The sequence below is a fragment of the Enhydra lutris genome, unplaced genomic scaffold (genome assembly GCF_002288905.1).
Source record: "Enhydra lutris kenyoni isolate GAN:26980312 unplaced genomic scaffold, ASM228890v2 scaffoldscaffold31, whole genome shotgun sequence".
In the NCBI taxonomy this organism is placed as follows: domain Eukaryota; kingdom Metazoa; phylum Chordata; class Mammalia; order Carnivora; family Mustelidae; genus Enhydra; species Enhydra lutris.
The window spans coordinates 21,730,884-21,798,609 of record NW_019154115.1 but is presented as its reverse complement, the minus strand read 5'-3'; the positions used below and the strand labels follow the sequence as shown (position 1 = coordinate 21,798,609).

The window sequence follows — 67,726 nt, the reverse complement described above, 5'->3', positions numbered from 1 at the left end:
AAAAAAAAAAAAAAGAATCTTTGCTGAGTAAACAGAAGGAAGGCTTTACTTGAGAGTAAACAGAGCGAGGAGCTGGGCGTACCTGGAGGGCTAGTAGGTGAGTCTGCTGGCAGAGGCTGTAAAGACATCTTCAAGGGGGGCCCTGAGGTCAGGGGACTTATCTAATGTTCAAGCAGAACAGATCTCTCTCCCCAGCAGCCTCTGCTCCCACGAGGATCCCACCTCTCTCAGGAAGGAGGCAGAAACCAAGACTGAAATGAGAACTTAGAGATGCACCTCCTTTGCCCAGAGGTTTCAGGAACTCATGTCTTGACCTTCCCAGGACCATTTTTATTTTTAAACACGATTACAATGAAATGTAGCCTTCATGATGGTTCATCAGACAGCAGCAGGAAAAATGTCTTTGGTCCAGATAGGCCACCAGCTTTCTGTCTCTGTCGACACTCATTCAGTATTATCCTTGGTGGTAGTAGATAAGGAAATGAACCTTAGTAGCTCCTGATCTTTTGCCCACAACTTACCACTTCCTTCATGGCCTTATTTACATGACTGTCTCATTTTCCAAGTAAAGACACATTACTGTGTGAAATCTTTGACCCATAAACTTGTTAGGCTCGAAAACCCAAGTGCAACCACTGACTTAAAATCATCTCAAGTATCTTTTCACCAGAAAAAAACAACAACAACAACAAAAACCTCAAGTATTCCACTTTTCATTTAATTTATTGATTCCTTGCCTCTTTCTTGAAAAAATATGGGAGTGTAGATTGAAGTACTAATATGCAGCAAAATCATTAAAAGAGGCACACACACACACACACACACACACAAATGTTTTAATTAGTACCAAGAAAACAAGGAGGAAACATGTTAAATGGACCCAGTTAAATGGACTGGGTCCATTTAAGATGGGTCCATTTAACTGCTGAGAATAGGCATTGAGCCTGGCTCTGTCAGTGGCTAAAGCTGAGAGGCAAGCCTGCTAAGTCACAGAATGCTTGTTATGATAAAAGAGGCCTGGCTAGCAATTTCTCAGAGAATACAAACTTTCTCTTGGCCCTAAATTTTAGAAGAATTTTCACATAAGAACTGGTAACAACAAAACGGCCTCCACAAGTTTTATGGCAAAAGCAGAAGTGGTTTTCATGTGGCTGTTTCTTCCAACAACCTTGGAGGAAAGCCAAGGGCACGCCAGATAGCACAGCAGCTCAGTAACGTGCTTTTCTGTTTTTCAACAAGAAATGAACTTGAGCATGTGAAGAGGAAAAGTCAAACATTCTAAGTAAATGACACAGGAGGCATGACCATATTAGATAAAGTGCGCTTGGTTTCCTCTTGGCGAAGTCACTGGTGGGCATACAAACATGCCTCTCCTTCCTGAGGTGTGGACTGACTTGCTCACTCCTGGGCCAACAGCCCACCTTCCCAGCCTGCCGACTCACACACCCCAACCAGCCCAGGTATGCTCTAGTGAGAAAAGATCGACTTATCTAAGTAGCCATTCCTACGATTGGCCGCTATGGGGCAGCACTGAGCCAGCATCCGGAAAACAAACTTCGGAAAAAAATTCGCTTTGTAATGAGCAAAGCCATCCAGCATATAAGCAAGTCTACCAATCCACTATATCAATTCATCCTGAAAATCCCATATTTGGCTGTTTCCACAAATATTTAAAGGTGGAAAAATAAAATAGCCCCTCCAATAGCAGAAAGGTTTTCTGTGATTCTCTTTGCAATTTTTAAAGGGTCGATCCATCATATAAAAACAGCAAAGATATACTAACATTTTTTGAACAGGAACCATGCTGAGTGTCTGACATGTACCATATCGTGTAATTCTGCAAGAACTCGATGAGGTTGGTGTCCTTATTATCCCTATCGTGTAAGTGAAGAAACTGAGGCACCCAGAGTTTACACAACTCGCCTAAAGTTACACAGCCCTATTCAGTGGCAGAGTGGGATTTGAGTTAATCCAGGTAGTATGACAGAGAGCATTTAACCTACCTCCTTAAAGACCTGTGGCATCTCAGTCCGCACTCCTCCCAGAACCAGATATTGTATTCCCCATCATAGCCTCAGGCTAATAGCCAGCAAAGTTTTTCCTTACTTTCCTTATTTTGAGCTAAAATTCTCTCCCAGTTGGTCAGAGTTCTTCCCTCCAGAACTACATAAAATAAGTTGTTTTTCTTCCATTTTTAAAAAGATTTATTAATTTATTTGGTTGACAGCACAAATAGGAAGAGCAGCAAGCAGAGGGAGAGGGAGAAGTAGGCTCCCCACTGAGCAGGGAGCCTGATGCAAGGCTCGGCCCCAGGAACCTGAGCTAAAGGCAGATGCTTAACCGACTGAGATACCCAAGTGCCCCAAGTTCAGTTTTTCTTCTATATTGAAGACCCTTCACTTTTAAAAAATTAACGATAGTGTTAACTGTTGCTCCCCAACAGCCATGCCCCCCCCCCCAAAAAGCCAGCCCTGTACCTGGAACAAGTCATTATGCCCAATTTACAAATGTGCCCCATCCCATTCCTGCTGGTTAACAGCAAGTGCTGGAATCTCCTGATGCAGAGGTTTAACAATAGATTAGTTACTTTAATTGGGTAACCAGTGCCGGAGAGGACAATGCCATTACCAAACCAGACTTAAAAGCTATTAAAAGTAATACATGTCAGTGGTTTTTAAAAATCCAAGCAATATGGAATGGATAACTGAAATGGAAAATCTCACTCCCATCCTATCCAACCCTTCTCAGAGGTCATCTTTTACCTTTACTTGTTTGTTTTTTTTTCCTTTAACCCTTCCAGAATTTCCTTTACACATACAAACAGATGCATGTAAATCTTTTAGGGTCGTATTACATACACTGGTCTTCAGCTTGCTTGTTTCACTTAACAAAGTATTCTAGATACGTTCAATAGCAGCACTCCTGTTAATAGTCACATGAAAGCCTCCTCTCAGGCAATTTTCTTCTCTCTTACAAAAATGCTTCATTGAAATTATACATGTATTTTTGGATGGATTTCTGCAAGTGAAGTTCCTGGATGAAAGAGCACTTTTAATTCTGAGAGATGGAACCCAATCACACTCCTTAAAAAGTGGTAGTAATTTACACTCCCATCAACAGTCCATTTTCCGAGTGTGGTCAACGTGGGCTTATTATGCAACTGTTAAACCTTCCTTCAGTATTTGGAGACAGTTATTAATTCATTATTTCAAACCATGTTTATTATGCATCTTGTACTTGTCAGGCACAGCGTGCCCTATAAGCCAGGAGTTTCCAAAGCTAACCATCAGACTCTTCCTGGGACTGGTAAAAATAAAGAGTTCCCACCGCCTTTCGCCTCCCCCCAGCTTTGGGTTCCTCAGCCCGTGCAGCGTGCAGGGACCCAGGAAACTGGATAGCTGTTGCTGATTGTTTCTTTCAGGTGTTTCGTTTTGTTTTGTTTTAACAGCTGCCCATGTGACTCAGCTGGATGATGAGTAGCCAAAAGCAGAACAAATCACTTCTTTTTCTGGGCGAAAACGCTTTCTGGAAATGAAGGTGCTGGGAAGAGTCAGTGCCTACTTGCCTAAAGTTGTACAGGGAACTATTTGGAATGATATTAACTATCAATGCTCAACCGCCCCTTCCCTCGAAAACCAGCTCTGAGGCAGGATTGGCTCATTAGTCCCAGTTTACAAATATGCCCCATCCCATTCCTGCTGGTTAGGCGAAAGTGCTGGAATTCACGGCAGAGGGGTTTCACAACGGACTAATTACTTTAGTTTACTAACCAGCGCCCGATCCCGCGAAATCTCCACTGAAACAGACTTAAAAACTATTGCGATGGGGGCACCTGGGTGGCTCAGTGGGTTAAAACCTCTGCCTCCGGCTTAGGTCCTGGTATCGAGCCCCACATCGGGCTCTCTGCTCCGAGGGGACCCAGCTTTCTCCTCTCTCTCTGCCTGCCTCTCTGCCTTTTTGTGATCTCTGTCTGTCAAATAAATAAATAAAATCTTAAAAAAAAAAAAGGTATTTAAAAACTATTGCGATGTTAATGAGCATGCGCAAAAGGCTCCGCGGACCCGCGCGCCCCCTAGTGGTCAATGGGCCTCGGTGCAATTGAGAAGTTCAGCTTCCCTCGGCCACCCTCGGCTTTTAGCCCCGCCTCTCATCTCGCCCTCCCAGCACGGACTTTGATTGGCGAGCAGCGGGGCTATAAAAGCTCCAGCGCGGGCACGCGAGTGTCAGGCACCTGTGCGGCTTGAGGGCATTTTCTCGTTTGGCCCGTGAAGCTAGGGCGGGCAGAGGACTCTCTTCATCCCGCCGCCTGCCCTCGGTCCCCAAGCTCGTGCACCTGCTCCATTATCCTAGACGACGTGGACGTGACAGGGGCCGTGACAAATCACTGTGTCCGGAAGGCAGTTTGCGGGGCTCCGGGGCGCCACACCTTTGCTTCTGTTGCCTCACCGGCTGAGAATTCCCTGTTCAGCACTGAAGCCTGGCTCGGGCCTCACCTGGGGAAATCTTCGACGCCCTTGCCTTCTGTTCACGGAGCTGGGTCCCGCGGGTTCCCACCTGAGGGCCTGGCCGCGCACACCTGTATTTGGCAACCTGGAAGGTGTATACTGAGTGGGGAAGGAAGGAAAGGAGGGAGGAAGGGAGGAAGCTTGCCGTGGGGGGCAGCCCTGGTTTTGTGCCCCTTTATGGGCTGCTACGATGATAAGAGCATTCGCTGGTCCAGAGACTTGGGTTCCAGTTCTGCTGTCCCATTCCCTGCTGCTGAGCAAGGTCCTCCTCTCCTCTGGGCCCCGAATTCCTCGTGTGTAAAAGGAGAGGATTGGACAATGTGATGAATGCATATTGAACAATGAGCCAGACACTGTGATAAGTACTGAGGATACAGGTGAGCAACGCAGACAGCCCAGTCCCCAAGCTTACTTTATGGAGGAGGAAGATACTGACTGAACTATCACAAACGCGTAATTATGCATCTACTAGAAGTGGTAAGACAGGGAACTTTCAGCAGAGGATATAATACAGCCTGGGTTGGACTTCCTAAGGCCTGGAGGACTAGAATTAACTGGGGTAGGTGGTCAGTGGCCTGGTGAGAATGGAGAATAGCAAGTGCAAAGATATGGAAGGTGAACAGGCATTTTTCTTCTATTGTAATTGGATGTCCTAATAACCCTCAAAGTATACAAGCCAGAGGAGGTAGCTCTGGTGAGTTAAACTGAGTAGAAGTTGGAGGGTTCTTTGGAAGCCCATAACTCCTTGAGCAATCCTGTGAAAGAAAATACAGGATGGCCCTGATCCCCTGACCTGCTATAAGTGTTCGGGAGGATTGTTTCTTCTGTTTTTTTTTTTTTTTTGTTGTTGTTGTTGTTGTTGTTTTTTAAAGATTTTATTTATTTATTTGACACAGAGAGAGAGATCACAAGTAGGCGGAGAGGTGGCCGGAGTGCGGGTGAGCAGGATCCCCACTGTGCAGAGCCCGATGTGGGACTCGATACCAGGACCCTGAGATCATGACCTGAGCAGAAGGCAGAGGCGTAACCCACTGAGCCACCCAGGTACCCCAGTTTGGGAGGATTGTTGACTCAGGTTTCATGATGCAGGCTGTGGGGTTTCTGCGATCTGACTCTGAGGGGTCTCTCTTGGCTGCTTCAGAAGAACCAAAAATACCAACACTCTCTTGAAACTGGCCCGTCTCTACCTTTAGCTGGATTATCCAGGCTTGTTTGCAAAGGTAAGGTGGAGAAGAGGCTTCTACGATGACGGGAAAAAAATCAAAGGCTTATCACGGTACCTTACAAAAGCACATGTGGGGAAGGGACGCCATGTCGTGGTAGAATGAGTGGAGACAATGGAGATGGCAGACCCCGCTTTGCCTGCCATTAGCTGTGTGAACCTGGTAAGGCACTCAGACTCTCTGAGCACCAGTCCAGTGTGTGACCAGGGTGAATTCACTGCTCCTGACATGGTCAAGTTCAGAACGGGAAAACCCATTGAAAGTTATTTCTAAACTCTAAAGCACTATGCGACCAAGCCCATAAGCACCTCCTTCACTTTGTTCCCTCAGAATTTTACTGTATATGCTCCTTCAAATTATAGGGAGAAAGGATTTGATATATTTTGAATTTGTAGCAATATACCAAGTTGTTTTGTTGCATAAATATTTTGAATTCTTTCATTTTAGTGTTTCTCTTTTCCAAAAGGTGGTTTTAGAATTTGTTTGGTTCCCTCATCATTTTTAGAAGAAAGAGGAAAAAGAAAAGGAGTAAAACAGTTGACAGGAGCTTTGGATTTTTTTTTTATCCCATTGTGCAACACATTCAGTGACAATATGGATTTAAAAAAAAAATGTTCTGAGATGGTTTGTCAGTGAGCAAGTCTGTTCCTAAAATTCTCCCCTATACCTAATCCTGGCTCCTTGCTGATGCAAGATTATAAAAGGGGTGAGTGAGCAGCCATGGACCTGGGTATGCTTTCAGTGGCCACAGAAGAGAGTTGAACAGAATCAATGTTGAACAGAACAATGGAACTTTTTAAACAAAGTATAGAGTATGTTTGGTGAACAATCAGTAGCATGAAACCAGTCATGAGAAACCAAAGCTGCTGGCTGATTGTGTAGGACTGGCTGGGAGGGGTCTGAAGAGCACAAGGCTTAGGCAGGCTAGACCCATGGATTCTGAGAATCAGGCATGCCAGCTGTGTTCTTTGTACCTTACACAGAAGGGAAATAGTATCTGCATACCAGCGAGCATTGATTGGCAAGTTCATTCCCCAATATAAATTAGGTATTATTCCCATTTTGCAAAGAAGAAATTAAGGGTCAGGAGAACTAAAAAGGCAGTGGAACTAGGCAGACTTTTAAACTCAGTATCAAAAGAATAAAAGGTTGGCATTTCTGCACATATAAGTGGGTCTCCTACTTTATCAGATCATTCTTTGGAAAGGTTCTTAGCTCTATTTAGAGGTTTACTACATTTACTACATTTCTTTTCAAAAGCTGGGCCCACCAATGAGGCCATGTTTACACTTGAGTCTTGCTATAGCAAACATTTGTCATTGTATAGTTTGGGTAACTGAACTTGGTATTTGTTTCCCAATTTACCACTTAATTTACAGCTGTTCTAGATTGTTTTCCTTTATCTTCTTAAGTGTTTAATCCATTCAAAAGGTATTTCCTTGGCTAAGGGAAGTGTCCATATTCCCTCCTCACACTTAAGTGCTCACAGAATATAAGGAATTCATTATTTTGAAGTCTCCAGAAGACCGTGAGGCAGGCCCTATCATTATAGATGAGTAAACTGATGCAGGATGGGGAAAGGAGCAGGGGACATGGGTAAAGATGCTAGGAGCAGGCTTCGTAGAGTGTTTACTAGTCTTTACCTCATGTTAACCTCTGAGCTCCCACTGACCCACCTGTAACATGCGTCTTACCATGGACTTGTTATGCAGGATGACCGGACATGCTGGAGATCAGCACAGCACTGTTAGCTGATGATGAGGAAACACACTTAAAAGTGTGTGTAGATCAATCTTGAGGTAAGCTCTTCATCCATGGGACTTGAACTCACGACCCCAAGACCAGAGTTCCATGCTCTACCAAACCAGCCAGGTGCCCCATACTTTATGACCCATTCTTCATGTGCACAAAATTTTAATGACAGTAACATCTAAGTACAACTGTTTACTGCACGTCCTCTTTAAGGTCTTCATGACCTTAAAAATGACCATCCCTGGGGCACCTGGGTGGCTCAGTGGGCTAAAGCCTCTGCCTTCAGCTCAGGTCATGATCCCAGAGTCCTGGGATTGAACCCCGTATCGGGCTCTCTTCTCAGCGGGAAGCCTGCTTCCCTTCCTCTCTCTCTGCCTACTTGTGATCTCTGTCAAATAAATAAAAATCTTTTAAAAAATTAAAAAATGACCATTCCTTACTTTACCTAATCCATCTTATTTTTGAGCTTTAGAAGAGGGTAGTGTGCTGTATGCAATTTACCAGGACTTGTTCTTAATCTAACCTTAAGAATTCCTGTATATCCACAGTTCATCATTGAGGTTCATTTTATTTTCCGGCTGATGGACTCCAGGTTTTTAAGTACTGCCTAAAAATTCCCAAAGATGCATCCTGATGTCCTTATGTAGTTTCTCTTGGGTAGTAACACACAGAAGGAGAATTGCAGGATTGTGTAAGGTACACCAGCCACTTACCCAACTGGTTTTAAACACTAATGGTTTTGGACAGTGGACAGTTGGGGCTAGAACATCCTGCTTTTCACCAACTCTTGATCTCTATTATAATAGAGAGGAAAGGGCAAGATGTTCGGGGGCCTGGCACTTAATAGGTGCTCTGAAGACAAAGTAACCATGTTTTATAAATCCAAATCTTAGGGTCCCCTGGCATTTTGAAGTGAACCAGTCTCCACATCAGTACTCAGCCATCCCCCCTTCCAAAGGTTACTTTGTTAGTGTCAAACACAGATTTGAATTTTGGTTTTAACCTTTGTGTAAATGGGGACTCAAACCTGAATTTCCTGGTTTTTTTTTTTTTTTTTTTGAGAAAGAAATCAGTAAAAGAGAAGCAGATTCCCCACTGAGCTCAATCCCAGGACCCCAAGATCATAACCTGAGCCCACGGCAGAAGCTTAACTGACTGAGCCACCCAGGTGCCCCAACAAACCTGAATTTTCACCACTCCTTCAGTATTGAATTACAAGCCTAGGGATATAGCAGTATTCTACCTCTGACGACTCGGCAAAGCTCAAAAAACTTGTAGCCAGGATTTTACTTGGGATTTTTAAGAGGCCTTGATTATACTAGAACCATGGACTCTTACTCCTGTGAAGGAGACAAACCGTGTGGTCATGAACTCATACAAGTGACTCCGACAAGACATCTGCTCTGATCCCTCTCCCACCTCTCCAAGCAGTTCCAGATGCAGTATTAGGTATTCTTGGCACAGCATCTGGCTGGTACACTACTTCTCACCATGAGTTGGTGGTGGCAGGGGGGAAAACCCAGCTCTGGTGTCATACCAGAAAAGGCTGGCATCCAGTGCTACAGAAAGGAGATCGTCTGTACATTGCACATCCCCAAACTGGCAACCAACAGCAACCAAGAGTTCAGCTTTTTATTGAGCAGCTTATACAAGTGGTTTAGTCAAAAAGACCAAAGCCCATGTCATCATCAGACTCCTCAGATTCTTCTTTCTTTGCTTCCACTTTCTTCTCCTCAGCTAAAAAACAGAAACAGTAAATCACACACCTGCTGAGTATTTTAAACTACAAAGCGCTCCAGGCCCTTCAACTTACTGAGTCAAAAATACCCTAGCCTTGGCTCCAACCATGCCCCTGGTTTTAGGGTTTCTATACATCATGTACTCTTAGCAAATATAAGTATTATAGGCAACACTGCTCTTCATCTCCACTCCTCCCTCCAATTAAAAAAAAAAAAATGTCTACCTGGGGCAGCAGTGGTGGAAGGCGCAGGACCTCCTGCTGGTGCAGCACCAGCTGCTGGTGCGGGTCCACCAGCTCCTACATTGCAGATGAGGCTCCCAATGTTGACGTTGGCCAGGGCCTACAACACGTATGCATACACAGATTACACTCAGTTCTGGCTTGTTAGAGCACTCTCCCTCAACACACACCTCCAAAGGCACCCCCTCTCCTTGAAGTGACAACAACCAATTCCCAACACTATATTGTTCTTCCTTCTCTGGAGTCTGCCAGACTTAGATTTTTTTGTCTGCTACTTAGATTCCCTAAAACTTAGACTAGATTATGATGACACGGCTATTAAAAATTAGTCACACACACAAAAAAACTATTCAAGTTTTAAATCTTACAACTGTATTGCCATTATTTAAGTAGCAAGACAGAATAACTAACTGAATTCCTTCCTTTTATAGGTGAAAAAACTGGCCCCAAAATGCTGGCATAAGTTGTTGGAAAAAAACTCATGCTTCCTTAAACACTCGAACCAGGATTCTTTCCACGGTTCCACATCTCCTCTTAACAGTGAATTCAATTTTTCAGACTGCTAAGTCCACGGACTTTATTAAAGAAGAGTACCTTTATTAAAGGCACGGTGTTTTCAATAATTCTTTGGACACAACCTGAAGAGATGAAGCTAATAGCCTCTTGCCAGAGATTAAGTAACATAAGACAGTGTGTGCCAAGTTCCCTGGGTAGGAATCTTGTCTTCGTTAGTGTTTTTATATCCCCCAAAATAGTAAATGGCCAACGAGAGGTCACTACATCCAATTTCCATGAAATCAGACTATCCTGCAGGAATAATCTGCCTGAAATAGCATGGGCGATATTATCCCCTGGGTGACTGTTTTAAGGAGTCATTTGATGTGCACGTGTATATGCCATATATACATTTATGAATGTCATGGCTTCAGATCAGAAGAAAAGAGAAACCAAGAAGATCAAGAAGAAAAAGACAAGACAGGAGGAAATATCACTTAAAAAAGATCCAGTGGAATATGGCACTTTCCAGCCTTTTTAGTGTTACACGAATACCTGACTTAATAAATCAGTAATGTCCCCAAATTTGCTTCTCCACATCACTCTGCTGCCATCACCTTACCTTTGCAAACAAGCCGGGCCAGAAGGGTTCAACATTCACACCCGCTGCTTTAATGAGGGCATTGATCTTATCCTCCTAAAAAACAGCAAACCAAAGCGCAGTTTTTGTAAACGTCTTCCCAACACTGCAACTGAAAGTCACTCAAAACGTGTCTCCAAAACCATGTTTAACCACTTTACAGATTCTACCTGTATTTCACGTATGCCTATTTATTTTTTTAAAAAATATTTTATTTATTTGACAGAGATCACAAGTAGAGAGGCAGAGAGAGAGAGAGGAGAAAGCAGGCTCCCTGCTGAACAGAGAACCCAACGTGGGCTCGATCCCAGGACTCTGGGATCATGACCTGAGCCAAAAGCAGAGGCTTTAACCCCCTGAGCCACCCAGGCGCCCCTCATGTATGTTTACTTAAAACGAACCTTTCTTACGCTCTTACGATTACCACGAGCAAACGAAATGCACTGGGCCTCTCGCTGCCATTTCGCAGGCGGCGACTTGCCCAAGTCACGCCGCTATTTTAAGTTACGAGTCAGGGCGGGAGGTGGAGCAAGCTAACGCCCTCTCCCCAATAGGGCCTACTAAGAGCAGCACAGAATTCAAGGCCACCAAACAGGGAGTGTCCTAGGTGCTGTTAGGATGCCCACACACCGCGAAGTTTCGCTAAAGTAAAATCCAAAGCCGCAGCGCACAGCCCTAGTGTACTCCAGACGCCCCGGAAGCTGGAGCACGTGGCCGAGGCCGTCGGGCGCGCTGCACCTGGGCCCCGCCGCTGGCCCCCTCTACCCCGCCTCTGCCCGGAGGGGCCTGGCAGGGAGGCCCGGCAAGGGGAGAAGAACGGCCGCCAGCAGGCTGACCCCGCCGCCGGCCTGGGCCCACACTCACCGTGACCGTCACCTCATCGTCGTGCAAGATAAGGGCCGAGTAAATGCAGGCAAGCTCCGAGACCGAGGCCATGGTGCTGGCGAGTGCTGAGCGGACGCTGCCGGGCGCGGTGCTAGTCGCCGGATGAAGTGAGGGCCTCACCCCAACACGGCCTTAGCCTCCTCGGAAGAACCGAGCACCTTAGCGGCAGCTGAGGAAAGGACGTTTTGGGCCTGCGTGCAGCCTCTTATACGGATCACGCGGACCAATCGGTGCCCGGGCCTGGCGGAAGAGGCGGAGCGAGAACGGCCCGCCTCGACCACTGTTGCGCCTGCGCATAAAGCACGACTCGCTCATTAGAGGGTTCAAAAAGTTGGTGGCTCTTGAGACTGCAAGTTTCTTGAGTTCGGCGAAAATTCAGGGCTCGTGAACAGTAAGAATATTTTTAGGAAGAAGATATCAAAGTAAATGGATTTCACCTCCATCTACTGTAGCCCGTGTGACACTATTTGGACATTTAATGACGTCGTCAGCCTCCCCGCGCTATGCCCACCTGGAGCGCAGGAGCGAAATTTCAGCTTGGAGGTTTCTGGTGCTTAGCAAAGCGTCTCGGGTAAATTAAGCGGTGGAGGAGGAAATGAGAAGCTTGCAGCGCGACGATAGCAGTACCATTGGAGCGCCTACTGTGTCCCAGGCACTGAGTCACACTCTACAAGGATTCATTTAATCCTCACACAGCAGAAGAGGTAAGCACTGTTATTATAAGTATAAAAGATCTATTGGGAATGGAGGGGAACTTTCCAATCAGTTTCAGTTTTTGTTAGCTAAGGCACTCCGTGTTTGGATGGATGTGTTTTGAAACCGCACTTAAGATGTTCAAGACTTCGTGAAGCAACTGCTGTCTAGGTGCTGCATTGCCATTTTGTATCTTTTTTTTTTTTTAAGATTTTATTTATTTATTTGACAGAGAGAGATCACAGGTAGGCAGAGAGGCAAGGGAGGGGGAAGCAGGGTCCCCGCTGAGCAGAGAGCCCGATGCGAGGCGGGATCCTAGCACCCTGAGATCATGACCTGAGCTGAAGGCAGAGGCTTAACCCACTGAGCCACCCAGGTGCCCCTGTATCTTTTGAACCTTAATAAAAATTGGTATTGGATTCATATTGAGAGTTGGGCGTTTTTTTTTTTTTTTTGAGGTATAATTGACATGACATTTTTATTTCTGGTGTATTGCATAATGATTCGATATTTGTGTGTATCGCAAAACCTACTTCAACCATTTTTAAGTTCTACTCTCAGCAACGTTTAAATAGGAAACACAGTATCATTAACTACAGTCACCATGTTGTACATTACATTCAGTGACTTATAACTGCAGGTTTGTAACTTTTGACTCCCTTCACTCCTCCACTCCTCCCTTTGTTCCCCGCATCTATGAGTTTGGTTTATTTATTTTTGTTTGTTGTTTGGATTCCACATGTAAGTGAGATCATACCGTATTTGTCTTTCTCTGATTTGTTTTGCTTAGTATAATGCCCTCAAGGTCCATCCATGTTGTCTCAAATAGCAAGGTGTTACACTTTTTTACACCTGAATAATATTCCTGTGTGTGTGCATGTGTCACATTTTCTTCATCCATTCAGTCATTGATGGACATTTCGGTTGTTTACGGAAACAACCGTATGTCTTGGCCATTGTAAATAATGCTGCAGTGAACATGGAAATGAATATATCTTTTCAAATTAGTGTTTTTGTTGTCTTCTGATAAATATCTGCGAGTGGAATGGCTTGATCATATGGTAGTTCTGTTTTTAATTTGGGGGGACCTCTGTACTGTTTTCCACAGCGTTTGCATCAGTTTATATTCCCAGCAACAGTACACAGATGTTTCTTTTCTTCACATCCTTGCCACCACATGTTATTCTTGTCTTCTTGATGACAGCTATTCTAACAGGTGTGAGGCAGTATCTACCTGTGGTCTTAATTTGATTTCCCTGATGGTTGGTAATATTGAACATCTTTTTCATGTGTCTGCTGGCCGTCTGTATGTCTTTGGAAAAATGTCTATTCAGATCTTTTGCTCATTTTTTTTTTTTTAAGATTTTATTTATTTATTTGACAGAGAGATCACAAGCAGGCAGAGAGAGAGGAGGAAGCAGGCTCCCCTAGAGAGCAGAGAGCCCGATGCGGGGCTCGATCCCAGGACTCTGAGATCATGACCTGAGCCGAAGGCAGCGGCTTAACGCACTGAGCCACCCAGGCGCCCCCTTTTGCTCATTTTTAATGGAATTTTTGTTGATACTGAGTTGTAGGAGTTCTTTATTCATTTTGGATATTAACCCCTTTTCAGATAGATGATTTACAAAAAATTTCTCCCATTCAGTAGGTTGCCTTTTCATTTTGTTGATGATTTCCTTTGCTGTGCACAAGTTTTCAGTTTGATGTGGTCCCACTTGTTTACTTTTGTCTTTGTTGCCTTTATTTTCGAAGTCAGATCCAAAAATCTTTGCCAAGACCACTGTCAGGGAGCTTATCACCTTTGTTTTCTTCTAGGAGTTTTATGATCCAGGTCTTACATTCAAGTCTTTATTCCATTTTGAGTTAATTTTTGTGTATGGTATAAGATAGTGGTCCATTTTCATTCTTTTATGTGTTGCTGTCCAATTTTCCCAACACCATTCATTGAGGAGACTGTCCTTTCCTGATTATATATTCTTGATTCTTATAAATTGACCATATATGAATGGGTTTATGTCTGTGCCATTGATCTGTGTGTGTGTGTGTGTGTGTGTGTGTGTAAGATTTGTTTCAGAGATAGAGAGAGACAAGCAGAGACTCCCCAGTGAGCGGGGAGCCTGACACAGGTCTTCATCCCAGGATCCTAAGATCATGACCTGAGCTGAAACCAAGAGTCAGATGCTTAATTGCCCATGCCACCCAGGCACCCCTTAGTATCCCAAACTTTTAAACAATTTTCAAAAACTATCAAGCTTTCTAAAAATAAAACTTGTTTTGAGTTTTCCTCCAAATCTAGAAACAGTCATAGTGGAATTTTGGTAATTATGTGGAAAAAGGTAAAGCTATTGAAAAATTTGAACATTTCCAAAGCCAAAATGAATCAGTCTAAAACATAGTCATCCGCCTTTCCTGCCCCCAGTGTACTTCAAAACAAAACAAAAAACTGACCTGGCAAATATGATACATCAACACAAAACAAAATATTGCCTGTCTTAACCTATACTAAGAAGAAACCTTTTTAAATCAGTGTTTTGTTCCCCAAATTGTTTTATAATAGCAAAACCTGAAATTTAGGGTATAAGAGAGGCAAATTATAAGTTCTTCTCACTTATAAATGTAAACACAAAAATCTAGAATGTGAATGTCAATTATATCAGTAAAACTGGAGAAACTAGAAGATTAATGAACTGAATGCAGTACTGTATATAAAAATATGGTGTACCACGACTAAGGATAGTTCAATGTAACATTTATTAAAAGTAATCCATTAACAAAAAGGAAAATCTCGATGAAATTCTTATAGATTCAGAAAAACGCCTTGATAAAATTAAGTAACTATTAACATAGACTCTTACAAAATTGGAAGAAAAGATAACTTTCATATCCTGATAAGATATCTACTAAAAATCTACAGCAAACATCATTCTTAATGGTGAAACTTTAAAACCTACTCTTTAAAATCAGGGACAAAGATGTGTCCTTTCTCTGCTTCTACTTCAATTACTTCAATTACAATTTTACAGTTTAGCCATCTCCATAAGACAAGAAAAAAGATATTAAATTGGAAAGTTGTAAACTCCACTATTCATAAATAATATGATTATTTATTTACCCAGAAGTTCCAAGAGACTCCATAAGCAAACAAATCAACCTAGATTCAAGATTAATATACAAAAGCCAGCAGCATTTCTGTGTTCAGCAAAAGTCAGTTATAAAATGTAGTATTAAAAATTACACTTCATACAATAACAACAAAAATCATATAGTTTCTAGGAGTAAATCTAACAGTTTATGCATGATTATTATTTTAAAATTATAAAATTTTAAGGAACAACATCAGAAGCAACCTAAATAGAGTGATATACTATATTTGCAGATGAAAAGATCTTAAAGTGGGTAATTCTCTTCAAATTATGTCATTGCAATCAATATTCCATTAAGGTTTTTGATGAACTTTGACCAGTTGTCCTTAAAATTTTCATGGAAGGATCAAGGACCAGTAAAAATGAAGGCAGTGTTTTATTTAATTTTTCAAAGATTTTATTTATTTATTTGACAGAGACCTCAAGCAGGGGGAGTGGCAGACAGAGGGAGAGGGAGAGGCAGGCCTCCCCAGCTGAGCATTGGGCTTGATCCCGGAACCCTGGGATCATGACCCCAGCAGAAGGCAGATGCTAAACCAGCTGAGCCATCCAGGTGCCCTGAAGGCAATGTTTTAAAGTAATAATAGAGGTTTACCTTAAATGTCAGTTCCATGGAGGGCATACACTTTGGTTTGCCACATTGATTGTGCCTAAAACAGTGCCTGGCACGTAGAGGGCACTCAACTAAATACATGCTGAATGAATTAAAGCTGTGTTATTGACATGCAAGTAGATAAACAGAGCAATAGAACAGAGAACCTAGAAACCCACTGTCATACATATGGGAACTTAGTAAGTCAGAGGTATGACTTTATAAATGGGGAAGTGTAGTGGTTGGGGGAAGAGTGCCTTTTCAAAAAAAAAAAACAAAACTACTGGGACACTTAATTTTCTATCCGTATGGAAATGTGGAAAGAATGTTTTTAACTCCATCCTCATCATACATAATGTGAAAAGGAAAACTAAAATTTTAGAGGAATACAGGAATTTACTATTATTAAGAGTATTTGAAAAATTTCTTAAGGCACAAAACATAAAAAGATTCCTAGGTTTGATTATATTAAAATTGAAAACTATAAGCAAAAAACCCCATGAACAACGTCTGAAAAACTGTGACAGCCAGGAGTCTAAGAAAACACAATGACTAAATGTGATATGGTTTCCTAGATGGGATCCTGGGAAGGACAAAAGACATTAGTTCAAAACTCAGGAATTCCAAATAAAACATGGACCCTAGTTAAAAACAATATATTAATATTGGTTTATTAATTGTAGCGTATTGATATGTTAATAATGGGGAAACTGTCTCTGAATATGAGGGAACTCTCTATCCTCATAATTTTTTGGTAAAGCTAAAATAATTCTAAAAATTAAGTTTATTTTAAAAACACTATAACCAGGGGCACCTGGGTGGCTCAGTGGGTTAAAGCCTCTGCCTTCGGCCCGGGTCATGATCCCAGGGTCCTGGGATGGAGCCCCGCGTCGGGCTCTCTGCTCAGCAGGGAGCCTGCTTCCCTTCCTCTCTCTCTGCCTGCCTCTTTGCCTACTTGTGATCTCTGTCTGTCAAATAAATAAATGAAATCTTTAAAAAAAAACAAAACAAAACAAAAAAAAACACTATAACCAAAGCGAAAAAAAATGTCAGATTGGGAGAAGATAGGAGGTCCAAAGTACCCAAAAGCTATATAAAGTCCCACAAACCAATAAGAAAGACATAGCTGTCCTGTTTTGCAGAACATCAAAAATTAGCAAGTAAGGGGCACCGGGCCAGCTTAGTCCATAGAACATGACATTTGATCTTGGGGTCCTGAGTTTAAGCCGCACAGTGGGCATAAAGCTTACTTAAAAATAAATCAAATTATCAACGAAAAGTAACTATCTAGGGCTAAGAAATTTTTACTTAAACTGTAAAAATGAGACACAGTCATTAGCAAAGTGGTTAAAAGTTTAGATGTCAGGCTCAGACTTGGGCTTAAATATCAGCTGTACCACTTGTGATTTTGGGGGTCCTTGAGCAAGTCATTAATCCTCTCGATCTGTTTCTTCACCTGTAAATTATAGCTAACACCTGGACAGGTGTCAGACACCGAGCACCCAGTTAACCACAGCTATTGCTCATGAATGTTTAGAACTCTTTAAGCAAAACATCAGTTGCCCATTCATTTCCCTTTATGTGTGGTTCATGGACTCATTGGATTCAACATCATACTTTGGACAAATTCTACTACCCTCATTCCCCTGTCATAGTACAATCATTCTGTTAAGGTGTATTTTCAACAGACTAAGCAATATGCTATTTAAAATGTTAAAAATAAGAAATGGAGAGGTTAAATCCAGTAACATCTACTGACCTAGGATTAAACTTTGGTCTGGAGCATTTTAGAAACAAAACTGTGACATTGCTTACTACTATACTATTAGTGACAAGTGGATTTTGTGGACTAGTATCACACCTTCACTATTAATATAACAGATTACCATTTAGTTAAAAAAAAAAAATCAGCCTCCAAAGAAACCCTAATTTAATCAGAGAAAAATGTGTGTTTACCCAGGTAAGAATGCCTGTTTGACCATGTTTTTCAGTAGTCCGTTTTCTAATTTATGTTGTTATCCAAAGCATGTTTTTTGATTAAATGTCTAGAAGAGCATACTTAATACATAGATATAATAGTTGTTACACAAAAAAGACATTATCAATTTAATGTCAAATTACTTTATATTGGGGCACCTGGGTGGCTCGGTGGTTAAGTATCTGCCTTCGGCCCAGGTCATGATCCCAGAGTCCTGGGATCGAGTCCCTCAGCGGGAAGCCTGCTTCTCCCCCTCCCATTCCCCCTGCTTGTGTTACCTCTTTTGCTCTTTCTCTGTCAAATAAATAAATAAAATCTTAAAAAAAAAGTTTGTACCCTTAAAACCATCTGCCTTGTCTCCCCACCCCCCATCCATTATTCTGTTTTTACAAGTTTGCCTTTTTAAAATTTCCACGCGTAAGTGATGTCATACAGTACTTGTCTTTCTCTGTTGGGCTCACCTCACTTAGTATCATGTGTTCAGGGTCTCTCCATGTTGGGACAAATGGCAGAACGTCCACTTTTCTCATGGCTGAATAATACTCCTGTGTGTATGTGCATATGTGCCACATTTTTTATCCTTTCATGTACTGACGGGCACTTCAGTTGTTTCTGTATCTCAGCTATTGTAAATAGTGCTGCAGTGAACATGGGAGTGCAGACATCTTTTCAAGATAGTGTTTTGACTTTCTTCAAGTAAACATCCAGAAGTGGAATCACATTATAGTTGTAATATTAATTTTTTGAGGAACCTGAGTACACTGTTTTCCACAGTGGCTGTGCCAATTTACATTCCCAGCAACAGTGCACGAGGGTTTCCTTCTCTCCACATTCATTGCCAACACTTGTTACTCTCGTCTTCTTGATGATAGGCGTTCTAACACCTGTGGTTTCATTTGCATTTTCCTGATGATACGTGATTTTGAACATCTTTTCATGTTCCTGGTGGCCTTCTGGATGTCCTCTTTGGAAAAATGTCTGTTTTTCTCCCCATTTTTAAATCGGATTGCTTCTTTCTTATTGCGTTGTATGAATTCTTCTTATATTTTGGATATTAACCGCTTATCTGACATATGGTTTGCAAAAACTCTTCCATTTTGTAGGTTGCCTTTCACTTTTGTTAATTCTTTTGTACAAAAGCTTTTAAGTTTGATGTAATCCCTTCTGTTGATTTTTACTTTTGTTGTTTGATGTCATGTCCAAAAATCATTGCCAAAACCAGTCTCAGGGAGTTTCTTCCCTATGTTTTCTTCTAGAAGTCTTTTTTTTTTTTTTTTTTAAGATTTTATTTATTTATTTGACAGAGAGATCACAAGCAGGCAGAGAGAGAGGAGGAAGCAGGCAGAGAGAGAGGAGGAAGCAGGCTCCCCTAGAGAGCAGAGAGCCCGATGCGGGGCTCGATCCCAGGACTCCAAGATCACGACCTGAGCCGAAGGCAGCGGCTTAACCCACTGAGCCACCCAGGCGCCCCTCTTCTAGAAGTCTTATAGTATGAGTCCTTATGTTCAAGTCTGTAATCCATTTTCATGTGAATGTTTGTGAGTGGTATAAGGTGTCTAGTTTCAGTGTTCTACATGTGTTCATCCAGTTTTCTCAACGTAATTTGTTCAAGTCTGTCTTTTCCCCCTTTGGTGCTGTTGGCCCCCTTGTTGAATATTAGTTTAATGTATAAGCAGAGGTTAATGTTGGGCTCTCTGTTCTGTTCTGTTTGTCAGTGTGTCTGTTTCTGTGCCAACACCTTACTGTTTTTAATACTGTAGCTTTGTGGTATAGTTTGAAGTCAGGAAGTGCAATACCTATAGTTTTGTTCTTTTTCCTCAGGATTGCTTTAGCTCTTCGGAGCCCTTTGTGGCTGTGTATAGACTTTCCAGTTTATTTTCTATTTCTGCGAAGAATGCCATTAGTATTTGATGGGGATTGTGTTGACTCTGTAGATTGCTTTGAGTAGTTTACACATTTTGACAATAATAATTCTTTGAATCCTTGAACACAGGCTGTCTTTCCATTTGTGTCTTTTTCTATTTATGTCAGCAATCTTATAGTTTTTGTTGTACAAAACTTTCACCGCTGGGGTGCCTGGGTGGCTCAGTCAGTTGGGCATCTGTCTTTAGCTCAGGTCATGATCTCAGGGTCCTGGGATAGAGCCCCATGCAGGCTCCCTGCTTAGCGGGGAGTCTGCTTGTCTCTCTGCCCAGCTCCCCACCCTCCCACTTGTGCTCTCTCTCTATCTCTCCAATAAATCAATAAAATCTTAAAAAAAAAACAAAAACAAAAACAGGGCGCCTGGGTGGCTCAGTGGGTTAAGCCTCTGCCTTCGGCTCAGGTCATGATCTCAGGGTCCTGGGATGGAGCCCCGCATCAGGCTCTCTGCTCAGCAGGGAGCCTGCTTCGTCCTCTCTCCCTCTTTGCCTGCCTCTCTGCCTACTTGTGATCTCTCTCTGTCAAATAAATTAAAAAAAAAAAAAAAAAAACTTTTACCTCCTACATTAAATTTATTCCTTAGTATTTTGTTTTTGATGCTGCTGTGACTGGGAAAGCCCTTCTTTTTTGTGAGGGTATGACCATTATTATCTTTTTCTTAGACTTGACAATCCTTTCATTGAAACATAATTGACATACAATGTTTTGTGAATTTCAAGTGTACAGCAGATTGATTCCACAGTTCTGCACATTACTCATTGCTCACCGCGATAAGTGTAGTTGCTGTCACTACAGTGACATTATTACGACATCACTGACTATATTTTCTACGCTGTACTTTTCATCTCTGTGACTTATTTATTTCACAACTGGAAGTTTGTACCTCCAGTCCCCTTTATTGTGCCCATCCCTCCATCCATCTCCCTTCTAGCAACCACCAGTTTGTTCTCTGTACTTGAGTCTGTTTTGTTTTTTAGGTTCTACGTATAAGTGAAATCATATGGTATTTGTCTTTCTCTAACTTATTTCACTTAGTATTATCCACTGTCAGTCCATCCAGGTTGTTGCAAATGGCAAGATCTCATTCTTTTTTATAGCCAAGTAACATTTCCTGTGTGTGTTGTGTGGTGTGTGTGTGTGTGTGTGTGTGTGTGTGTGTGTGTATGTGTATGTATGCCTCTACTTTATTCATCCACTGATGGACACTTGGGTGGCTTCCATATCTTGGCTATTGTACACGATGTTGCAGTGAACATAGGAGGGAATATGTCTTTTCAAATTAGTGTTCATTTTGGGGGGGGGTGGCTATCCAGTAGTGGAATTACTTGATCAGATGGTAGTCCTATTTTTAATTTTTAGGGACCTCCATACTGTTTTCCGCAGAGGCTGCACCGATTTTTATTCTCACCAGCAATGCATGAGGGTTCTGTTTTCCCCACATCCTCACCAAAACTTGTTATTTCTTGTCTTTTTGATACTAGGCATTCTGATAGGTGTAAGGTGATACATCATTTTGGTTTTGATTTGAATTTCTCTGATGAGTAATGTCAAGCATCTTTTCATGTGTCTGTTGGCCATTTGTATGTGTTCTCTGGAAAAATGTCTACTCAGGTCCTCTGCTCATCTTTAAATCAGATTATTTGGATTTTTTTTTGGTGTTGAGCTTTATGAGTTCTTTACATATTTTGGATATTAACCCCTTATTGGATATATCATTTGTAAATATCTTCTCCCATTCACTAGGTTGTCTTTTTGTTTTGTTGATGGTTTCCTTCACTGTGTAAAAGCATTTTATTTTATTTTATTTTAAGATTTCATTTGACAGAGAACATGCACACAAACAGGGGGAGCAGCAGAGGGAGTGGGAGAAGCAGGCTTCCTGCTGAGCAGGGAGCCCTATGTGGGGCTCAATCCCAGGACCCTGGGATCATGACCTGAGTGGAAGGCAGGTGCTTAATGATTGAGCCACCCAGGCACCTCAAAAGCTTTTTATTTTAATGTGGTCCCAGTAGTTTACTTTTGTTTTTGTTTCCCTTGCTTGAGGAGACAGATCCATATATATGTTGCTAAGGACAAATTCTGAGATTACGGCCTATGTTTTCTTTTAGATTTTTATGGTTTCAAGTCTCTCATTTAGATCTTTAATCCATTCTGAGTTTATTTTTGTGTATGGTGTAAGGAAGTTGTCCAGTTTCATTTTTTTTACATGTAGCTGTCCAGTTTTCCCAATACCATTTATTGAAAAACTATCTTTTTCTCATTGTATATTCTCATCTCCTTTGTTATAGATTGACCATGTGAATGTGGATTTATTTCTGGGCTCCCTGTCGTGTTCCACTGATCTATGTGCCTGCTTTTATGCCAGTATTGTACTGTTTTGATTACCATAGCTTTGTAGTAGATCTTAAAATGTGAAATTGTGATACCTCCGGCTTTGTTCTTCTTTCTCAAGGTTGCTTTGGCTATTTGAGGTCTTTTGTGATTTCATACAAATTTTAGGATTACTCATTTCAGTTCTGTGAAAAATGCTATTGGTATTTTGATAGGGATTACATTGAATCTGTAGATTGCTTTGGGTAGTATGGACATTTTAACAATACTAATTCTTCTAATGTATGAGCATGGTGTATCTTCCCGTTTGTGTCATTATCAGTTTCTTTCATCAGTGTTTCTATAGTTTTCAGAGGACATGTTGTTCACCTCTTTGGTTAAGTTTATTCCTAGTAATTTGTTGTTTAAAGCCGCTGTTCCCTTACAGATTTTCTGTCTGGATGATCTAGCCATTGATGTAAGTAGGGTGTAAAATCCCCTATTATTACCATACTACTGTTAATTTCTCCCCTTATGTCTATTAATATTTGCTTTTATGTGTTTAGGTTTTCCATGTTGGGTGCATAGATACTTACAGTTGTCATACCCTCTTGTAGGATTGATCCCTTTACATTTTGTAGTGTTCTTCTTTGTCCTTTGCTACATTGTGTTAAAACCTGTTTTGTCTAGGGGTGCCTGGGTGGTGCAGTTAGTTGAGTGTCAGACTTGGATTCGGCTCAGGTTGTGATCTCAGGTTCATGAGCGTGCCCCATGTCGGGCTCTGCATGGAGTCTGCTTGAGGTTCCCTCTCCCTCTGCCCCTCCCACCACACATGTGCATGCTCTCTCTCTCTCAAATAAATGAACCATGAAAAATAATAATAGTGAAATTTGTTTTGTCTTATATGACTATGGCTTTTTTTTTCTTTTTGCTTTCATTTGCAAGATATATGCTTTTCCATCCTTTCACTTTCAGTCTTTTATCTGAAGTGAGCCTCTTGTAAGCAGCACATAAATGGGTCTTGTTTTTTTTAACCCACTGAGTCACCCTGTGTGTTTTAATTAGAGCATTTCGTTCATTTACATTTAAAATAATTGTTGATAGTTATGTGCCTACTGCCATTTTGTTAATTGTTTTCTGGCTGTTTTGTGGCTTTTCTCTGCTTTTTTCTACTTCTCTTCCTCTTTTCCCTTATGATCTGATGGTTTTGTTTGGTGTTATGCTTGGAATCTTTTCTCTTTGTTTTTGTGTATCTGTTACAGGTTTTGTTTTGCTTTGTTTTGTTTTAAGATTTTATTTATTTGAGAGGGAGAGCACAAGTGAGAAAGCACAAGCTTGGGGGAGCAACAGAGGGAGAGGGAGAAGCAGACCTCCCCACTGTGTAGGGAGCCGGACCCGGGGCTCGATTCTAGGACCCTGGGACCATGACCTGAGCTGAAGGCAATTGTTTAACTGACTTGAGGCACACAGGGCACCTGTCTGTTACAGGTTTTTGATTTGTGATTACCATTGGGTTCATGTACAACATCTTATGTATATAGCAGTTTGTATTAAGGTGATGGTCTGTTAAGTTTGAACCCATTCTAAAACCTCTAAATTTTTACTCCTCTCTCCATGTTTCATGTATATGATGTCATATTTTACATCCTTTTGTGTATGCTTTGCTTAATTTTGTAGAAATAATTGTGTTTTAACTTCCATATTGGCTTTATAAGTGATTAAAAGTAAAAATTCAATAAAAGTAGTTTGTTAAAGATTTTATTTATGTATTTGACAAAGAGAGACACAGTGAGAGAGGGAACATAAGCAGTGAGAGTGGGAAAGGGAGAAGCAGGATTCCCTCTGAGCAGGGAGCCCGATGCGGGGCTCAATCTGAGGACCCTGGGATCATGACCTGAGCCAGAGGCAGAGGCTTAATGACTGAGCCACCCAGGTGCCCCGTAGGTTTGTTTTTAATCTGAAAGTTTTGCCTTTCATTATTTTCTTCTAGTTATGCCCCCCTCCCCCCAATTAACGAAACCCCTTTAACATTTCTTACAAGGCCAGTTTAACTTTTGTCTGGGAAACTTTATCCTTCATTTCTGAGTTATAACCTTGCTGGGTAAACTACTCTGGTTTTTCTAAGTTTTTCCCCTTTAGACCTTTGAATATATCATGCCACGTTCTTCTGGCCTGCTTGGTTTCTGTTGAAAAATCAGCTGATAGCTCTATGGGTTTTTCCCTTGTATCTTGTTTTGTTTTGGTTTGCTGCTTTTAAATTTGTGTCTTTATCATTACTTTTTGGCATTTTAATTCTTTCGTGTTTTGGTCTGGACCTCCTTGGGTTCACCTTGTTAGGGGCTCTGTTAGCTTCCTGGACTCGGATGTTTGTTTCCTTCTCCAGAGTGGGGAAATTCTCTTATTTCTTCAAATGATATTCTGCCCTCTCTCTCTCCTCTTCTGGCACTCTATAATGTGAAATGTCATACTTGATGATGCCTTTTCTCGGGTCCAGTGAGCATCTTTATGACCATTACTTTAAATTTTTTATCAAGCATATTATCTCTGTTTCATTTAGCTCTTTTACTGTGATTTTGTCTCATTCTTTGATTTGGGGCATATTCCTTTGTCTCCTCATTTTGTCTGTTTTTATGTATTAGGTAGGTCACTGTATCTCCTGGTCTTGAAAATAGTGGCCTTGTATAGAAGAGGTCCTGCGGTGCCCTGTAATGCATTCTCCCCAGGGTCACTAGAATCAGGTGTGTCCTCTTGTGGCTGAGTCATGCATGATTGCCTTCAGCCCCACTGGATGCAGTTACCTGCCTTGCCTGCTGTGGCATCCTGGGAGTTGAGAGCCTCTGCAGCAGCAGCGGGTTTCATTAGTGGACAGGGCTGTGGAAGGTCTGTTCTCTCAGTTTTCAGGTCATTTTTGGAGTTAGTCGTATAGATTTAGCTGTTGTCTCAGTGTGTCCATGGGACAGGGTAAGCTCAGGATTCTCCTTCTCTGCCATCTTCCCAAAATCCCCTCAGGAAAAGTTTGTTTCTTTTTCACATGTTTCACACCTAGTGTATAGAAATGCAATGTAAGTATGTTGGTTTTGTATCCTGCAACTTTATCGAAATCATTGGTTGGCTCCATCAGTTTCTTGGTAGAGCCTTGGGATTTTCAGTGTACAGAATCCTATCACCTAAAAATAATGACAGTTTTATTTCATTCTTCTCAATTTGGATGGATTTTAGTTCTTTGTCTTGCCTAATCAGGCAAGGACTTGGGAGTACTGTGTTGCATAAGAGTGCTGAGAGTAGAAATGCTAGTCTTATTCCTGATCATAGAGGAAAAGCTTTCTTTCTTTTTTTTTTTTTTCCTCCACTGGGTATGATGTTACTTGTGAGTTTGTTGTATATGGCCTTTTTATGTTCCATTTATATCCCATTTAGCAAGGGTTTTTACCATGAAAGTACGTTGTATTTTGTCAGTTGCTTTTTTGTGTCTACTAAGTTAATCATGTGATTTTTATCTTTCATTGTATTAATGTGATATATTACATTTATTGATTGGCATATATTGAACCATCCTTGCTTCCCAGAGATAAATCCCACTTGGTCATGGTGTTTAATTCTTTTTATGTGTTCTTGAATTCAGTTTGCTAATATTTTGTTGAGGATTTCTGCATTTATATTAATCAGGGATACTGATCTGGTTGGTTTTTTTGTGGTTCCTCATCTCTCTTTGGTATCTGGCCTTATAGAATGAGTTTGGAACTATCCCTGGAGTTTGAGAAGAGTGTTGTTAATTCTTCTTTGAAGGTTTGGTAGAATTTGCCTCTGAAGCCATCTGGTCCAGGGGTTTTCCGTGTTGGGCAGGTTTTGATTACTGATTCAATCCCTTTATTATTTATCCTTTCAGATATTCCATTTCTTGCTGACTCAGCTTGATGGATTGTGTGTTTCTATTTATTCATTTCTTCTAGGTTGTCTAATTTGTTGACATACAATTGTTCATAGTATTCTCTTATGGTCCTATGTATTTCTGTAGTATCAATTGTAATGTGTCCTTTTTCATTTCTTAATTGAGTCTTTCTTTTTTCCTTAGTCTGGCTAAAGATTCTGTTTACCATTTCAAAGGATCAGCCTTTAGTTTTATTGATCCTTTCCATTTTTCTGGTCCTATTTCACTTATTTCCACTCTGATCTTTATAATTTCCTTCCTTTTGCTAATTTTGGGCTTGTTTCTCTATTCTTTGCGGGGGGGAAGGTTATTTGTAATTTTTCTAATTCCTTAACATGTTTATTGCTATAAACTTTCAGAACTGCTTTTACTACATCCTGTAAAATTTGATATGCTGTGTTTCCATTTTCATTTGTTTCAAGGTAAATTTTTATTTCCCTTTTGATTTCTTCTTTGACACATTTGCTGTTCAAAAGTATGTTGTGTACTTTCCACATATTTGTAAATTTTCTGGTCTCCCTCTTGTTGATTCCTAGTTTCATACCATTATGGTCCGAAAAGGTAGTTGATGTGGTTTCAGTCTTCATAAATTTGCTGCAATTTGTTTTGTGCCTTATCATGTCATCTGTCCTGGAAAATATTTCATGTGCACTGAAGAAGTATGGGTATTCTGCCTCTGTTCGATAGAATGCTCGAATAGGTCTGTTAAGTTCTTTTGTTCTATAGTTCAGTTTAGTTTGTTGACTTTCTGCCTGGATGAGTTACTCATTGCTGAGAGTGGGGTACTGAAGTCCCCTACTATTACTGTATTGTTGTCTGTTTCTCCCTTTAGATCTGTATTTGCTTAATAAATTTTAGTGATCCAATGTTGGATGCATATATGTTTACTATTGTTATATCTTCCTGATGTATTGACTGTTGTATCATTACATAATGACCTTCGTCTCTTTGTTTTTAGGCTTGACCTCTGTTTTGTCTGCTATAAGTAAAGCTACGCCCACTTTCGTTTGGTTTCCACTTGCATGGAATATTCTCTTAATTCCTTCACCTTGAGCCTGTGTGTATCTTAAAAAGTTGAGATGAGTTTCTTGTAGGCAGCATATGGCTGGGTCTTGTTTTTATCCATCAAGCTACTCTGTGCCTTTTGATTGATGAATTCAGTCCATTTATATTGAGTGAGTATTGATTTGTATTTTGTATTTATATTTTGGGCATAATAGTACTGCCTCTTATATTTAGCCTTCTGGTTGTTTCTTTTTCCCTATGTTTCTGTCTGCCTTTATAACGTGGTGGTTTTCCATGATTTGCTCAGCCTCCCCTTTTTTGTTTTGTGACTTTTTATTTACTTTTGCTTTGTGATTGCCATGTGACTTACATAAAACATCTAAAGAGTCCTTTTTATCCTGATAGCACTTTATCTTCATATAAAGGTTCCACCCTTTTACTCCTCCCCATTTATATTTCCGATGTCATAGTTTACCTTTTTTTGCAGTGAATTCGTTGAGGAATTATAGTGGTGATAGTTTTTTTGTTGTTGTTGCTCTTTTTCTTAAGCCTTTATATTATAATTAAGTGGTTAACACATTATTTTAATATACAGTTTTCTAGGGGCACCTGGGTGGCTCAGTGGGTTAAAGCCTCTGCCTTTGGCTCAGGTCATGGTCCTAGTGTCCTGGGATCGAGCCCCACATTGGGCTCTGTGCTCTGCAGGGAGCCTGCTTCCACCTCTATCTGTCTGCTTCTCTGCCTACTTGTGATCTCTGTCTGTCAAATAAATAAATAAAATCTTTAAAAAAAAATATATACAGTTTTCTAAATGTTGTTTACCTTTGTCTCTAGTAGGTTATTTCATGTGCTTTTATGTCACTAATTAGCATCTTTCCATTTCAGCTTGGAGGACTCCTTTCAGTATTTCTTGCAAGCCAGGTCTAGTAGTGAGCTCTCTGTTTTAGTAGGGAAAGCCTTTATTTCTCCTTCATACCTGAAGCATATCTTTTTCAGATAAAGTGTTCTGGGATAGCAGTTATTTTTCAGCACTTGAATGCACCATTCCACTTCCTCCTGGTGTGTAGAGTTTCTGAGAAACCCATCAGTAAGCTAATGGAAATTCCTTTGTAGGTCACTTTCTTTCTTCCCTGGGTACCCTTTTTTTTTTTTTTTTTTTTTTTTTTAAATTTTAAAAACAGGTGTCTTGGAGATCCTCTTTTTGCATTGAGATAATAGTGTTCTCTTAGCTTCTTAGACTTCTCTAGTTCCTTCCCCAGGTAGGTTTGGGAAGTTCTGTTCTATTTCTCTAAATACACTCTCTCCTCCCTTTTCCCCTTCTCCTTCTGGTAGACTATTCTATTTATCTCATCATACATGATTAGCTCTTGCAGGTTTTTGTTTTTTTTTTTTTTAATCTTAGCTTTCCTCTCCTGGATCATTTCTAAATTCCTATCCTCTGAGTCATTAATTTATTCTTCAATCTGATCTGCCCTATTTTTTTTTTAAGATTTTATTTATTTATTTGAGAGAGATCACAAGTAGGCAGAGAGGCAAGCAGAGCGTGGTGGGGAAGCAGGCTTCCCACTAAGCAGAGAGCCTGATGTGGGGCTCCATCCCAGGGCCCCGGGATCATGACCCGAGCTGAAGGCAGAGGCTTTAACCCACTGAGCCACCCAGGCGCTCCTGATCTGTTCTATTTCTTAAGCTCTCTAATGCATTTCTTCATCTCATTCACCGAATTTGTCAGCTCTAGAATTTGGCTTTTTAAAATTTCAAACTCCTTGGTAAAAAAAAAAACAAAAAAAAAACCTCCTGTTCAATCATTTTATTCCTAAATTGAATCACATGAGTTTTCTTATAGGCTCATCAGATTTCTTTATAGTCGCTATTTTGAATTGCTTGTCAGTTAAATCACAGTAGTTTGCACCTTTGGTTCAGCAGGGGAATGTTTGGTGATTCCATATCACCGTGGTTTTTATAGTGCTCAATTAGATGTAGCTCTGCCCTCGCACTGAAATAGCACACTGTCCTCAGTTGTCTACTTTGGTGTAGTTCAACAGAGTGGCCATTGTAGACCTTTCTTTTGTTTCCCAGAAGGTGGTGCAATAGCTCAGGTTTTGGCTTCTCCCCAGTTGAGCTGGTTCTGGAGCAGCACTCAGGACTGCCTATAAAAAAAAGCCAATCCAGAAGCTGGCAACAGAGATAGGGGGTGAGGGGAAGTGTAAGCTTAGCACCGTGCTTTGGGGTTGCCTCCACGCTGGTAGGGGGAAGGAACCTGGAACAGGGTACTCCCAGAGGTCCTTGTGCAGACCTCCTACTGAAATCCTAAAGCAGATAGCAGGGAATATTCCTTCAGTGTCCTTTGATAATTTTGTGTGTTTCCCTTCCCTCTCTCCCCCCAGTCAAGGAGGTCCCTCCTCAAAGCTGTGCTGCTGGGGCCCTGGGCAGAAGTACCCTGTTTTGAAATGGTTCCTTTGTGTGCTTTAGTACAGGTAGCCCCAACATGAGAGAAACAAGTGAACATTAGCTCAAAGCAAAGGTGCTAGGAATATGTGTTAAATGACTGTCACACAACTTTGTATTTCTTAGTGTTTATTTCAGTTCTTTTTGCATATCTAAAGGTCGGAAAGTAGATATATACATACAAAATTCAAAACAACTTCCTAAAACGGCTTTAGTGTTGGCCAGTTACTGACATCCTTATTTTGAAAGTTTGAATTGTCAAATATGTCTAAAGTGCATTCTTGTAAGCTAATCTATAGCAGCATTTGTTATTAAAAAAGTATTCAGAAAAGAGCAGGAAAAGTCACACAAAAAAGTGATTTACATATATTTTTCCTTAATCACCCAAGACAAAGCACTTGTGCAAATTAGTTATTAAGTATACAAGATATATACAAAACAGCATTATGGAAAAGTTTACATGGCAGGGCATAGAATAGAAACAGTGTGCTGAAGCCTAGGTATCTTTGGAACCATAGGGGGAATCTCTGATCTGCACCAGTGTATGATGTATCTGAGGTCTGTGATACTCAACAAAGCTGAGAGGTGACTCAGAAGACTCCTGGCATGACTTTGGAGAAATCACCAACACAAATGAAAATGCTCTTTGGTCACTGAGACTGTCAGGTCATGGTTTCTTGTGCTTACAATGTGAAAACCAGCATTTAGTATTGACTTTTGCATTCATAGCAATTGGATCTTCTAGGAAAGGCTTTACAAGAACTCGGGTTTTACTGTGGGAAAGTTCAAATCCTGAGAAAGCAAGTAACGGTTATAAAATATGGGTTTCCACTATTAAACTTAAGGAGCAGGGTTCCTGCCGGCATCTGACTGCAGTGACTTTGCAACTTGCCTAAGGAATGTGTGTGTTAAAAATGGACACAATGACTTGTATAGGTAAACATTTGAAAGGGGTAAATTAATATGGAAAAGGAATAGACCAGACTCTTGGGTATGTGCTTAACAGAAGGAAAGGTGAGATTCCTTCCCCTACCATAAATTCCACTATTCTGTTTTGTTTTAGTGAACATTTATCACTATACGAGATCAAGAGGCCAAGTTGGAGGAATGAATTACACGAAGAGATGTCATCCTTGACTAAAGCCTCCAGCTTCCCTCCTTACAGGTGATCTCAGTCCACCTCTGAGAGCTTTAGGAGCACTAGCCAAGTGTGCATAAGCATGAGCAATCTCCCTTTACCTCCGGTTACTGCTCTCACTGAGCCTTCTGACATTCTCAGCCCCACTGCTGCAGTCTGCTAGAGGGCCTAGCTGTTCCAAGGGGTAAACAAAAACCACGTATGTCCTCTTAAAAGTGGATGGTAGGGAGATGGGGTGATAATGGAAATACTGGAGGCGGGAGCACACACACAGAAAGGCCTGGTTAGTCAGAACTCACTTGGTTGTGCATGATGCTGATATCCAGGTCCCAGCTGAGATCCTGCTCTCATCTCCACGGCCAAAGAACACGGGTAAGAAAATTACAGAAGAGGAAAAGATCAGCTCCTCTATAGTCTGTAAACACAGTTCTGCTCAGATGGCTTCATCCACGGTGGGATCCCACATTGCTTTCTAGTGCAGCACAGACAGCTATGTTAACAGATATGTGCAGGTTATTTGACATAGGCCACAAAAGATGGTGAGCTGGAAAGGTCTCTAGAGGTCATGCAGGTAATTTCCTTGAGAAGGTTAGTGGCCAGAGCTTGGCTTTCTAACACCACCTACCCTTCCCACGCTCGCTCTAGAAGAGCCTTCCTTTAGCTAGAGTAATAATGAGTAACTGTTCCACAGGGAACTTCTGCTTCTGTGAAGATCCCCACCAATTTGATGTGAATTGTTGTTCTACAGTGATGCCCTCTGACTTGAATCTCCGGTCCTGTCCCTCTACACTGAAACCAGGGACCTTGAACCAGAGAACTCCTATAAGGAGCAGACCTAAACAAACATGAGAACCATGGCGGGTTTGTGGAGAACAGACCTATAGGCTACACTGGCAATGTGAGATCAGACCTCAGCTGCTTCTGAGAGCAGGAAAAGCTGGAGCCAGGAGGGTTAAAATAGGTTGCCCTAACTTTTATGAAGCAGACATATTTTTTACCCCTACCCTGGTTTCTACATCAGTCCCTTCGGACTCTACCATCTGGTGGGGCATGTGCTGCTGTGGAAGATCATTTTCGACTGTGGAAAAGGGGGAAACATGATGCAACCATTATTTTTGCATTTAAGAACAGGAAAAATACTAGAAATAGGATATCACTATATTCCTTCAGTTAATTAATGCTACATCTTATAGGATATTGTGTTCTGCAAGAAGCAGCAGCTAAGAAGTCTGAAGCCCTCTGAGGAGATACATCTGATGATCACTCACCCAGTTGGCAATTCTTGTTTTAAAGTCTCAATATCCATAACCTGAACAGATTGTCCACCACCTCTTGTTTTATAAACATCACCCTGAAGCAGACAGGAAAGATCAGCATTATACTTTGATATAACAATGATAAACATGTATTTCAAACTGAATTTAAGATTCTCCATGAAACAGTAAAGAAAGTCCTATTCACAAGTGCTTCAGACTGTGCTTATTAAAGTACTTCAGAAATTATCTCTCAGTAAACGAAAAGTCCAGTGTAATAAAATCAGTAACATTCTCAAATTGCAAAAAAATATTCCTTTTTGTTCAGTCTATAATTTTAAAAATTACACCAAGGATCAAGAAATCTACCAGAGATTTCTAAATGTTCTAAGGCATTATACTTTCCTCTGGATATGCCACCCCGCTCATTTTACAGTCTTATTTCTAACTCTGGTTATAATTAAGAAACATCCTCTAAATTTTTTCTAATTGGCTTTTCTCTGATTATTCACTGACTCTGATCAAAGAATAATTTTTCTATAGGCTAGGGAAGGGAAAGGGATCTGGGTAGCTCAGTGATAAGAAATGTTGATAGATCACATTTTAACGTGGGCTTTTTATCTGGAACCGACAAATGGTAGTTCTTTGGATCTGCTCCTAAAGTAGTGGCTGAAACTAACTCTACAGTATGTTATAGATTTGGAGTTCCTCGAACAGAATCCTGAGGATCTGAGCCTTGTTCACTAGAGAGAGCTGACTTTGTCGGAGTTTAGCAGATTTACAGCCTGAGCAGTTCCTTTAGTTTTCTAACGGACAAACAAAAAGGTTCTATCATTACCCATTTATCTTTGTTGACACTGCCTGTGAGTCGTCAAAGAAAGAGAAGAGTAAGTGGTTTTTTTGCAAAATTGACTTTCTGTATGTTTTTCGTCCTCTGTCAATTTTTTACCTTGATTAGTTTAGTTTCAGTCTCCTCATCGAAGACTAGTTCCTAGTGGGTCAGCATGTACTTCTCACACTTAGCTAGTGCCTTTCCATTTGCAGCAGATACTGTGATGGCAGGAGGGACATGTGGCTGCATGACTCTCTCAGTTTGCACGTTAGAGGCAGGTTTATGATCTACCCATCTGTCTCCTGCAGAGCGAGATCGTCTGTGGCGGAGATGAACTGGTAGTGCGTTCTGATCAGGTTGAAAGTGGAATCAAGAAACAAGCATAACCCAGAATTGATTTAAGGGTATTATTAGAAGTGCAGCAGGTTTGGCTACATTAGTTGATGACAGTATCAAAACAAATGCATAAACCTTTTCAAAAGCTAAATATGTTATTCCGATAATTTAAATGTTCTCTTTGTATTTAACCACACAACCAACCAACATCTTTTAATACTGCTTGTTCAGTATACATTCTACCAAGGAGCTCTCCTTAAAACAATGTAAGAAAAAATTCTGGCTATGCTGCTAGGCTTTCCTGTGTAGGTGGTATTCAAGACCATTCATTTTACTTTCTCTATCAAAACCATTATTTGTGCCTCCTATTGTAAGGTAATCTGTTAGGTCCACAACTATGTTAAAAACTTCAAATGAGGTCAGTAAAAGCTCTAAAACTTGCACATAACACTCCGTATACAAAGACAATAAATAAGTAAAAACTAATGGACTTTATGGTACGTAATGCTAAAGAACATAAGATATAATAAGAACCCTATGTATAAAATGATTAAGAGACTGACTATAAATGAAGTACTTCTGACTATTTTGAGATCTTAAAATCTCAAGTAGAACTTCTTGACAAGTTCAAACACAATAATGGCTAAAACATACCAACTATTTTTTTCTCAAATATTTCATAAAGATTCCAAGAACCAAACCAAATGTAGTATCAAATCAGTCTGTATCAATCATACAGTTAAAAACTTGTTGCTTCCAGTCAACTATCATGTAAATCTGGGAAAGTTAAATTTAGCACATTCAGTCTAAGGAAATGCATTTCACATACAGGACATAGTTCCAAAGACAACTCACTGGTTGAGATGTCTCCTGTTTGTATTAACTGAAAGCAAATTAAAGTCTGTCACATGCCAAATCCTCCCAGCCTGGTCACGGACAAAGATCCTAACTTTAAAAAGTCTGTCTGGAGAACTGAAGCATTTCCCCTATGTAATCATAAGCAACAGCTGCTGGTGCTAAGTCATTGCTACTATAGAACGTGGGCGATAGAGTTGGCCATGAAAGATGCCCACACTGCCAGCAACCCAGGATATTTTCCCTTCTTAAAAAGTGACCTGATGTTGAACAAAGTCAGGCTCTTGTGACCTACCGTTTAGCAAAGGTGATAGTTTTCCTGAACACATTTAGCAATAAGTACATTATGAAACTGGCTTCAGAAAGAATTACTACAATCTGCTATTCACTGAATCAGATATTTTCATCTTCTTCACTGAAGTATAAATTCAGCCCACCTAACAATTTTTGGCCAACAAACCTGGATACACAGATGCTAGCCTAACCTTTGCTGCACTTCTAAAGAGATTTGATTTCAAGTGAGAAGTTAAAGGATCTCTAGTAAATCTTAAATATCTGAGAGCAGAATTAGTTAACCAAGCATAAGCAAGCCTTGAATAGTGTTCACTCTCTAAAGTTTCATGAAAAATAAAGGTAATTTATTAGAGTTGATCCGAAAGATCAGTCACCAAAATTTGCTCCCTAAAAAGGTTTCAAGCAGGGGCGCCTGGGTGGCTCAGTGGGTTAAGCCGCTGCCTTCGGCTCGGGTCATGATCTCAGGGTCCTGGGATCAAGCCCCGCATCGGCCTCTCTGCTCTCTAGGGGAGCCTGCTTCCTCCTCTCTCTCTGCCTGCCTCTCTGCCTGCTTGTGATCTCTCTGTCAAATAAATAAATAAAATCTTTAAAAAAAAAAAAAAAGGTTTCAAGCAAAATTTGTAAAGAACTTAGTCTTTAGAGTCATCTGTTGTCTTGGTAAATACCTTGCAATTCATCACTATCCCTTAATAAGAAGTACGGGCCATCTAAATGAAACTTATCTGTACCCTAAATTATACAAGAAAATTTAAAGCAAAATACTATTAATTTGTTAAAAGACAGATTCTAAAATAGCTATAGTAAGATTTTACTAAATATAAATCCACATTAACTTGGTCCATTTATTCAGAGTCAAAGGAAAAACTTTACCTTAATCCTTAAGAAGAAAATTTAAACACGAATTTCTTTAAACACTGTTGACTGAGGTCAAGCCCTTATAAATTGAGATAAAGGTCTTGAGATTAAAAGCAATTTACTAGACATGCAAACCTTCAGTAGTTACAAAATAGGCCTGGACTATTGCAAAACAGTCAATGTCATGAAAATCAAAAAAGGTGTGGCAGGGGGACTATTTTATATTAAAAGAGATTGAAGACATAATAACCACATGCACATTGTGAATAACCACATTCACTTTGTTAGGATCATAGATTAAAAATAGAGGCTATTTTCAATTAATGTTAACTTTCTTAGGTTTGATAAAGACTGTTTATACAGGACAGTGTCCTTAGTAGGACTAAAAGTCACAAAGTCTAGGGACTTCCTTTCAGAAGTTCAAGGAAAAAATGGCTATATGACAATTGGTAAATCCAGGTAAGGGGAAAGAAGTATATTGTACCATTCTTTCAACTTTTGAATTTGAAACTATTCAAAATAAGTTTGAGAAAACAATTTAAAAAATAAAAGTTCAGAAGCAGCAAAAAAACAGGAAGGAAAACAAAAAAATGGAAAATGTGCTCTGAGACACTGTTCGCTGATTTTGTGGCTGCTTATATTAGCTTATGCAAATGAAAGCCCAGATTACTCTGGGGCACACATTGGCCAGGTGTTAGGACTTTTTCAGATGAAGAGCTAGGCCTCAATCTCAGGGTGATTTGTCAAAGTAAATAACAGAAAAATTAGCCCTTGTTTATATCTGGAGCTCACCCATCTTTCCATTGAACTTTCTGAATGAATCAAGTCATAAACCGCACTCCCCACCAGCAAACCCGCAATTCGCTATGGCCACCAGGGTTTAGGATAATGCCGGCACTGAACCTGCAGCAGTGGTCCTCTTCTAGCTCTATCTCATTTCTGAATGTGGGAACCACCTCCCTGCCTTCCGTCCAGTACATCCCTTGCCTTCTGACACAAGTTTTACTTTGTCCTGGCTCCTGCTGCCTACGCCTTGCAATAGCGGTGACATGGACAGGTGTGTTATACGGAGGAATTTTCTGTTCACATTCCGAAATACAGGAGGCTACAGAAATGCTGCTGCAAGAATTAGAGTGCCTATGTAGCTGTGACTGGCTCAGCAGCTGCTGGCCGGTGGGAAGTTGAGCAGTATAGTTACTAGAAAGCTAAAAAAAATGGAAGAGAAATTAATAAGCAAGACTGAAACACAGAAAGGAACAATTCACTGTTTTTCTATCATTTTAGCCCATGTTAGAATCCTTTTTACTGAGTCACTCCATGTTTTATTCTGAATTTGCAATAAATTAATTATGCTAAATTCAGAAATATTTACATATAGAAGTTAGAGAAATACAATAATATAAAACAAATGGAGCATCCTAGAAAGTTACCTTATCTGAACACATTTTCTCTAGTGCAAGTGACTACCCCACCACAAAAAACTTACAGGTACCGGTGACAGAGAGACGGCTCTTTGAGTGACTTTTTCCCCGGTCCCACTCCTGGGAGGGTCTCTCTGGCTTTTCAACTCTGGGTTCAGTAACAATAGCCTTCAGTTGTTTCAGTTTCTCATCTTTGACCCAGAGTTTATTTTCCATCTCCAGCTGCTTGGCTGCCACCCGGTGCTCCTAGGTTAGCAAGAGGAACACACGGCTAATTCAGTCACACCAAACAAGCATCCCAGACCACCCAGCCGCCTCATTTCCTAAGAATGACAGTCCTCCCAGAGTCAAGCACACCTTGTCATGCCGGCTCTCTGGTCAGCCGTTTTAAGGGCAGAGAAAGGAGACAGAATGGACTGAACGGTGGCTCCTGCTCTCACCACCACCACCAAAACCCTAAGCCTAGGAACATGGATTCGGAACACCTCGGGTGGAAGTCAGCCACCGTCCCACAGGAGCGATACTCACGCATTCTTTGTCCCACTTCATGGTTGGTTGTCACCATGTCTTGCTTGTAGCCTGGCTTCTAGTCTGCGCTTGTCAGAAAACTGCCGCTGAAGTTTCTGGTTCTGAGTCTCGAGTTGCAAAGTACGCTTGTCCTCTTCATAGATTGTAGTTGTCTTCTCTAAAATCTCATTCTGGGAAGGCAGACCACTCTGTTCAGGATCCAGCTTGTAAACACCGCATGTAGCTGTGAACTGACTGCTTTGGTGGTTTGCTCACGCAGGCATAGCTGTGGAAAGAAAAATCATGGAGAAAGCAGTTCCCTCTACAATGTTATCTGAATTCCTGCCTCCATGCCTAGAAGTGAGAACTTCCTAAACAAAGGCCTCACAGAAAAAGACAAAACTTTAACTGACTTCATGTGAAAATGATTTTCCCCTAAAATTTGCCCTGAATTTTGTTTTTTAGGCTGTTTTCAGAAGAGAGAACACTGTATTGGTTGCAATGAGCTTCTGTCCAGAAGGAATGGGTACCCTTTAAAGGATATAGAGAAAACAAACCTATCATCCTAAGTCAAAAAGCAAGCTGTAACCAGAGCTAAACTCATGAAAGCCCTCTAGAAACTCACTTATTTGGTCCAAGAACATTCTCTCCAACTGCTAAAGCCTAACTGAGAAAATTAAAGAGTACATTACCCCTCTAAAGCTCTTCACTCCCATCTCTTCTCTTCTGGGGTGAGGTGCAGATTAGTAGGGAGCTCGGGCTGCCTCTCCCCCAGTAAGCAGTGGTTAAAGGCTGGGAGGGCGAACAGCTAGGTCAGAGAGCAGTGCTAACCAGCCAGCACGCACATCCACTAAATCATGCCAAAACAAACCTTATACTCTAAAGTTTTGTTTTTCTTCTCCAGTCATTCTATTTCCAATTTCTGTCCTAAGATCACCCTTTCTTTTTCATGTAGTTTTCCTTGAATGTAGTTTTCTTTATTTGAAACAGCACTGTCAAACTCTTAACGCTTTAAACGTAATAGCGGAAACAAAGCATGCAGGCCAAGTTTACTCCAATTCCAAAATAACCAGTGAAATCAACTTTTATTAACCAGTATGTAACTATTCAGCAAATCATGACAGCCTGGAGCAGAAAACAAGAAAGAAATCAAGAGTTTGGTTTCTAAATCTGTATGAGAGATATTCCTAGAAAAGCTGGTTTTTACTGAAAAAGAGAGTCTTTCATTCTGCGCTACGGCATTCCCTTGTCAGCCCTTACAGGTAAGTAATTTGGTTCAAAACAACTGCAAAAACAGAAATAACAGATTTAGGATCAGCTGGATGCAACTTGAAATCCCTGGAACACCAAGTACTAGTTATATGACAATTTTTCTGAGCACATTTCTTTCTTTCAAAATGAGGATATAGATTCCACTTATCTCACACCTTTCCTCTGAAGATTCAAATGAATTGATGATAAAAACCATAGACCTACTTACCGAGCATTTGTAAGTACCAGGCTGTTCACTGTTCTACATGATTCTCACATATTATCTCATTGCCACTAACACCCTCTGAGGTAAGGACAGTTAAAATCCTCATTTTGCAGATAGGGAGGCCAAGAAATGGAAGATGAAATCATTTGCCCAAAGACATTTTTAAGATGTAATATTTATGAAGCGCCTTCCAAGTAACTAGTAGGAACTAAAAGCAAAGTAGCTATTATTCCTTTGTGTCTATTTCTGTAGATTTTAAAAAAAAGGGAGAGAATACACACTTACCTGTTTCTTCTGTTTTACGGGCTGTGGGAAAGTTCCTTGTCAGTCTAATTTAACAGTCCTTTCAGGGCTACAAAGTGCAGAAACAGATAATCCTTCCTTAAGATCCGCCCCACCAGGGGGCGCCTGGCTGGCTCAGTGGGTTGGGCCTCTGCCTTCAGCTCAGGTCATCAGCTCAGGTCATCGTCTCAGGGTCCACGATGGAGCCCCGCATCTGGCTCTCCGCTTGGCGGGGAGCCTGCTTCCCCCTCTCTCTCTGACTGCCTGTCTGCCTACTTCTGATCTCTGTCAAATTAATTAATTAATTAATTAATTAATTAAAAAAAAAAGATCTGCCCCACCAAAGAACTCAAATTTGTTAAAATTTCTGGAGTTGAAATGATTGCAGACCACTTTTGGCCCTTACATTGTTTGTGAAATTCATCGATCATCATCTGCCATAGGTGATGTCATTTCTCTAATGCCTCGATTGGCCTGGGAAGAGTCTGCTCATCGTTGATATCTAAAAGTTCAGAGGATGGCAGAAGTGGAAAACTGTGTAAAACCACTTCTGTAACCAGTGGTTCTGCGTTGAATTATAAAAAATTACAAGAAGTTACACAGGAGAGAAAGCTTATTTAAACAAGTTGATACACTTGTGATTAGACCCCCCAGTTCAGTGAGCCATGTGCTTTCTTGAGTTGTCACAATCATACCTCCTTAAAAATGAGTTTAAAAAAAAAGTGGGGAAAGTAAGTTATAGTATATAACAAAAGAAGACTCATTTACACTTTGGTTCTTTTTTTTTTTTTTTCCTTTTCTTTGCACTTGGTTCTTGAGAGGAAGGGAAGTAAGTAGTTCTCTACTGTGAAATCAATCTTAAGGAGAGAGACTGACAGACATCAGCATGCACATGATGTGACACAAATCTTACCATCTCCAACTGGTCCTCCCCAAGCCTGGTTTGTTTATCTCCTTCCAGGCGTCAAACCACATATTGCCTTGTCCACTGGTCTTGCCACTTCAACTTCTTGGGTCACTTCTGCAAATCTCGTGACTTGCCAGACACAGAACACATTGGAGGAGGTTTTTGGTTTTATAAATCAGCATATTCAAGTCTTTCAGAAATTACTCAATGAAACAATAATAAATTGGTCATTAGTTCACTTCTGTAACTAATGGTTCTGTATCAGTCTTAAAAATACTTAAAATGTCATTCTTCACATCCAAATAGTTGTTTTCACCATAGAAATGCTGAGACTTTATAAGATAAATATATCAAAATTACCAAGCTCTCTTCATAATCTTCAGCCTTTGGATTCACACACACGATCATGCTTACTTTACCTTCCCCATGAAAGTAGTTCTTTTTTTTTTTTTTTTTAAAGATTTTATTTATTAGAGAGAGAGAGCATGAAAGGGGCGAGGGGCAGAGGGAGAAGCCAGCTCCCTGATGAGCAGAGGGCCTGATGTGGGACTTGATCCTGGGACTCCAGGATCATGACCTGAGCCGAAGGCAGTTGCTTAACCAACTGAGCCACCCAGGTTCCCGCCATCAAAGTAGTTCTTGAACAGATGGGTTAACTTTGAATCTCGGTATGGAACCATCTGTAAATACATTCAAACCCAAATATATAAGGCACAAGAACGCACACAAACAAAGCTCTGCAAATGATGACCGGCTGTTGCTTACTTTGTTAGTTCCATACATTTGGTTCTCTCTCAGGACTTCCATACATGTTCTTAGCGTCATTAATGACTGATTGTTACTGGACAGGAAAATATAGATAGAAGACATTTGAAAACAATACAGTAGCTACAATGTGGTCTGTCTGCCTATAAAATCCCCACTTCATTGAAATACTATATGGAAATTACAACTAATGGGTTTTGATGGCCCAGTCTAAGGAGCTGTCCCCACATGGCCTGGCTGTACTTCAGGAGTTATTTTAATAGCAGTGTTTCAGGAGGGGGTTAACACCATCCTTCAAGGATTCTATCAAAAGGACTGTCCGTGGAATGCACCATTATATATTTCATGGCCCATAAAGTTTCTTCCAAATCTTGAATTCTGTGAAAAAGTATATTAAATGCAGATGTTTAATATCCTCATATTAAAATATTATCTCAAAAGCGTCAGGCTTCATCAGCACTGAAGTCCCACCTCACCCCTGCCCCCAGCACCCAGAGGGGCTCCTGTCTCCAACTAACTCTGTCCCCTCCACATCCAAACAAGGAGTTCAGTTTTTGTTTTTGGGTTTTAATCTCTACAGCCAATGTGGGGCTTGAACGCACAACCCTGAGGTCAAGAGTCACATGCTCTACTGAGCCAGCCACGTGCCCCCAAACAAGGATTACTAAGGCAATGCAGCTGTTACTTCTGACCACTCTTGTTTGGATTTCTGAGCCAAGGCAAGTCTGACCGATTCATCAAGCCTCCAGTGAGGCAGGAGAGCTCACTTGCAGAGACCCCAAAAACATGAGCTAACTCCCACTGTACTCTCATCCTTGGTCACTTCTCAAAACACAGAGCTCCTCTGTGTCTCCACAATGTCCCATGATTCATGATTCTTCTTCCTTGACCCCAACTCCCAGTGTCCTTCCTGCTTCCACTGTGCTCCCTGGAGCCCAAATTCCTGTTACCGGACTTCCCTACGTCTTCACACCTCTCACAGAGAGCTCTACCCATCTCTCTCTAATTACCATGATTTCTTAACCTGGGGTCCCTATTGTCCATGGGTACATTTCAGGAAGTCTGTATACTGGATGGGAAATAAATTATACCTTTTATTTTTTCCAGACTTCTGATATAGCATTTCCTTTCAATTATGAATGTAGGCCAAAACATAATATTAGTGGTATCTGTGATTTTTATCAGTACAAATCATAGGTAATTTTACAGCACCTTACAGTGCTACAGATAGTTATGTTCATCACTACTTTGAAATTACATAGTTATAAGACCTACTGATACATCTTTAATTAAGGCATTAATAAAGAAGCATGTAAATTATTACAATGACAAGTGCCTTAAGAATACCTTTAGCAGGGGGCACCTGAGTGGTTCAGTAGGTTAAGCCTCTGCTTTCAGCTGGGGTCATGATCTCAGGGTCCTGGGATTGAGCCCCAAGTCGGGCTCTCTGCCTACTTGTGATCTCTGTCAAATAAATAAAATCTTTAAAAAAAAAAAAAAAAGAATACTTTTAGCGAGGTGGGGGGGGGACCCAAGTGGTTCAGTCAGCCATCAGACTTTTTTTTTTTTTTAAGATTGATTTATTTATCTTAGAGCCCAGGTGGGGTGAGGGGCAGAGGGAGAGGGAGAGAATCTCAAGCAGACTCCCTGCTGAGTGTGGAACCTGACGTGAGGCTCAATCTCAGGACCAGGAGATTATGACCTGAGCTGAAACCAAGAGTCAGACACTCAACCAACTGAGCCACCCAGGCGCCCCAGACATCCACCTCTTGATAGCAGCTCAGGTCTTGATTTTAGGGTTGTGAGTTCAAGCCCTGCCTTGGCTCCACACTGGGCGTGAAGCTTACTTTAAAAGGGAAGGGTGGGGCACCTGGGTGGCTCAGTGGGTTAAAGCCTCTGCCTTCAGCTCAAGTCATGATACCAGGGTCCTGGGATCGAGCCGGCATGGGCATCCGGCTCCCTGCTCAGCAGGAAGCCTACTTCCTCCTCTCTGCCTACTTGTGAACTCTGTCAAATAAATAAATAAAATCTTTAAAAAAGAGAAGGGGTGGGTTGCACCTGAGTGGCTCAATCAGTTAAGCATCTGCCTTCAGCTCAGGTCATGATCTCTGGATCCTGGGATCGAGCCTTGCATCAGGCTCCCTGCTCAGTGGAAGTCTGCTTCTGCCTCTCCCTTTGCTTCTGCTTTCTCCCTCAAATAAATAAAAACTTCTAAAAACACATTTCCATCTAATCAGTTTCCTTTGTAATCCTACATATTTTACGTCATTCAGGGATATTCTGTGAGGTGTCCACGGGCTTTACCCTGCAGCCGAGGTGCAAAAGGCTCACAGGATTATCCTCTGTCAGAAGGATAGTGCTTCCCCCTGCAGCACAAGCAAAAGTTGCTTGTTTTCTGAAGCCTGACATAAGGGTGGTGAGCAGAGGAGGCCATCAACATTCTCCTAGTCCCTAGCTGCTGCCCTTCCATGTTCCCCAGCACACCTGCTCCTGGGTCATTCTGGTGTCTGTGAGGACTGCTCTCACGTGCTGCCGGAGGACTCCCGCTCCCGCAGCTCCAGTCAGTCGGTCTTCACCGTGTGAGCTGCACAGCTACGCCCACACCCTGAACCTTTATCACTCAGAACTGCACCTCCTCTAGAATCCTGTGCCCCAGCCACAGTCTCCTCTTCTTCCCCTGCTCATGCCCTCGTTTTTATCTCAGCTGTTGCCCATCCGTATCAATACTGCTAGTCCTTTCTGGTTTTCTCCCAAAGCATCAGAACCCTCAAGTTTCTACTTTCTTCCCCGGAGATAAACCCTCTTCCCATCAAGGTGAATCCTTCCTCTTGTGATCTGGATCCCAGATTCTCTATCTTAAATACACATACACAATGTGGAGGGTTTTTTTTTTTTTTTTAATTTTATTTTTAAAATTTTTCTATTTATTTTTTTCAATGTGGAGGTTTTTTGTCCTCTCACGTGGCTACCACCTTCTTTCTCCTCCTTCCCAGGCTCTTTCAATCAATCACCTCAAGCATCTGTTCCTCAAGGCTCTGCCCTCAGCCTGTTCCCATGTGTCCTCCATGAATAATCTCATCTCCCCTGTTGCTTCTATAATATTGGCAAAACCTAAACTTATATGCCTCCAGTCAAATCTCTCTCCTTCCAAATGTGTGTACATCCAGTGACTAGGCAGTTCCCCTGGACTAAGCTGAACACATCCAACAGACTCTTAAACGGCCCACACCTGCACCTCCGACTGCTTTCTCCTCAGCCACAATCTTGGACCTGCCCTCCTCTCTTGCTTCCTCTCTACACGCAGGTCGACTTCCTAAACAGCTCTCCCTTTTCTCCCACCCTTGCCTCCAGGGCACATGATTGCTCCTCTGAATTACTGCAAAAGGCTCCCAGCTGCTCTTCCTATCACTAGACCTGCCTCAGTACATTAATTCTCTATATGGGAAAACAATCTTTCTGAAAGACTAATTCTTCATTTCCTTTCAGGGGAGGCTGCATAACAGCAGAAAGACACAAGCACTGAAAATCCAGCCAGTCTGGGTTTAAAATCAGGCTCGAGTCTTGGGAAGTTGACGTAAACTCTCCCAACCCAGTTCCTCATCTGGAAATGGGTATCACATAATCCTGAAAGGTCAGAATCAAGAAATCGAGCCCATGCATAGTAAATACTGTGATACACACTAGTCCTTTAATAATTGGCAATCACCATTATTCCTTTAGGACAAAATTTAGACTTTTTAACATGATAGACAAGTCCTCATGGCCTTGCTGCCTCAGTTGTCGTGGGTCACTAATCCACACCCTCCCACTTCAGTGACCTTGACCCTGCCATATTCTCTCAGTTTACAAGTGGCTGCCCCCCTGCCATATTCTCTCAGTTTACAAGTGGCTGCCTCCTCTGTCAAGTATAACCCTGTCTTGCATATAGCTCACTCAAGTGTCAACTACATGAACTATCCCCCTAAACTTTCCCTCACATGCACCCCCAGACTAAATGAATGTTCAAGTACTGGCACACAGTACGCACTCCATACATGCTATTAGGTAAACCATAACATGAACGGCTACATTAATGAAAGATTAAAAAAAAAAAAAAACAGATTTCCTTCCAATTTGCTTTTGTGTTCAAAGTTTTCCCACTTCCAGAAGCCAATTTTTGCCAGTATGAATGTTGGAATACCTGTTAAATCACTTAATTTTAAGGATCTGGTGCTTTACTAGCAATAGATACCATTTGAATATAACTTGCTTTATATTTATTTTAATCACTTACCCTCATTCTTCAAGAAGTCAGTGTACTATAACATATAGAATATACAAATATATGTTACATATATATTATGTATACAACATATACATAATATATATAACATACTGATACCAAACCAACATTACTAAAGAAACAGCAATGACCACGAAACTTAGCCTCCAGATTATCAAAATTGAAGACAATTATGCTTAAACCACCTATCAATCAGCAGGTGACAGACTGACATTTCAAGTTTTTGGAAGTTGTAGCAATAAACCAGTACTATGCTGTGCTCACCAGCTTCACGTAATCTGTTCCCTTCTGCTTTTCTCCAGTTCGTTCTTTCACTTCTAGCAAGATCTACCAGGGACAACTGACTTACAGTGATTTGTTCCTTTTCCTGAAGAGAAGATCGTTAATTACAATAACATTAGGTATAACTGGTTTACAGTGTTCTTCAAATATATTCCGATCAACAAATTATTAAGTCTTATAAATATCACATTTGCATAGTACAAAACAGTAGGGCCAAAGGATACAGGTTTTGGTGGAAAAGTCTGCTAAGAGCATAAGCTCAGTATACTCATGATAGTCTCCATGACTTGCCTCTTGTCTGGTCTTCCACATTATACTCTAAGCCCCGTGAAAGCAAGGACTGCCTCTCAATCAATGGTCTCATCTCGAGCACTCTGCACAGCGCCTCACTGCAGGATCTCAATCTGTCTGCTAAGTAGTGACTCTAAAGCAGGCCTATCCTAAATTTTTCTATAACCAGATACTTAATTTTATAATTGAAAACTTTCATAATATTCTAATTGTATAAAAAAGTGAAAAGAGGTACATAACTGATTTGTAATATTAGATGTGTTCAAAGGACAGCAAGTGTATATGGAGGCTTGACTTACAAGCGTTTTCTAGCTAGTATGAGTACTTACTCTATGTAAGTCAGGCACTGGCTTGAGAATTCTACGTGCATTGCCTGCTTTAATCCTCACAGAGGATTAGCAAGAGTTTATAACAGTCAGACAGCTAACAAATTAATAAGGACTCAGAATTCGAATCCTGGTGGTCTTCAGTATGCTGCCGTACCACCTCATCATGCCATGTAGAAACCTTCATGAGGAGGTTCAAATGGAATTACACTTTAATAACTCAAAGTTATTAAATGATTCCTATTCAGGCACAAATGCTTTTACTAATTGATGTAAGCCTTGTAATGTGACAGGCCCAGCAGTAAAGGATGATCAGCAGACGGGAGGCCTACTGGCCTATCAGCGGAGAGAAGCACAATTTAGAATTGTCATCTCCTAAACTGTATCTACCCTGGAAAGTTAACTGCTGACATTTTAAAACCATTAACTGAATTCCCACATACAAAATGAGTCTTCAGAGATAAAATAATGACTCATACTCATTTTATCTCCTCTATTAAAGAGATTTATAAAGATTTGTAAACCTTTTTCACAGCACAATTCCAGGTTCTTAGATTCAATAGCCAGCTTCCCAAAACTACACTTTTTAATGGAACAATTTTAAAAAGTCATCACCCACATTTAATAATTCTAGAATAGTCTTCACTGCAGTCAAACTTCCCTGATTTAATTCTAGTTCCAAAAACTAACGGTTCAGTTAAAACAAGAAAAACTCCACACAGTACAAGTTTACCTGTAAGACGCTGTCTCCATCTGCATCCAGGGGAGCCTAAACTAATTTAATGTTGAACATGCTATGAGAATGGCTGGACTCATGATTCAAATGTGTGTTAGCAATACATCTCTTTTTCTGGCCTGTGATGACAGAGACATCAATGATCAAACCTGAACTCAACATGCTTTCTACTAAATAGTACTGCCATCAAATTACAGTAGCAACTCTCAGGATTTTATTTATTGTTTCAGATTTTCCTAACTTTAGCTTGGCTTCTAACCTCTCCAGAAAACTTCGAAAGCCTCCTCAGTAGATTTCACTTCTACTTCTGTACATCCTGCAACATACATGTTATGGTTCTTATCTTCACGAAGCAATTTAGATTGTGGTGGTTTGTGAGAAAGAAAGACATCAGTCTCCTAAATAATGAGATCCTAATATGTCAACTTAAGACTAGGACTAAACTGGAAGGCCACCTGACATCGATTCTTACAATGGGAATAGGCCTAGGCAAGAGCTCCAAAAAACCAGGAAACTTAGGTAAGTATAAGGGTATACAGTCAGGATTAGTTATTGTAACAGGGTCACAGGAACCTATATTGTTCTAGAAGCTTTGCTCTACTGTGTAATAATAAAGCACAGAAAACACTAAACAAGTAGAGAACAAAACAGTATTACATATAGCAACACCACGTGCACAGGTTAAGCCACAAAATCTAGCATTTCCCTAATTTTAAAAATTGAACAGAGCTGGTTCTCACATCAGAGTCCGCAAAAGACAAATTCAGAAAGAGTTTGGTATATACCAGGAGTGGCAATCTTTTCAAAGTGGCTGGTCAAGTTTTGATCTGCACAGTAGGATAAGGATGAGAAGGGTGCCACCTGTTCAGCCTTAGTCTTGTGAGCGGTGGGGGTGGAACTGTGTGTCAGCCACCATCACTCAGTATAGGGCAGATTCCCCAAGCAGCAGGGAGAGGCTCAGAGGTAGCAGCCAGCGCAGTGCCAACGAAAAACCACCTACATGCAAACATGCCACAGATGCCAACCACTGGCATAACTGCACCCTTTCTCCTTAAGGAAAGAGTCCACGTCATCACATACACAAAATCTGTGTTTCTCATGGGTGTGCTGCAACAGTTCCACTTACTAAAGGAATAAGTTGAAAGTTACTATTACAGCAGCCAGGCTCAGTCCACAGTAGTGACACAGTAGTGACAGTCACAATGAGTGGGTGCTTAAAAACCCTCTACTTGTAGTATTTCTTCATCGTATTTAAAAAGACTTAAAAAAAAAAAAAAAAGGTTAAAAACCACCCTAACCAATTAAATCTGAATTCGATGCCAAATATGCACCCCGTGAGTTCATTCAAGAGTTACCAGAAAAGTCACAGGCATGCAAGGCACATTTATCAGTCTTCCTTTTGTAAAACTAAAACCAAGAGAGGCTTCTTTGAAAATAATCTCTTTTAGAACAAACCAAACAGAAACGTGGCACGTGTGTAAAAAAGTGAAATGGATTGGTAGCAATGAATCATCGCAAAAGTTGAGGAAAGGGGCGCCTGGGTGGCTCAGTGGGTTAAAGACTCTGCCTTCAGCCCAGGTCATGATCCCAGGGTCCTGGGATTTGGCCCTGCATCGGGCTCTCTGCTCAGCGAGCAGCCTGTTTCCCCCCTCCCAGCCCCCCACCGCCTGCCTCTCTGCCTACTTGTGATCTGTCAAATAAATAAATAAAATCTAAGAAAAAAAAAAAGTTGAGGAAAATGGGTACACACAACAAATGGGAAAGGAAGTAATCTATAAATTGCTTTATTAAACCTGTTCTCAGTCTAATGGTTTTCTAAGTATCCAGGTGTTTCTCCAATAATGTTCAGTTAGTCTTCATATTATTTATGTTCTGAGAGGCCCTAACAAAGACAGCACTGATGATAAACATTTAGCTTAAGAACAAAACCATCGGGGTGCCTGGGTGGCTCAGTGGGTTGAGCCTCTGCCTTCGGCTCGGGTCATGGTCTCAGGGTCCTGGGATCGAGCCCCACCTCAGGCTCTCTGTTTGGCGGGGAGCCTGCTTCCCCCCTCTCTGCCTGCCTTTCTGCCTACTTGTGATCTCGGTCTGTCCAAAAAAAGAAAAAAAGAAAAAAAAAAACATCACCTTAAGAACAAGATACTAATATGACATGAGACTCCAGAGTCCACTCTGGCACAAACATAGATTGTCAGGCCAGGCTGTTCATTCCTCTTCAGTCTGAGCTGGAAGACCCAAGGAAATCTAAGGAGTTGTCTTTTAACTCTGGTGGAATGATGTTACAGATGTCACTTCACATTAATCAGTGATGAAAGATCTGTATCAGTTGTACAGACAACAGCTTTGGGCTCCGCTCTATAGCGATCACCAACTGCAGATGGTTAACATGACTACAAACTCCCAACACGAAGCGTTAGGTTCTTGAAAAGTAACTCCAGGGAACCCAAATGCATAGGACACTTCCTTACACAATTGCAGTATTTCTCAAAATACAGCCCCAAGGCCAAGAGTTCTCAAAAGTGTATCTAAGATGAGATTCAGGTCTCTCTTCTCCTTAGAAGCCTTAACCCACTGGTTCCCTAATATAGCTGCATATCTGGTTAAGAATAAAACTATGCACTGAACACCAACTGCATGATATATTATGCATATTAATATGTGTATGAAATATATGCACATCATATTTCATTGGGAAAACAAAGGCATTATCACCATTTATCACTGAGAAAACTAAGGCTCACTGAGGTAAAGTGGCTTCCCCAAGGTTAAGCAGCTGACAAGGGACTCTCTTTGCTATTTACTTAGGCTTTATGGGATCAAACGGCACCTCTTCCAATAGATCATAAATGTAATTACTATATATTTCGATCTAAGAGACAAATACACCATAGACACTATCTTCATCAACCTCTTCTGCTTTGCAGAATTCTTATACATTTATCATATCTGCAAACTCTGGGTCTACTTGTCGTCTGAAAAAAGAAAAAAGCCAAAAAGTCAGTACTTACAGAGTCAGCATCAAAAGTAAATGATCCCAAGGGGAAACTAAAAGATTTAAGTTAAATGACCTGTCACTGCAAGCAGTCTATTCATACTTGTGGTGAGCCAACAGTACCTGCCGTGTCCTCCCAGACACACAGCTTTTCTACCCTTTCTCACCCAAAGTGGCACCTTCTCTAAATAGTATTTCAAGGACCATGTGCTCAAAACCAAACAGAACTGAGCAAATAAACTTAATGAAGAACATCCTCAACTTTGATCTCACTACCGTCAACTGTCAGACCAGCTCCCCTTCATGTTTATCATTCTCTGTGCCTGAGAAAGCCACCAGACAGAGTTCCCCTTAGGCCAGTGTCACACTGAATGTAATTACTTGCTAGAGGGAGTCTTTGGATTGGGCATGGCTTCTCTTTTCTGCCGTTCTAACAAGGCATCAACTTCACACTGTAGATCCATGCTATTCCTGTCATTAGATTTAAAAACCTGAAGTGGGGGTAAAAATCAGACCATGATTTTTTTAAGAATTTAACTTAGTTTTTTTAAAACATATTTAAGACATAAGAAACATTTTTATTATTTTTAAGACATATTTAAGACGTAAGAATATTTATGACATAAGACATTTTATTTAAGACATAAGAAACATTTACTACTTAAGGTTTCAGAATGTATCCAGTGTATTAGTTTTCCTTTAACACTACTGTATCCACAGGTCTCTTGGTCCCTATACCCTCAAGTGATACAGTCACAACTCAAAAAAAAAGAAAAAAGAAAAAAGAAAAATTACAACTTACATATTGTTTAGCTTGAAATAACCCTATACTGTTAAAGATCATGTCCAAACAACGAGGAAGCAGACCTCCTTCTCCTGGAGAACCAGTCATTGTGTGAGTTTTTCCACTTCCTGTCACACCATATGTGAAAAGGAGACCTACAATGTAGCAAGTCACATGGACTTATATGTTGAAGGTCACACTGGGTTAGATCTTAAAAGTCCTCCACTTTTGGGGCGCCTGGGTGGCTCAGTGGGTAAAAGCCTCTGCCTTCAGCTCATGTCATGATCCCAGGGACTTGGGATCAAGTCCCACATTGGACTCTCTGCTTGGCGGGGAGCCTGTTTCCTCCTCTCTCTCTCTGCCTGCCTCTCTATTTGTGATCTCTGTCTGTCAAATAAATAAATTAAAAAAAAAAAAAAAAAGTCCTCCACTTTTAATATTTCTTCACTGTATTAAGAAACACTTAAAATTAACCAGCTCAAAAAGAAGGCTGTAGGGGCGCTTGGGTGGCTCAGTTGGTAAAGCTTCTGAGTTTTTATCTCAGCTCAGGTCTTGATCTCAGGATGGTGAGCTCAAGCCCCTTGTTGGGCTCCATGCCCAGGCTGGAGCCTACTTAAATAAAAATAAAATATTTTAAAAAGTAGGTTTTATACCACTAAAACAAATCTGAATTCAAGGCCAAACATAAACAAATATATAAGTATCAAAAAAGTTTTTTCAGAGGGGGACAAAAAAGAAAATGTAACAAAACCTTCAATAATCCTATCATTTTTGCCATGAATGAGGTTCTCTACCAAGGGATTAGCCACAACATCAAAGAGCTCCTTCTGGGTGGTATGAATGCCAAATACTTGTTTAAATGAATACAGAGTCTGTGAAGAAGGAAAAAAATAAAAAGCATATGAATGGAACTTCACTCTAAGCTAGAAATACATCTGTTTAAATGTATTCAGATGTTTCTTAGTGAACATTTAAGATCTAGACAACCCCCCCAAAAATGAAGTCTTTAAACTTGGAACCCTTAAAGTCATGACATAACTCAAGTTATACCCCTTATAAACAAAATGTAGAAGTTTTAAGTCCACTAATGCTTCACAGACCCAGGCTGATTTTGGACAGCAAAGATCAAAATCATCATGACTTAGTCACAGACTTGTGAAAATCATCAAGTATTACTCCATATACTAATTTACCACTTGCTCTTTTAAAATGCCATAGCAGCATAAAATCAAGTGATTTGGTGTACTGTCTTAAAATCAGAAATGAACTATAAATATAATCTCATCTGAGTTTTTCTATGAAATAAATTTTGTGACCCTTAAAAAAAATCAGTACTTTAATTATCAAATCTCTGTCAATATATGATTATTATAACACTATATTACCAAAAATATTACCAAACTCCTACTTGGGAAATTTGATTGGGGACTGAGGTATATATGAATATATTTTCATGTAAACTAAATTGTCCTATTTGTCCAGAGGCTGGAGTTCTATTATTTCTGTCTTTGTTATTTTTTAGTTTTTCTGTATTACAGACATTGCAATTATTTCTGTAACCTTCCTGAATGTCGCAGCTTTTATTTCACAAATGTCAGTACTAAGTTGTTACATGAGCATTCACTAGAATTTATTGTGGATTATAGCCTTTGTCAAGCAGTACCCTCTTTTCTGTTTTATACCCTTGTCCTTAAATTCAACCTGTACAGATATCACTATCATGAGCCTTATGTTTTTAAAATTAGCAGTTCTGTCCCCCCACAAAGGGGACATGTATAGATTAGTACTCAAACATACACTAACACAACATGTGTTAGCCTTAGCCTGGCAGCGAATCATTTCATTCTTACCTTCAATTACATACTGTTAATTATTATGCTCATTTTATAACTTGTTAAAGATTACACACCTACTTTAGCTAGGCTAAGTCTTACTTCATGGAAGGTTTTACCCCAATCCTGTAAAACAGCTACAGAGTTCACAAGAAGAATGAAGAATCTTAGAACGGAAAGGATACACATAAAATAGTGCTGACAGATCAGTCAGATGACCTCCAAGTTCTTGTGAACAAATCCCTTCTTACTAATAAGAAAACCAAGACCCAGAGGAGGAACTTGCCCAATCCTCCGGTGCTGACTGGTATCCCAGCCATTTCCAGGCCAGCACTGCCTTCTGTGACAAGGCGGTGAGAACTGCTAATCCCCACCAAGATTTCTGGTGGGGATGTACTTATGCATAGGAGATTAATCTAATAGAGAAATCTAATAGAGAAACGAAGTTCTTCACAGTAAGGCAGTTCTCAATCATTTGACATCTTTGAAGCCCACTCCTCCATGAAGCCTTCCCAAACTATTCATTCATATTCATCCATATTCATTGAAAGGGGAACAGGACAGATAAGGTGCATATCCCCTTGAAGCTTACATTATAGCAGGGAAAAGAGACAAATCTCTTGATGTGCAGAGTGCTATCAAGGAAGCACATAAAGGGCAGACCAGGACAGGAGGAGGAAAGGGTGCCACTTCTGATAAGGTAGTTCTGACACTCTCTCTGAGGAGGTGATGTTTTAGCTGAAATCCACAGATGAGGAGCCATCTGTGCTAAGAGCCAGGAGAAAGAAAAGTCCACACCAAGAGAACTGCCCTGAAGCAGGATCCCGGCTTATCCAAGGAACTCAAAGGACTGGATGGCTAGCAATAGATGACCGTGGACAAACAGATAGGAGACAAATTAAGCAGGATTTTGCTTGTTTAAAGACTTTATGCCTTGAAAAATTTTAAACAGGAAACTGGTAAGATCAGACTTACACTTTAAAAGATCTCTCTGGTGGCTCTGTGGAAAATGGAGAATAAGATTCAGAGCAGAAGCAAGCAGTCCAGCTGGATTTCAAGTACGGTCAGCAAACCAGCACCCCTCTGAGAATTGTTTTGTTTCCTGTCTAGGAGGAGAGAATTAGAGAATCTGGAGTAAGTTTAGAAACTTTTGTAGCCATTTGACATGGCTGCCACATCCCAGTATGACATCACTGGGCTCATCTCATTGAACAGATTATCAAACCACTTCTCTGTGGTCTAATTCAAATGGCAAAGCTGCAGCACGAAATTATCAGTCACAATGCACTGAAAATTTTAAAAAGCTGTTCCTTCACTACAGATCATTTGAGAAATCACTAGTCCTGGCTAAGCAAGGCTAAGATGGGTGGGGGCAGCAGAGATAGAAACAAAAGGAGTTTCATGTTGGAGCAGAACTGATGGAATGTACTGGTGAATGGATGGCATATGAGCACACATGGTGCTACCATTTATTGAGAGAAGACAAGGGAGGAAATGATTTAGAGGGGGGAAAGAAGAGTTCTTTTGGACACATAGAATTTGAGATGCATATATGACATCCAGTGGATGTTCAAATTTAGAGGTGAGTAAAGGGTTAGGCAGATTAAAAAAAACCTCCAGAATCACTGTAAACCAACATTTAAAGCCATCGGAAAGTGTAGAGAAGAGAGCCCTGGGTATAGCCCACCCCAGTACTGAGAGGTTGGAAAAGGAAGAGGAGCCCACAAAGAGTGGCCTGTGAGAGCCAAGAACATGAAGACTTGGATAGGAGACAGGAGAGGGCTTCAGGAAGGACAGTCCTGCTAAGAAACATTATGAGGGGGCGCCTGGGTGGCTCAGTGGGTTAAGCCGCTGCCTTCGGCTCAGGTCATGATCCCAGGTCCTGGGTTCAAGCCCCACATCGGGCTTTCTGCTCAACAGGGAGCCTGCTTCCTCCTCTCTCTCTGCCTGCCTCTCTGCCTACTTGTGATTTCTCTCTGTCAAATAAATAAAATCTTTAAAAAAAAAAAAAAAAAAAAAAAAAGAAACATTATGAGAACAAGAGATGTCCATCCAATATGAGCAGTCCAGAGCCCACTGGTAGGCTTCTGACAAGCTTGCAAGAGCAGGGTGCACAAGAGTGAAAGGCCGCTGGAAAGTAGAGACAACAGCCTGAATCACTGCTTCCTCCTGCATTCCCGTAGTCCATCTCTTTCAGCACACCAGTCTGTCTTCCTTCTGTGCCCCCAACTCAGCTGTAAAGGCAAGGATTGTGCCTTACTCATTTTTTAAAATCTCCTTCTGCCCTGCAGCTTTCATGTAACGTTTGTTGAACTGAACTGAACTCACTTTGCTCAAGATTTTACTAAAAATAACACTTCATACAAATACACAATGCCTACTGCTACTCTGCACATGAAATTATATCTATGTGTATGTGTCTGTGTGTATAGCTACACAGAACAATCATTCATTAAATGAACCCTAACCTAAAATAACCTAAAATAAATAATCTACAAGAAATTAACTCATAAAAGCAATCCTCTAAACTCAAGTATACCAAACATATGCTGAGCCACACTTTATATTTGGTGGTTAGAGGGAAGTAAACAAGTTTTTCAAAAAAGTGGAAATGTGAATTGTGTTATATGTAAAAAAATGTTAAAGCCCTTCAGGAGAGAACATCTCAAGTTAAAACAGCTTGGTTCCAATGGGAATTACCTCCTCAGTGTCCATTTTGGTTGAGTCTGTAACCCTCAGGAGTATGAAGTTGAACAGTTGTGTTATTGATCGCTTCTACACAGCACTCTTGATCAGGAAGGCTCAATAGGCGTACCCTACAGTACACCTGAAATTACAGGAAGGGCCTTCCAGAACAAAAGTTGACTACTTTTCATTTAAGCTTCCCATTCATTCATCTGACACTTGGTCTCTCAACAGAAGAGACTTACATGAACTTAATGCTATGAAAACCAAAACTTGCTACCAGAAAGTGTCAGATGTAAACAGATGTATCAGGATTAAAATCAAGGGATTTTAAATACACATACAATTAAAACAAACTTGGGATAACAAAAGCATCAAATCACACAGCTTCTCTTCACTATTATACTGGTACCAATTGAATAAAGCTGTATACAACCACTCATACAAAGATCTCTAAAATTAATAGCATCATACGATGAGAATTATTTGAAAAGCTGTTAGATTTCTTTGAAACTGGATGTCAAATAAAACTTGGCCGCTTAACACTTAATGTACAAATAAATATAACATATACATATATACAAATAAGAATAATATACAAATAAATGACCACAACATCCAAAACACGGCTTCTTCATCAGTGATAGGGTTAAGGAAAAACTATCCAGATGTATGTGCAACTTAGAACAAGAGACTTAAACAACTGGTTCCCTCAATTTAGAACAAGAGACACATTCCAGTGCCAGTGGAGAGAGAAAAATATCCCAGAATAAACCAACCTTCTCTTATTTGCCATCTGCCTCTAAAGGCCTGAAACTCGTGAAATACATGCAATTATGATTAGTTATTGGACTGAATCAAACTGTTCTACACCAGCGTCTTTATGAAGCGAGTCATCAGTTACTGTTTAACAGCCCTGAAGATGGGAGAGGATGCTCATCCAAGCAGAAAGTTCCCTGCCTTCTGAGAAAGCAGGAAGAATTCTCCAGGACAGGTGAAGAATATTTTTCATTATCTAACTTTTCAAATTAAATTAGTTACAGGAGTTATACAGTTGACAACCAAAAACTTCATTTTACTGGACTAATGAATCCCACATAGAAACAAAATTTTAAAGCTGGAACCAGCCTTACCTATTTCACCAAATGTTCTCTGACTATGCTTCCACATCTCCATCTCTTCCAAGCATACACAGAAGACAGAAAAGGACTGAAGAAAACACACACACACAAATTTACAGGTAGGACCTTACCCTAACTGGGTCTTTAAGACTTGTTTGGGATCCTTTCTTCCTTGAAGTTTCCTGGGTGTCTTAGTCCACCTGGTCATAGGTTAAAAAACATTCAGTTCAAAATAACATAAAAAACCTCACCTATAATTCATATAGAGACAACCTTCCTAGGATTTATAAAGTTCTCCCTTAGCAGTTCCAAAACATTACACCCCAAATAACCGAAGAATAAGCTGCATTAGAAGAAAATATGCGGCACACGAAGCAAAAGTAAGCAAGACTGGTTTCAGGAGATGGTTTCAGTACTAGGTAATAGTTCTATATTTAAAATAGCTTGCGTTTTTTCTGGAAGGACTATACAGAAAGTGAAGCACTGTAAGTTTGAAAAATCTACAGGTAATTGACCACGCTTATCTTGAAAGCATTTATATATGCGCACAAACACACATACTGCTCCAACAGCCACTGCCCAGGCAGACGGACAAGGATTAACTTCACCAAATGATAAAAAAGCAGGTGGGGAAAATCCCACTTGATTCTTTCATCAAGCTCTGTCTACGCTTTTAAGGAACAATTGTTTTCTCCAAGTTTATCACCCTTTGTCCCCAAAATTTAGTCTCCAACCTGCAATTTCTTGCTCTCTTGGAATCAAAAGAAAAAGATATTTTGACTTCACCAATTTCACGAAAGCATGCGGCTTCCCTCCAAGGCAACCCCCACATTTATCTATAGTGCAGATAAGCAATTAACAATAAAATTAAGTGTAATTATTGGCGTGGACTTTAGATTATTAAAATATTTTCGCAACACGGCCCGAAATGAAACAAGCAAATTAAGTGTTTCCAGTACAAAATATCATGGTGCGTTTCCTTAAGCTATTTTTTTTTTTTTTTTTTTTTTTTAAGATAAAAGATTTTGACTTTGGCCCTTTCAGAAAACCAGCTGCCTTGGCAAAGTATTGCTTTACGCAGGATTGGTCCGGACCCTGTGCACCGCGGGCTTGGGCGCTCGGGGGCGGGCCGGGGCTGTCAGCCGGCTCCGACCCCCGCCCCAATACCTGGTCTCGATCTCCGGGCCGCGTGGCTGGGCTCGGAAGAGTACGCCGCGCTCGCGGGGGGCCAGGGCCCTCCAGGGCCCTCCAGGGACGGAGGCCGCCCGGCGCCAGCAGCACCAGGGCACAGCCCACGGGGCGACCCCCGCCGGCACCACCAGCGTCAGAGTGCAACCTGGAAACGCCGGTGGTCGGGCGGGAAAGGGCCACTTCGTTAAGGGCTAGCGGCGGTGCCGGAGCCAGGCGGGTGGAACCCGAGCTGACGGCAGCCCACCAGGCTCTGGGCTCCCCATTTCCCCCCACATGGGCTGGCCTCTTCTGCTCTCTGGAGACCCGGAGCGGGACGCCGGACTCCAGCGTGAGGGAAGGTGGGGACGTGGAGGGCGCCCCGCGGACCGGTCCCCGCCAGCCGAGCTCTCCTTAGCGGCCCACGCGGGAGCTTCCACTTTGGAGGCCGCGGTCCGGACAGCAGGGGACTCGGTGCAGACCGAGGAGACGCCGGCCCCTGCCCCGCGGTCCGGTACTCACGCTGGCTTCATGGCAGCGGGCTCCGTGCTGCCGGGATGCGCGAGCGGGGCGCCGGGCTCGATCCGGCGGGCTGGTGAGGGTGGCGGGCGGCGGGCCGAGGAACTGGCCGTGGGAAACGGGACTCGGCGGCTGAGGCGCGACACCCGGGAAAGCCGGCAAACGCCACCGCTAGCTCAGGTGAGTGCGCCCCCGGCGCATTTTTATACGGGCCAATCAGCGCCCGCCCGCGGGAAAAAGGGCGGGGCTCAGAGGAAGTGACTGCTCCGCCGCAAATGGTGCTGGTCTGCCAAGCGACCGCCTGGAGCGCGCGGCGTCCAGGATGCAGGGCTGCAGGGCTGAAACCGGGAACTCAGACGTAATAAAATCCAACCCCGTCCACTTTCCCAGGAGGAAACTGAGGGTTTCTTTTCCTACAGCACAAGAAGGCCAATGAAAGGACAAGTCCAGGGTCGACGCCGAGGTCAAAGGTGTTCCAGGACGGGAGTGTCCTATTCTTGTCCTGTGCCCTGCATCTCTCACTCCCTCCCTGGCTTCCACATCACCACATCATATTGGATTTCGTTCTCTCCTTCACCTTTCCTGGGTTCCCCTTCTCAGGTTCCTCCAGCTATTTCGTACATAACACGTTGTGTTATGAAATTCTTAATGTTTGATCCTGGGCGTTGTTTAAAAGAAAACCACAGGCCCAAAATGGAGTCCCTCATGGTAGGCCGAGTCACCAAACCGGGCCCTACTCTCTTACCTAAGTACAGTTTCTACTTCGCCCCAAAACGTAGTCTGAACCGGTCAGTCAGGAACTTTCCAGTCTCAGCACGGGTGACGTCATCTCCATCTCCCCCTCCCCCTACTCTCTGTCCCCCACCAATGGCAGATGAGATGATCCTCGAAGACCCCCTGCCCTTCTCCCTGAAGGAAGGTGACCTGGCCTGAAACAATCCTATTTCTTCTTTCAGTAATGATTCCCTTTTCCCACCCTTCTTCCTACAAAAACCTTTAATTCTGTACAGCTCTCCGGAGCAGGTCTTTGTTTGCTAGACAGGATGCTGCTGTTCACCTTAAAAAGCCAAGTTGATCTTTTACTCAGTTGAATTTCTGTTTGACAACATACAGGGATGAATAAAGTTTGGTCCTTGCCCTTCAGGAACAATGTCCATAACAACTCTTTAATCCGATGAACAGATTCTATGGCACATTGGTTTGCCCCTAAACGGACGGCAATCAAATATGCATCTAATCTGTGCTCTCAGGGGGATCCGCTCCTCTCCTCAACCGCACCAGTTAAATGGACATAATTTCATATCCTTGGCCCATATTGTTCTACATAACAATTTTTTTTTCCTAATGACCTAATTGCTTTTTAATAGATGAGTCTTTGAGCCATCAGAACTGTTATCAAATGGCAGTTAGGATTTGTATTATTTAGGAATTAGGCACAGCTGCTGGCTACTTACCTCTTAGTTACCCTGCAGTCTGGCTTGGCCTCAGTCTCTCCACTGGAACTCTTCTGAGACCATCACCTCCTTGATACTAAACCAAATTGACCCTCCTGGACCTCTCAACAACACTAAAAATATTTTCTCCCTTTTCCTATGCCCCCCCCTTTTCTCCTTCTAGGTCTCTAAGCCCCTCTTTCTCAGAATTCATTTATGAGGTGTATTGTTCATTTTTGGCGTTTCTTGTTTTGTTTTTTGTCCCTTTGTAAGGGCCTATTTAGCCATAGCGGCTCCACCTTGGTTGAACAGCCATTTTGTTGTTTATGTAGTAAAACTTAAACTGACCCCCCCACACACACACACCCAGGGGAACTTACTTAAAATCAAGTCCGGGAAACCAGTAAAATATTGTCGACCAGTCCCAGGTAACAGAGCCCAAATACAAGGGTGGGTCAGGTCAGGTGGAGATAACAGAGCCCGAATGCAGGTATGAGTCGGGTCAGGTGGAGACATCCAATCAGTGGAGTGAGCATATTGTCTCCCTAGCTACCAAGGAGTGTGGGCCCCACCTTTTGGGCGCCAATTCTGACCAAGGGCGCCAATTCTGATCAAATAGCTACTATGGGGTGAATTGTAATTCAATTAGCCACCCGTGTGTGACCGAGCATGACTGTGTAGCTTTCTCTGTGTGTTGCAATCTCATTGGCCACCTGTGTGGTGGCCAACCACATGGCCTTTGCTCTATAAAAGTTAGTCTGTGAGGCTGGGAGGGGTCACCCTCTGTGTAAGAGGCGGCCCGGAACGGTCGGTTTGATTCTCGATGCTGGGCACGAAATAAAGCTTTGCTTGACTTTCACTTTGTTTCAGTCTCATTCCTTTGATTACGGACCTGACACCTTCAATGTTGTAGCTTAGGGTTTTGACCTGGTTGCTAGCTGAGACTTCTCCTCGGGCACTCCTGGTCACTCCCGTGGCTTCATATATCATTCGAATTTGTTCTCAGCTACAGACCCAGCTGCCGTCCGGTTTCTCCACTTGGGTGTCCCACAGCACCCACTTGGGTGTCATACCTATCACACCCTAATCTCTTCCCCTGAACCTGCTACCCCTCAATGGATGGTATCATCATCTACCCAGTCACCCAAGCTGGGGTCCCTGGTACCATCTTTGACTTTTGCCTCTCCTTCTATTCCAACATCCACTCACCCCATCTTGACAGCTCTATTAAATAGCCATTGAAACTCCCCATCCACTTCTCTCCATCCCCTTGGCCCCTACCATGTCTTGTCTGGATGACTGCAACAGTAACCAAACAGGCTTCTCTGTGGCTACCCTCCCAGGCCACTTGTAAACCACAGATCTGGTCACATCACCCTCCTACCTGCAACACCGCAGTAGCTCCCCAGGGCTGGGCAACCCGCACGGGGCCCCGAGGCTCTTCCTCTCCAAGCTCATCACTTATCATTGCCCCTGACACCCCTCCAGGCACATGGCCCTTCAGTACCCTGGGCTCATGTAGCCGTCCTGCTTTCCTCCGACACTGCCTTCTTACTCTCAGTTCTCAACTGATCCTCATCAACGACCTGGCACTGGATGCTGGACCTCTACTCCACACCCCCAGTCCCCTGCACCCTGCCAACACCTGTTGCATTGCTTCAGAGCTCCCATCCCAGTTTGGTCACTCTTCCGTATGGCATCCTTTACCGGCTTATCCCCATAGCCTCGCTAGGTGGCGCTGTTGCACCCCAGCGCCCAGCAATGGAGGCCCTCTTGAAAATGTTTGGAAGGAATGGACAAATCCATCCCAGCTGAGAACCCAGGTAAATAGCCCACTATTTAAGTGGAGTCCCCCACTCCAGCTTTTCTTCTGGCCAGTTTCTCCTTCCTCACCTCTATCCATACTAAAACTTATTTTCTTAGAAAAAAAAAGGTAAAAACAAAAACAAAAAAACAGGCATCTTACACCACATTCTTTTTTTTTTTTTTTTTAAGGATTTTATTTGTTTATTTGACAGAGATCACAAGTAGGCAGAGAGGCAGGCAGAGACAGAGGGGGAAGCAGGCTCCCCGCTGAGCAGAGAGCCCGACGCGGGGCTCGATCCCAGGACCCTGAGATGGTGACCCGAGCCAAAGGCAGAGGCTCCAACCCACTAAGCCACCCAGGTGCCCCCACCTAACACATTCTTATCTCTACCCCCAAAGGGTTCCCCATAGCCAGTAAAAGATTTGCACTTTTCCTTAGAATTAGAGATCCACACCAGGGATAACGGTAGTAGACAGGGAGGTAGTAGAACAGGGAGGCTTCTATAAAGTCAAGTTATGGAGTATAATTTATGTTCAGTAAAATCTACTCTTTTCGGTTGTGCCGTGTATGTTACGTATTTGACAAACACAGCACCCTGTAGCCATCGTCACTGTCACACTCTAAAACCTTCTTTGTGCTGCCTCTTTGTGGTCAATCACCTTCCTCTACCCCCAGCCCTTGGCAACCACTTTCCTGACTTCCTCCCTTAGAGTTTCCTCTTTTCCAGAAGGCCTCTTCTCTAGCTGGGCAAAACGCTTTTGAGATTCACACATGCATTGCACGTATCAGTAACATGTTCTCTTTTTACTGCTGAGTAGTAATCCCTTGTATGAACGCATGACAGTTTATCCACCCACCAGCTGATGGACAATTAGGCTCTTCCCACCCTTTGGCAATTACGGTCTAATTATCTGCATAAGGGTCTTTAAGAAGATAGGGATTTTCATTTCTCTTGGTGGGATGGTTGGTTTCACCATAAGTGTAAGTTTGACTTTATAAGAAACTGCCCAACTGGACTGAGAGGGTCCTATGCAAAACACAGGGGAGAGGCTGACCCTTCAGCTGATGGGAACCATAATTAACTCAAATACCTAGCTACGCGAGTCCAGCTGTGGGAACCATATAACTACTAGTGACCAGATACTGCCAAAGCCTAGAGTGTTTGAGGGAGGGTGGTACAACGAAGACAGGACGCCTGTGGCACTTCCAACACACAACACTGGGACACTCTCTTAGGGGCCCAGCTGTTCACTCCCATCAGCTGTGGCAGCATCATCTCACATCCACTGGCCCTGGGACTCTCCCCAGGCCATTTGAAAATGAATGACTGGATGTTAATGTTTTATAGACTCAAAAGACAATAAAATCAGCAAGCTTAGTTGGGGGGGGGCATGGGGGGCTTGTAAAATTGATACAAAAAGAAACAAATGACCTAAACCATATTTCAAGTGAATAACATACACATAAATGGGCCATAACTAACCCAAGTAATTTAGACTATTGAGACCATATGCCCTCAGGCTCAAGACAAAAAGAACCTGAAACATATATCGAATTCTAATTAGTAAGCCTTTTTGCAGACATGGGTTGGTAATTCTGAAATGACATTCTGTACATCCTAAGATTGAGGAAATAATACTTTGTGATAATAAGAGCCACGTTTCTCACTGTTGGAGAAGAGAGTTATAGAAATTGCCAAAGGGGGGAGGATGAAAAGTACTTAAGAAGTCTCTTTTTCTTTAAGATTTTATTTTTAAGTAATCTCTACTCCCAACATGGGGCTCAAACCTACAACCCTGACATCAAGAACTGTGCTCTACCAACTGAGCCAGTTAGACACCCCAATACCTGGGAATTCTTCATACTATTTGGGAACATTTTTCCAAATGTGAAAAAAAAAAAAAGAATGGTTGAAATAGACCAGTGTTTCTTAAACTCCCTTATATTAAAAATCACTTGGGGCTTTTGTTTAAAATTTAAAACTCAAGAACTACTTTTCCCTCCCAAGGTTTTCTGCATCTGTCCATCCGGGCCTGGCAATGTGCATTTTACAACATCAAACACATTTTCGAGAGGCTGGATTAAATTATCTTTGAGATTCCTTGTGCCATGCTCTACAGGAGGCCAGAATTAAGCCAATTTTAGAAATCTGTTGCCCTGAGTGAAAAGAATGGATGTGGCAACTCTGTCTTTGTCTGAAATACATCTATTACAGAGTCGAAGCATTCATACAAATACCAAGAGGCCAGAGGTAAACCCATTGCACAATCTCCCGGGGAGAACATCCAGGAGAAATTCCAGAATTGTTCAAAAGTCAAGTGACCCATACATTTTCTAGAGTTAATATGTTTCAGGGATGAGTGGCTTGATTTCCATACTTCTAACAGGACAAGTGCCTCCTGGACTTGGGGCCTTTGCATATATATGCCACATCAACCCAGAACACCGACCCCACAGCATGCTGGCAAAGTGGGACCCTTTTTACCCATCGAAGCTCTCCTCAGCTGTCAGCTTCTCAGAGTGGCCATCCGATCTCCTCGGCCCTGTCCCTCCCACCTCCATTTCTCTACCAGGCTTATTTCCTTTAGCGTACTCCCCACTATCTGGCCTCATCCCTTTTCCCACTGACCATCAGCACATTTCCTCCATGCAAGTGAGGTGGGTTTTCCTCACTTCTCTTATCTCCAGACCCTAAAACATCGTTCATTCTATATGTAGCAGGCACAAAAGAAATATCCACAGAATGATTTAACAGCGCACAGGTGTGTAGCAATCTCTTTCTTACGACAAACACGTTTGCCGTGTGATAGGTGAAACATAACCAAATCAAGGGGGAAATAGGACTTTATTATAACAAATAAATTTTATTTTCTTTCTCCCACACAATTTAAGAAAGCTAGACATTGCTGTAAGTTGGAAGAACATCTGAGTTTAGAAATGGGTCTTTGGGGGCACCTGGGTGGCTCAGTGGGTTAAAGCCTCTGCCTTCAGCTCAGGTCATGATCTCAGGGTCCTGGGATTGAGCCCCGCATCGGGCTCTCTGCTAGGCAGGGAGCCTGCTTCCCTTCCTCTCTCTGCCTCTCTCTGCCTACTTGTGATCTCTCTCTCTGCCAAATAAATAAATAAAGTCTTTAAAAAAAAAAAAAAAAAAAAAGAAATGGGTCTTTGCCTTTTTGTCCATGATGGATTGTTGGCTAGAAAATCAGAGGCTGGCATTCAACTAATAGTTATAGAGCATCATCATACAGTGTTAATAGGTGTTTCATATAGTGAAACATATAGTTTGGTCGTGGCCAAGAGAAATTTGGGACACAATAGAGCCACACAAAGGGTTTATCCAACACATGTGACTGCCCCATTCTCCAACTTGCCTTCCTTAGAACTTCTCATGTGAGCTGGGTTCCACAATAAGCACTTTGAGAAAGACTGCAGCAAAGCAAATATTTAGACCACTTTGTACTCAAATGATTTCTAAAACCTCCCACTTCTCATTCAAATCCACAGTGACAAATTCGCTTCTCTCTAAAAAGTGAGCAATGGAAAGTGAAACTCTTAAGATGAGGAGAGGAAGGTGAAGCTGACGACGTGGCCTCATTCACACACATTCAGGCTTTACGCAACTGTGGCGCCTGGGAAATTTGGGCGTAGTGTTTCTCAACAGGGGGAGGAAGAACAGGGACATCCCATTGGGAGTCTGTCACCCCTTTTGAGGCAGTGCCATGGCGAGCAGTCACCACCAATGGAAGTATGGTGTGTCTCAGGGGCGAATTGAGACACTCAAAAAACTCAAAAAAAGCGCCACTGAGAGGTGCTACATGAAAAGACATCTTCCCAGTGGGGTCTTCAGCTCACCCAATGCCAGCATTTTTGACTTTCTGGGATGGCTTAAGCAAAACTCTAGCCCCATAATTTTTTTTTAAATTTATTTATTTGACAGAGATCACAATTAGGCAGAGATGCAGGCAGAGAGAGAGGAAGAGAAGCAGGCTCCCTGCTGAGCAGAGAGCCCAATGCAGGGCTCGATCCCAGGACCCTGGGATCTGACCTGAGCTGAAGGCAGAGGCTTTAACCCACTGAGCCACCCAGGAACCCCTAGCCCCAGTACTCTTAATACCTAAGGGTAATTAATATATGTGAACCCACTTCCCACATCTAGAAGCTTCTAAATCAGTATATTGGAAACTGTTCTCAAATTTTAACTTGTAACACTGTCCAAAAGTATACCATGGGACTAAGTTTACCAAACATCTAAAAACATTATGAATCACAGCTCCTATTTTGTGGATCTAACATTTCTTTTTCCGTTGTGAAGTATGGTGAAAAAGCCACATAACCCAAAATTAAATAATTTAAATGTCCTTCGAATGAATCACCTATTATCTTTCAACTATTTCTGAGCTAAACAAAAAACATTATTTTACTTTCTCTAAATAAGATATATTAAAAAGCTTCATGTCTTTGGCATTACTAGAATAGGGTATTTAAACTTTGTACTATCTCAGCATAAAATTGTAGTCACAGCAAGATGAAAAGGGAGCCCACAGACCCTGCTGGGGTAAAATTCCACTAACAATGTCAGATTGTTGCCAAAAACTAAATTTTGTCAGGCAGCTGGCAATTAATGTACCAAAAATTTACCAGCCCATATAATTTTATCAGTCTACCTTCCCCAGAGGAAGTAAACAGATAATAAAACTAATGAAATCATATTTCTTGACCACTCTCATCTAATATAAATTTTTACTTGTCCTTAGGGGATTGGACAATGAACTATTCACAAGGCGGTTTCAGTTTCTGGGCCTGTTAACCATAGAGGAGTATTCTAAGATACCGGTGTGTTCCTAAGGCAGCAAAGAAGATCCTGCTTTGTGATGGACAGCCCCTTAAGTCATTAGCAAGTGCAGACCAGGGGTTGATGGGCCTCTGTTAAAAACTGGTTTGCATCAGCATTTTTGTACTCTCCAAAAACACCATGAAATACTAAAATTTAACTCCCAATGCAAAAGATGAGAAATTGCTCAGTCTCATGAAGAGTAGAAAACAAGGGGCTATATCCTTAGGTGGTAGGTCATTGAAAATTGGGTCAATCACAGCAAGCTGATAGGCCCAATGCCTTCTGGAATTCATGAGGAAAGCATCTCTTCAAGTTTGGCCTGGGGCCCTTCTGCATTAGAATCACCTGGGGACTTACTCAGATTTAGAGCAAATCTCCTCTAAAAGACCTACATTTTAAATGACAAATGCAGAATCTTCTGACTTTGCCAGGGAATCCTGGAAACCCACCAAGTGTTTCTGATTCACGATAAAGCTTGAGAATCACTACTGTTGACTGACCCATTAACAAGGTCTTAGCTTCTCCTGCACATGAACTCTGACATCTACAACATATTTAGAAGATGTACAACATCCCCAAATGTCGTGATGACGTTGGTTTAAAAGGTGACAGATGAACCCAGCCAACAGAGCTTAAGTCAGCCAACTCCCACACACTACACATTTGACCCATACTACACAATACAGTGCAGCATCAAACCGGCAACATGAAAACATTAAAAAACAGAACATGGACAGCCAGCCATGTGGGTGTTCTAATGACATGGGAATTGGCACTATAAGGTAGAACGGACTTGTGGAAAAGAGGACTCTTTTCTATTCATTCCTTTCACTAGGTGGGAAAAGGAAGAAGACCCTTCCCCAAACCAGGTCTCTCCCTTCTCGAGTGCTTCCCCTGTCCCCAGAACTCCCACAGACCCAACTTCCTCTGACTCAGGTTCCTTACACTGATCTTTCTGGCTCATTCTCCCGCCCTGGAGCTCTTGGGAGAGGCTATGCTATGTGGAACTCATCAACTGAAGTAAGTTCCATTTGCAAAGGGTAATACTACAAAGGTCATGAAGCTTCATTCAAATGTTTAATGTCAAGCTACAAGGGCGGCATGCTTCTTCCAACTGTTTAAATAGGATTGAAAAATCCATTTTAAATAAATTTAAAACTTAATGAAATATTAAGAATCTGCCCAAACAAGGACTTACTTGAACCCATCTTCCCCTTTTAAAATAATATAGAATCAGTGCACATCTAGAGAAATGTCCCCAGTTCAATACCTTATTGACAAGAACCCACTCAAAAATGCCAAGACATCAGCCACTGCGGCTATTTCAGACCTCTGGAAACTGGTTCCATGCGGCTGGGTTAGGGTGGCTAGGATGGGCTAGCTTAAGGCTGACATCTGGCACGAACATGTTTGAATCATGTTTCTTTTTTATGTAATTCTGGCTCAGGAATCCGATACAGAGCAGCTGAGAAATAAACTATGTTGCTGAGGCTGAAGACGAGGCACAGAAGGATGGCTCCAGCTATCTGAGGGAAAGACAGGGGCCTGGCGTGTGCCAGGAGCCATTCCTTCCTCAGAGTCTTGTCCAGAAGTATGGCTTCCATCTGCATGTGAGTGGCCAGGATCACACACACATGGAACAGCTGGTGACTGTGACCTACAGCAAACACAGAAAAGGCCACCAAGATCAGCAATGAAAAAGAATGGACTACTGATTCTATACTGTGGCCTGTAGACTCAACATGTTATGCTGGGTGAAGGAAGCCAGGCACAAGAGACCACGTACTGTCAGATTCCATCTATGTCAAATATCCAGAAAAGGCAAATGCGCAGACACGAGGCAGATTCGTGGCTGCTTCAGACCGGGGGTAGGATTCGGGACTAACAGGACACAGGCATGAGGGATCTTACTGGGGCAATGGTCATGTTCTAAAACTCATGTATGCAGATGGTTGTACAACTAGGTAAGTCTGCTGGAAGTATCATGGAATTGTATAGTTGAAATTAGGGAATTCTTTGGTATGGAAAGTACGCCTCAATACATTTATTTTTAAAATGCAGTGTGAGGAAAAATAAAAAAGGCCATTGAGCAAAGCAAGTCCATGTTTCAAACACCTTATCCACCAGTCCTGTGTTTCCCAGTAAGAGGTTCTGGTCTCACATTCTGCCAAAGTTCACCTCTGCAGGGCCAGCACTTCTCAGCTCCGATTCTGACTTC

At 41.7% G+C, this 67,726-nt stretch overlaps 2 protein-coding genes and 1 pseudogene across 3 annotated transcripts in view; all 3 read right to left on the bottom strand.

Annotated features, from left to right (window-relative positions):
* Positions 1-9,097: 9,097 nt before the first annotated feature.
* On the bottom strand, positions 9,098-11,668 carry LOC111153197 (60S acidic ribosomal protein P1). Of its 2 annotated transcripts, XM_022512068.1 has the most exons (4): positions 11,461-11,668; positions 10,579-10,653; positions 9,444-9,561; positions 9,098-9,217 (listed from the first exon to the last, which is right to left on the bottom strand). In XM_022512068.1, the coding sequence occupies exons 1-4, from the start codon at positions 11,530-11,532 to the stop codon at positions 9,138-9,140; spliced, it is 345 nt and encodes a 114-aa protein (XP_022367776.1). In that variant the 5' UTR covers positions 11,533-11,668; the 3' UTR covers positions 9,098-9,137. The 2 variants fall into 2 exon arrangements, with proteins under 2 accessions (XP_022367776.1, XP_022367777.1); XM_022512069.1 differs by lacking the exon at positions 10,579-10,653 and having other exon boundaries at positions 9,099-9,217; positions 11,461-11,652.
* Positions 11,669-30,913: 19,245 nt separating this feature from the next.
* Positions 30,914-51,376, bottom strand: LOC111153246 (annotated as a pseudogene).
* Positions 51,377-66,611: 15,235 nt separating this feature from the next.
* LOC111153318 (progestin and adipoQ receptor family member 5) overlaps positions 66,612-67,726 on the bottom strand; it is a 57,228-nt gene continuing 56,113 nt past the window's right edge. The window contains exon 8 of the mRNA XM_022512264.1: positions 66,612-67,165. Within this exon, the coding sequence (XP_022367972.1) occupies positions 66,924-67,165 (242 nt within the window). The 3' untranslated portion in view covers positions 66,612-66,923. The remainder of the gene's footprint in view (positions 67,166-67,726) is intronic.

What these genes read in the sequence shown, in the direction of transcription:
- LOC111153197 (XM_022512068.1), bottom strand. Translation starts at nt 11,532, where the DNA reads ATGGCCTCGGTCTCGGAGCTTGCCTGCATTTACTCGGCCCTTATCTTG. An exon ending in ACGATGAGGTGACGGTCACG is followed by an intron (nt 10,654 to 11,460) that starts GTGAGTGTGGGC and finishes GCTGTTTTTTAG; the next exon opens with GAGGATAAGATCAATGCCCT. An exon ending in TTCCACCACTGCTGCCCCAG is followed by an intron (nt 9,218 to 9,443) that starts GTAGACATTTTT and finishes TCTGTTTTTTAG; the next exon opens with CTGAGGAGAAGAAAGTGGAA.